At 35.6% G+C, this 72,089-nt stretch overlaps 2 protein-coding genes and 1 long non-coding RNA gene across 3 annotated transcripts in view; all 3 read left to right on the plus strand.

The window, feature by feature from the left end:
• The first annotated feature begins 15,213 nt into the window (after positions 1 to 15,213).
• Positions 15,214 to 22,960, plus strand: LOC133879197 (polygalacturonase-like). Its single transcript, XM_062317733.1, has 11 exons — positions 15,214 to 15,358; positions 18,323 to 18,358; positions 20,729 to 20,799; positions 20,885 to 21,013; positions 21,187 to 21,354; positions 21,469 to 21,489; positions 21,627 to 21,834; positions 21,966 to 22,047; positions 22,200 to 22,308; positions 22,417 to 22,536; positions 22,739 to 22,960. Exons 1-11 carry the CDS (start codon positions 15,214 to 15,216, stop codon positions 22,958 to 22,960), a joined length of 1,311 nt encoding a protein of 436 aa, XP_062173717.1.
• Positions 22,961 to 27,935: 4,975 nt separating this feature from the next.
• LOC133879873 (protein VASCULAR ASSOCIATED DEATH 1, chloroplastic) lies at positions 27,936 to 51,024 on the plus strand. Its single transcript, XM_062318673.1, has 18 exons — positions 27,936 to 28,297; positions 30,171 to 30,230; positions 36,123 to 36,173; positions 36,695 to 36,760; positions 38,946 to 39,041; positions 39,186 to 39,287; positions 40,135 to 40,235; positions 40,329 to 40,531; positions 41,383 to 41,423; positions 41,594 to 41,681; positions 41,806 to 41,892; positions 42,019 to 42,073; positions 43,228 to 43,294; positions 44,073 to 44,172; positions 45,619 to 45,680; positions 45,779 to 45,818; positions 45,940 to 46,238; positions 50,643 to 51,024. The coding sequence occupies exons 1-18, from the start codon at positions 28,103 to 28,105 to the stop codon at positions 50,874 to 50,876; spliced, it is 1,947 nt and encodes a 648-aa protein (XP_062174657.1). The 5' UTR covers positions 27,936 to 28,102; the 3' UTR covers positions 50,877 to 51,024.
• Positions 51,025 to 59,071: 8,047 nt separating this feature from the next.
• LOC133878856 (uncharacterized) overlaps positions 59,072 to 72,089 on the plus strand; it is a 16,657-nt gene continuing 3,639 nt past the window's right edge. The window contains exons 1-2 of the long non-coding RNA XR_009902007.1: positions 59,072 to 59,134; positions 59,908 to 60,010. This is a non-coding gene — a long non-coding RNA (uncharacterized LOC133878856). The remainder of the gene's footprint in view (positions 59,135 to 59,907; positions 60,011 to 72,089) is intronic.

Raw genomic sequence — 72,089 nt, forward strand, 5'->3', positions numbered from 1 at the left:
GTTTCTAAGAATTTCTCTAATATATGAATCTTTTTGGGTTTCTAATGTGTCAAATCATGCTTATTTGTTAGAGTGGAGGTTGAAGTATCGATTCTCACTTTGCAGTTAGCTATGTGGCTAGGCTGGAAGATGGCACTGTGTTTGAGAAAAAATGAATTGATGGAGATCAGCAGCCTTTGGAGTTTATAACTGATGAAGGTCAGTTTTATTCCTAAACTTTATTGATATCCTCTTTATCTTATACATTTTGTTTGTTAGATTGTTAAAAAGCAGCTTTGACTAGTTTTTTCCTTGCAATCTTTAGAACAAGTAATTGCTACTCTAGACCGAGCAGTGGCAACAGTGATGAAGGGAGAGCGGGCGATATTGACAATAAATCCTGATTTTGGATTTTGATCAGTGAAGTAAGGCTAGATCTTGCTGTAATTGCACCATTTTCAAATGTGTAGTTTATGAAGTTGAAGTGTTAGATTTTTTGAAGGCAACAATCATTTTGATCAAATTGTACAGATTTAACAATGAGAGATTCCCATCTTTCTGAATTTTACATAAAATTATCATTACATGCATGGTAGGACAATCTGATAGAGAGAACTAAGCATATATATTCGTGGAAGAATTAACAATTAAAGGAGATGTATAAAAGAGATTATGGATGACATGAAAATTGATAAGCAAAATAAAGCAACATGGACTGGTCTTGGCTAGTGTTGTTTGTACAAAATGTGGCCATTAAGACCCGATCCAATGAATGAGATCCCTGACAATAGTCTTCTTCAAATAAGTCATTGGTGATCAAAAGTTTTCTAATCATAGTGCAATGTTTGGCTTGCATAATGATTCATTGGAGTACTAAAAGAAGGCTAGCTAAGAAAGTTAAAGTGAGATAAAAGATCGATGTGTTTGCTGATGGAACTTGAATGTTTGTCCCAGCTGCTGAATTGCTATGCATGATTCTTAGTGGCTAATAAAGTTTTAACTTCTTTATTTAACTTGTCACTAATACATTATCCCCACAACTACAATCACATTACCACGTTCACTGTTTAGGCAACATTTAAAGCAGCTCCACATTGCAACTAATTCTTAGTGGCTAATGGTTTTGAATTTTTCATTTTGATGAATGAATTTCTTTATTTGTCATTTTTCTTGGGCTATGCTAGCTATAATCCCTTAAGTTAGTCTTGTGGCTAGCTGTGATCCGTTAAGTAGTCTTGTGGATTATTTACAACATTCACTATAATTGTCTTTTGTTTATGCTAGCAGAAATTGAAGGTTGAAAAAGTTGAGGATGATGAAAATGTGGCAATGGAAATGGAAAGAGTTGGTGATAGTTAAGCCACTCCTGATGGTGCATGGAACCGTTAGTTGACTCTTGTTGTACATTGCATAACAGATACAATGATCGAGTATCTTTCATATGAGTAGAAGGATTTATAATTCTTTGGTGGAAAGGTTTTTCTGTATTACTCATTGTTGTGTAGTAAGGGTTTAACCATTTGGTGAATATGGTTGGTGCAGGTATGAAGATGACCCTATAGAGGTATAATTTATAATTTGATGTTAAAATTATGCACATAGAGGTATACTTTGTTTCTGTTCTGCATTTAACTGGAAAACTAGGATCTATCTTTATAAATAAGAGAAAAAACAACCATTCATATTTTTTTTTAATTTTTTTTTAGCCGTTTTAGGGACCCTAAAACATCTCCAATATTTATTTTTATTTTTTTTTTATAATTTTTCTCAAGAGGCCATTTCAAGGTGTTTTTTGAGCCGGCTCAAACATGTTTGAGCCATTTTGGTTAAAACGACTCCAATTATTTGGAGTCATTTTGGACCAAAACGGCTCAAACCCATTTGAGCCATTTTAGTTAAAAATGACTCAAACCGGGTTCTAATACTCCATAGGTTTAGCCATTTTGAAAATGGCTAAAAAATAAAAAATAAAAAATAAAAAAATAAAAAAAAAAAAACTCAAAATGTTTTGAGCCATTTTTAGGCCTTAAAGAAGCTAAAGAAAAATGGCTCAAAAATCTGGTTTTTTTTTTGTAGTGACACCCAGGCACAAATAAAGGGACTATATATATTTAGGTTCGGACCCCCACCTTACATCTAGAGGTAAAAGTGGTTCTCCTAACAATTATTTTAATATAAAAAACTTTATATTTCATCTCCCAAGTTGAAGGGAAGCTATGCAAGAGATCTAATTACAACTTTGAGAAAACGGTTTACAATCTAGTTACAAATGAAGAAGTGATGCAGGGGGACCCGAGTCAGATGATGCTGAGTTGTCAAATTGCACATTGATGGAGCTGGATTACCTGGAGCAGGCAGATCAGCACAAAAATTGGCAAGAAATCATGATCTAACCTAATTGGAGCAATTTCCGAGTATGCTGCAGTATTTTGGCCATAACTTTGGCTACGAGTATCCGATTCGCGCATATGACCCCAATTCGGAAAGCTCTTGTCGGGGCACACATCATGGATACCATGATTCCTTGTTTCAAGCCCGAAATCCACTGTTTTCCTTTCCAAAATCCTAATTTTAAATATTTTTTTCCTTTTATGGTAACTTTTCGTTTGTCGTTTAGGAGGTGATTCTGAGCCTGATTTGGGCCAGATTTTTGGCAGTCGACTTATTTTATTCTATATTTCATTTTAATAAGGTTATTAGGGTTTTGCTATTTTTGGCAATTTTCAGCTATAATAGCCCACCTTGTGGGCCTTTTTTTCGATAGACAATTTTGATTATTGATATTTTCCTCATAGTTTTTCTAAGTGTTTTGGGATCATTATTATGTTTTCTTCCTTGCAATCTGCCCATTGAATAGCCTGCAGAATAATCACTATTTTGTCCGGCGTCAAGAAGTGGCTACACACACTCAAAATTAGATTAAAATACATAATGAAAATGGTAAACAAAATTATATTAAAATAATAGAAATCCTACAATCATAAATCAATACTACTGTGTTCGAAAGGAATGTTTGGAGCATATAATACCCTTAACAACACTCGTACCCCAAAACCCATCATTGTGGCTCACAATCACGAACTTATAACATGATGATCATAACAACCATTTTAATCTAATGGCAGGCCTCAGCTGTGAAGGTAAGCGATGTTGTTTACAAAAATATCACAGGTATCTGTACATTGGAGAAAGCCATAAATTTCAAGGACAGCAGCTAGCAAGAGTGTTCCTTGTCAAGGGATTTTGTAGGAAGATGTTAATCTAGTTAGCCAAGAAGATGGAAGGGTCGAGGTCTCTTGACAATTCAAGGGAATGTCGTCTCTCCACGGTACTCAGAATAAATAAGAGAAAAAACAACCATTCATATATTTTTGCATTGATGCTACAAATATAATTGATTTAGCATTATAATGCTAGATTTAGTCAAAGTTCATGTTGTTTAATTTAATCTCAAATTAAATTGTGTCATTGTAATAAGGGATTTGATTTTACCATATATATGTTTAACGTTCAAATTCAATAATAATGGATTTTTTTTTTTTTTTTGAAAATTCCTCGTCCTAGTAAATGGTTTCGTGATCCAACCTGCTTATTTTGGAGTGTTTATTATTGTTTTTAGGATTTTTGTATATAGACCGTCAAACAAACATTCAGTGATACTAGCATGCTTGCACAAACAAAAACGATGTCAATGCAAAATTAACGTGTAATCTCAAAGTCTTTGATCGTTGGAAGTGAGAACAACGAGGGCTTTGGTGTGGAGCTTGGTTCATTCTTACACTACAACTAATAGTTTTTAAACTTTGGGGGATAATTTCAAAAGTGATGGAAGTTTAGGGGGTTAAGTCTATACAATTTTTTTCCTAAAAGTTAACACTCCACCCATACACCCATCATTGTCACTCACAATCATAAACTAACATGGAGATTACAATCATTTTAATATAATGGCAGGCTTCAACTGTGAAAGTAAGCAATAACATCGCATATATTAGTACATCGAAAGAAGCGATAAATTGAAGATGATGACACGATTTTAAAAAAATGTCAATTTTCGATTTTTATTTTATTTTTTTATTTTTAATGTGACTGACATGGCATGATCGAGTGTCCATGTGACATCAATGGTGTGAGTAGTACTGTTGATTCACACCAGCCTGACCTAAAGTATTACTCATGGAGTTATCGCTTGTTGTGCTTCTCCCAAATCGATTTGTAATTCTCAAAAGTAGGAATATACATGTTGCCAAGTTTCTATCCTATTATTATTTCTTTATCCTCTAGATAGTATACATAGCTTTATAAGGTTTTAGAAATATTTCTCTAGACTCTTCCTCCTCTCTCGAATCTTTGGCTCAAGATTTTCATGCCTCGAATGTATTTTTCATACAAACATTTGATTTCCTCCAATAAATCAAGTTTGTAAGTAACAAGTTTGCATTTTAAAACTTTGTAAATATAATTTTGAATTCTAAAACTTTTATTATATGTATCTATAAAACTACAAGATATTTATACTATACGTGAACCAAATATTATTTGTAAGGATTGGTGTTGAAACTATTTTGTTGTGATCAAGTAGAACACATTTATTGTTTTTCTAAGTGAACACACTTATTGTTTTTGTTAGATCATGTCACACATATTTTGGATAACTACAAAAACTTGTGAACAGTACATTTTGATTTTTAATATAAAACCTCCAATTTTCTATAAAAAAGTTGCTAAATAAAATCAAATTTGGATTGCCTCCAATGAAAAAAATTATTGGAGATCTCCTGTGCAAAATAAACAATCAAGATTGCAAGATTAGGAAACTAACGAGATTTTATGATTTATTTGTTGAAGGTGATGACTGTATTTCAATAGTAGGTGGGTCAGAAAATGTTGAAGCCACTGCTATTACCTGTGTACCAGGCCAAGGAATTAGGTCTCTAACTGAACTTGATTTGCATCTAATTAGTATTGTAACTCAAGAAATTCTACCAGCATGATGTATGAATATTATGTTGCTTGTTTTTGTTTTACAATTTAATTATTACTCTTTTGGATATTATTTTATTTGCAGCATTGGAAGCTTAGGTGCTAGTAGTTCAAGTGATTATGTTTCAAATGTGATGGTCAATAGTGCAAGACTTTCAAGAACCACTAATGGATTGAGAATAAAGTTTGGCAGGTAAGAATTGGTTTTCAAGCATGCATTCTTTGGCACTCCACCTTTTACTACAACTCTTTGCTTAGAAATTCACACTTAAGATATGTGTTATTTATGTGTAGGGAGGCTCGAGATATAGAGAATGGTGTGAAATTTCTTGGACAACTGGATATGTTTTTTACTTTGAGCGCGTGCCTTGATTGATTGACATCACATTATTTTATGCCATCCAATCCAATCATGTGATCCATGATATTTAAAATCGTAGTACACCGAACTTGGAAGTTTGTGACTCGCACTGTACCTCATCCACTGTACAAGGAGCAACCCATCGAGAAAATGGAAAAACAAGTCTTGTCTTTTTATGACGCCACGTGGCTGCATGTGAATAGGAAGACTAATCTATCTCAATCTCATGATTCTCATCCATCGTCTATTCGTCTTCCTCTTTTTTGAGCAATTCTCTTCCGATCCTATGCATAAATTATAAATCAATACTACTGTGATCAAAAAGGATCGCCAAGCTTGAAACAAGTAATACCCCAAATTTAATTATTTAATGGGGGATTTGTAGTAAAAGTTAACTATAATACCCCTAACAACACTCATACCCCTACACCCATTATTGCCACTTACAATCACAAACTAACATGATGATAACAATCTTTTTAATCTAATCTAATGTTCACGGGTATGGGCATCAGAGGTAGCGATAAATTTCAAGTGTAGCAAGAGTGTTCATTGTCAATGGATTTTGTTGGAAGATGTTAATCTAGTCCTCCAAAAAGATGCAAGTGCCAAAGCTGCTTGTGAGAGTGTTAGATTGACAAACCAAGGGAATGTCTCTCCACGGTGCTCATAATAATTAAGAGGAAAAGCCAACATTCATATATTCTTACATTGGTGCCGTTAATATATCATTGATTTAGTAGTATATTACTAGATTTAGTCAAATTTCTTGTTGTTTAATTTAATCTCAAATTAAAGTGTCTCATTGTGATAAGGGATTTGCTTTTCTTAAAATTCCTCGTCCTAGTAATTGGTTATGTGATCCAGTGAACTAGCCTGCTTATTTTGAAATGTTTATCATTTTTTTTTTTTGGGGGATTTTTGTATATAGACCGTCAAACTCACATTCTTTGATCCCCCATACCCTTGTAAACTATAGGGCCAAGCCCATTATTGCCAACATATCATAATTAAAATTAAGAAAACAAATTACTTGCTTGTGCTTCAAGTAATAGGACACTTATTCAACCAAACCACATGGCCCTATATGGTCCATTGGATGGTCCACCATCAATCCCCCCTCCCGGAAGAGAACTCGACTTTGATGAGTGAAGGGTCACATATTCATCATAGAGGTCGAGATCAAGGCGTTGGACTTCTTCGGTCTTAATCCAACTATTATCTGATGTGGGCCGATTCTTCCAACAAACCAAAAATTTCTGATAACCACCCCTGTGAGTAGAAACGATCTGATAACCGAGAATTCGTCAATCTGATTACAGGGAGGATGGCAGGGGGAACTGAATCACCAGTAATAGCCAGAGGTTCCTCATGATTGCCCGAGTATGTAGTAAGGTCTTCAACGTTGAACACAGAGCTGATGGACAAGGAGTCCGGGAGGGCAAGATGTTAGGCATTGGGGCCCAACCATTTGAGAACCTGGAATGGCCCAACTCGACGATGATGGAGCTTATGGAAGGCTCCCCAAGGAAACCTCTCAGGCCGAAGTCACACCAACATGAAGTCGCCCGCCTCAAAAGTAACATGGCGGCGATGAAGATCAGCATGTTGTTTGTATTGGAACAGAATTACAAGAACTCCAACAGTCCAACAATAAATCACCACAAACCAAGGAAGTTGAAATAAAAGAGAAATAGAAGAGACATGGACAAGTAACGACACAAACCAAGGAAGTTGAAATGAAAGAGAAATAGAAGAGACATAGACAAGTAACAGTAGATGGAGTTTTGTGTGAATTAAATGTGTTGAAATTAAAGGAGTGTAACGTTTAGACTAGAAGATGTAAAATGTACAAATTTCTTTGTTTATAATTAGCATATGTGACCTCCCAGTAATGAAAAGAAGGAAAATAATCATCAGTTCAAAATCTTGTTTTTATTGTTTTGTTATGGTATCAAATCCACATGTTGTGGATCACCTATTAAAGCAACTGCAGTGTGAGTTTGCTATCAAAGTCTTAGGTCAGCTCAGTTATTTTTTGGGGTTGAAGTTCTTCATGTGTTTGATGGGTTCATGTTGTCACAATAGAGATATATCTACAATATTCTCAAGAAGACAAATATGTTACTTGCAAAACCCATCATTTCACCTATGACATCCGCACATTCCCTATCATAGTTTGAAGGTGATCCAATGACTGATCCCACACTTTACCGAAGCACCGTTGGGGCCTTGCAATATCTCTTTATCACTCGGCCTGACATTGCATTTGTTGTCAATAAGGTTTGTCAATTGATGCACCGACCAACTGAGATTCATTGGACCGTTGTCAAAAGAATTTTGCGATATCTGAAGCATACAACCTCTCATGGTCTCCTCATCCGAAAGAGCCCTTCTCTCCAACTCACAGCTTTTTTCTGATACTGATTGAGCTGGTTGTCCAGATGATCTTCACTCTACAAGTGGGTACTGCATTTTTCTGGGTCCAAATTTGATTTCTTGGAGCTCACGTAAACAATCTACAGTGTCCAGATCAAGTACAAAGGCTAAATACAGAGCAATAGCCAATACCACTATAGAACTCACGTGGCTTCAGTCCTTATTTCAAGAACTTGGCATTCTACTTAAAGCTCCACCAATTCTGTATTGTGACAATATTGGAGCTACCTACTTGACGTTGAATCCGGTATTTCATGCTCGCACCAAACACATCACTGTTGATTATCATTTTGTTCGAGAAAAAGTTGCTTCTAACTCTCTTATTGTGCGGTTTCTATCAAGTAAGGATTAAATAGCGGACATTTTTACCAAGCCACCATTGTCCATTAAATTTATTCACCCAAGTACAAACCTCAATGTTCACGATCTACCATTGGGTTTGCGGGGAATATTGGAACAGAATTACAAGAACTCCAACAGTCCAACAATAAATCACGACAAACCAAGGAAGTTGAAATGAAAGAGAAATAGAAGAGACATAGACAAGTAACGGTAGATAGAGTTTTGTGTGGATTAAATGTGTTGAAATTAAAGGAGTGTAACGTTTAGACTAGAAGACTAGAAGATGTAAAATGTACAAACTCCTTTGTTTATAAATAGCATAGGTGACCTCCCAGTAATGAAAAGAAGGAAAATAATTATCAGTTCAAAATCTTGTTTTTATTGTTTTGTTAGTTTGTAGGTCGCAGCAGTAACGACCAACTTGCGGCGTACCTCTGCGTGGAGATTCTGGATGTGAAGGGCAAAGTCCTCAACTCCCTGACTAGAGGATGAATGCAGGGGCAAAGGGGTGAGGTCCAAAGGAACTTGGGGCCGTCTGCCTGTAACGATTTCAAATGGAGATAAGCCACTACTTCGGTTGACATAACTGTTGTAGGAAAACTCGGCATGAGGCAATAACGAATCCCATGTGGCGTAATCAAACACCGCAGCAAATTACCCAAACTACGATTCACAACCTCCGTTTGACCATCTGTGATAGGAACCCACGATAATTTGAACAGAATTAAAGATATTTGATAGATAATGAACTCCTTTCGGGTAGGAGAGACCACAAATGAATCCACTTAGGGCTGGATACAAACCACAAATGACAAAATGCCAATATAATAATCAATAATCCATTCTCCACATTCTAGAACTCATCTTATACTAGAGCTACGTAACTGAGAATAAAACTACCCACTAACATGTTAAACTACCCACTAACATATTAAACTACCCATGCACATATTAAACTACCCGTGCACTAAATAACTACCCATGAATAACTGCAGCACACCACTACCCATGTCTAGATAGTCCTTCACGTGGCCATGAACTGCAGTTGTCCAACACCCACGTCTAGAGTCCTCCACGTTTCCATCAATTGCCCCGCCTGGAAGAAGAACCTTGTCCTCAAGGTTCATGTGGAGAAATTGATGAGAGGTTCAACCTCTTCGGCTCCGCGCTTACCACCCACAATTTTTGTGTCCCCATTTTCGAACTCCTCAAACCTTTCCTCCATTGCAGAAACCTCAATAGAGAGTGCTTGAGGTGTTTGGCAACGATGTCCCGGTGTGAATTTTTCATTGCAACCGAAACATAGGCCCTTCTCCCTTCTTTTCTGCATCTCTTCCCATGACAGTTTCTTGGCAGCACCCGATGAATATGGGCGTGTAGTATGTGTTGAGTACCCGGCTGAATTTGTCGACATAGTTGGCCCTTCACCGCTTGCAATCTTCCGGTCTCTAGAGAGATTATCATCTCTCATGCGTGCTAGCTCAATGGCGTCACGGAGGGTCTTCGGTTTGAACATTCGCACAGCAGATACAATATCCTGTTGCAGCCCTCCAAGGAATGTTCCCACGAGTGCCTTTTGTGGCCACCCATCCACCCGGTTTGCCAAACGCTCAAATTCTTGTTGATAATCCCGCAATGTCCCTTCTTGTTGGATTCTTGAAAGTGCCTCGTCATAATCTTCGACTTCGGTAGGACCGAATCGAATCAGCAACTCCCGTTCGAAGGCGTCCCATGTGATGGGTACTTGTTCTTCCTTTTACAACTTTTGAACCCATTGCCACCATTGATTGGCTTCACTTTCGAGATGAAAGGCTGCCAGGGATACCTTTTGCTCCTCCGGTATTTGCTTATAATTGAAGTACTGAACTACCCAGTTCAGCCACACGTTGGGGTTGTCTCCCGAGTACCGAGGAAACTCCAACTTAGTGAAATTACTCGATCCTTTAGAACTATTCGAGTGCCCGGAAGAATGATTTCCGTTTCCTTTGTCTGCAGATGATTCACCATGTTCAAAACCCTTGAAGAAGAGTTCCTTAAGCTCCGCAAAGCTGGACTGTGATTCTGCATTCATCTTCTGCATTACTTCTTTCAAATCCTGAATTTCTAATTCCAATTTCTCAATGCGATCCTTGTTGGTAGCCATGCTTTGAATTTTGAACCTGGCTCTGATACCAAGTTGATAGGAACCCACGATAATTTGAACAGAATTAAAGATATTTGATAGATAATGAACTCCTTTCGGGTAGGAGAGACCACAAATGAATCCACTTAGGGCTGGATACAAACCACAAATGACAAAATGCCAATACAATAATCAATAATCCATTCTCCACATTCTAGAACTCATCTTATACTAGAGCTACGTAACTGAGAATAAAACTACCCACTAACATGTTAAACTACCCACTAACATATTAAACTACCCATGCACATATTAAACTACCCGTGCACTAAATAACTACCCATGAATAACTGCAGCACACCACTACCCATGTCTAGATAGTCCTTCACGTGGCCATGAACTGCAGTTGTCCAACACCCACGTCTAGAGTCCTCCACGTTTCCATCAATCTGTTTGCAGGTGAAAAGCGCTAGAAAATTTGAGGTGAGTGCCCATTTTAGCCCAAAGCGTTTTCCAGAAGTAGCTCACAAAGCGAACATCACGATCAGAAACAATTGAGGCTGGCACGCCATGCAAACGAACAATTTCAGCCAAAAACAACGCAGCCACGCGAGAAGCATCAAAGGTTTTGGCACAAGGGAGGAAATGGGCCATCTTAGAGAACCTATCAACCACGACACAAATAGAATCATGGCCCCGGACTGTCTTGGGCAACCCCAATACAAAATCCAGACTGTCTTTTGTTTCTCTGTTTCTGCATATTTCTTTGATTGCTTGTTGTGAAGTTGAAGTTCTCGTAGTTCCAGCGTGTAATCTCTGAGGCCTCCTACATCAACCTGCTTGCATGAACTACGACGACGTCAATGCAAATTTAACGTGTAATCTCAAAGTCTTCTATTGTTGGAAGTGAGAACAAAGATGGCTATGGTGTGGAGTTTGGTTCGTTCTTTGGCTCAGACCCCATTCCCCCCCCCCTCCCACCCTCCCTCTCTCTCTCTCTCCAAAAAATCAAAGACTCGTTTCTCTGTGGAAACATGCATACCCAGTTGATTATTTGGTCACTTTATGAGGTAGGTGTGTGAGTTTTTATAAAGAGAGAACTGGGTCTGTGACTTTTTCGTGATGGATCCGGCTTCTGCTGTGGAAAAAAATACAGAGGCTTCCCCTTCATCCAACAAAAAACATTTGCATAAAAATTTTTGAGTTAAAAATGGTAATGTTTAGGTTACCATAAATTTGGTTAAATCTGGGCCTTGCACGCACGTGATTCATTTTCTCTCAGAGAATAATTTTTATTATAATAGGGCCTAACTGCCTAGGCCAAGCTTAATTATTTTGGCCATATATATGAATTTAGCTATTTATACATCATAATAATTAATAAAAAAAAAACAAAACAAAACAAAACAAAAGAGGGAGGACGACCATGGCTCATACTGACCCTCCTTTCCTTCTGACCCTGCTCTTCCATACCTCCTAATCATTCTATCAACTTTTGCACATCCTTCGAACACTTACTTTTTGAAAAGATGTCTTTGCACAACCTCTTTCTAATCCTCTTTCGGGAGTTGCCAAGAGGACCCACTTGATCCTCAAGCCTATTGGCCTATGAGTATATAGATCATAATACATATGAGTTTGGATACATGTGCAAGTGGAAATTTGAAATCTTGAAGACATTAATTCAAACACTAGAAGATGGCCTATTATTAAACTCATTTCCAAGCTTAATATATGACATGATGAAGGATTGATAATCCCAATTTTCTCAATTTTATTTTTTTTTACTACTTAACTCAGTGCTTCCATATTATAGCTAATTAATATGGATCCATTAAAGGTTAACAAGAGAAAAGATTTATATTTGGTGATGGGTTTGACACATGATAGATAGAGGGATGGAGCATCTCAGCTGAACGAGTAGTAGCTTGACATTTGTGTGGGTCTTCCAATGGATTTACATCTTCCATTAATGGAAAATTTTTGATGTAGTGAGTAATAGCTCTTGTTGTTTGGTGAATGAGCGGTGGAATCGAGCTGGCACTTGGGTGGAATGAGCAGCGGCTTTTTAGTGGTGGTGGAGCTAGTCATCACACAGTGGGGGAGGGGGAAAAATTTGGGGGAGTAGTTTTTGGAATGATTTGGGTTTTTTTTTTGGACAGTGATGACATGATTTTCAAAAAATGTCAATTTTCAATTTTTCTTTTAAATGTGGCTGGCGTGGTATGGTTGGGTGGCCATGCCACATCAACGGTGTGATTATTGTTGATTTACACTAGCGTGACCTAAAGCATTATTCACGGAGTTATCGCTTGCTGTCCTTCTTTCGAACGGATTTGTAATACTCAAAAATTTAAATATGTATGTAAAAATATAAACCAGACTCCAAACAACACCTAGAAGGAGGGTTGAATAGGTATATACCAATAAATAAGTTATTTAAAAATAACCAACCAATCAAACATTCACCAAAAATAAGGAAAGCAATAAAGTACTAATTAACATAAGTAAATTTGGCAACGAAATGAAAATATTTTGAACTCCAGGGCAACCAAACTGAGAAAACCAATTCACTAACGAAGAATACTCAATTTACAACATGTTCATACTCATAAAACATTTGCAGTTGTCACACTCTTGGAATAAAAAAGTGACCAACTCGCCTACTTCTCTACCAGAACCTCTAAAGAGTTTTTTTTTGTTGATTTCTTTAACCAGAACTCCGTTTAGCTTCAACGATGTTGAAGGTTGATGGTTAAACAATAACCAAAATTTTAAGAGCGATATATCGTTAACACTCTAGATTTAAAACATTCGCTTAGCACACTGAATTCTGAAGTGGTATCATATATCCTTAATAAAATCGTGCCTATAAGTTTAAATAGACTTATGTAGAAATCCTAGTTCTAAACGAAATAGGAAAAAAAGGCGGTGGCATCCGGACAGAGCTATAAGGCATCCAAAAGCAACTAGGGTTACAAGTCGAATGCCCCATATGTCTGGACATGACAAAATATGGAAACTCTCTGTAGGTCTTGTCTGAACATCATCACAAGTCGTCCGGGCATGCAGATTTTTGGGAGCTCTCTGGAGGTCCCATCCAAACATTAACACAGGTCGTGTGGACAAGAAGAAACGTTGATGCTCTCTGGAAGATCCATCCGAACACCCACATTTGTTAAGGCTTCTTTTAGAAAAATCTTCATATTGATTATAGAAGATAACACATGTTCCCAAAGGTAAAAACCAACAAGTTTTTTGACACCGAATGAGCCAACTAATGAACTAACAGATTAATGTTGCCAAGTCCATTTAGTTTAATAATTTCTTTATCCTCCATATAGTATAGATAGCTCTGCAAGGTTTTTAGAAATATTTCCCTCGACTCTCCCTCCTCTCTCGAATCTTTTGCTCATGACTTTCTTGCCGAAATTGTTAAACAAACATTTGATTTCCCTCAATAAATGAAGTTTGTACGTAAAAATTTTGCGTTGTCAAACTCTGTAAATAAAATTTTGCTTTGTAAAACTTTCACCATACATATATCTATAAGACTACAAGATATTTACACATATGTGAACAAAATATTATTTGCAAGGATTTGTGTTGCAATCGTTTTGTTGTGAGCAAGTGGGGAACACATTTATTGTTTTTCTAAGTGAACACATTTATTGTTTTAGTTATATCATGTCATAGACATTTTGGACGACTGCAATAACTTGTGAACTATACATAAATTACAAGATGCTCAAAACCACAAGAATTAGGGAAGAAAAAAAAATCACAAATTATATTCTTTGTTTTTATTTATATCTTTGTAATTGATTATGCCTAATTTTGCACGATCAAACGAGACTGTGGATACTTACATATATAACACAGAATTAAGGTGGCACCGGTTTGAGAGCTTGCTAGGGAGCAAGCAATGGTTGAGGTTTCACAAATTTGTACCAATAGTCCCTAGGGTGTTCAAATTTATAGTGTTTGATTTTAAGCAAACAATCGGATTATACAATTGTGTAGCTAGGGATGGAACACTGTCCATATTGTGTACTAAAAGATTTTAAAGGCAAAAATGTATTAAAAAAACATCTATTTTTGTAAGTACGTAGGAAATATATCATTAAGAAAAAAATCTAAGCTTTATTTGTTTCAAAATGGTATTTCAAAAAAATTTCTTTAATAGTATTTATTAATATACAAATTGGGTTAGATAATCTTTTATTTTTGGCTAATTACTTATGAAGAACATTTTTGTAAAATATTTATAAACGATATTAAATTTAATTTCTTTAATATTATTTATGAATACACAAACTGTGTTACATATAATCTTTTATTTTTTGGCAAAGTATTTTATAAAGAACAAATGTTCAATAAGACAACAATATGGTTGTACACTCTCATCCCACTCCTATCCCACCTTTGCCTACTTGGACCAATAATATTGTTAAAAAAAATGGGTCCCACTATCTCTTACATTATTGGTCCAAGTAGACAAGAGTAGGATAGAAGTGGAATGAGAGTGTACAACCAAGCATTTCTCTCTCTTATTGAGAATAGTCTAACGTTTTCTTTTGCAAACTTAACGCACGTTATAGTCTTTAACGTTTTCTGTCGGTCAGTCGATCACCATCTCCCAAAACCATTTCGTTGTCACCTCGGCTTTCGTGTGGAGGAGGGAGACAGACTCTCACTCCATCTCCTCTTCTTCTTTTTCGTCCTCTCTCTCCTTTCCTTGTTCGTTTTCAGGTAACTTCACAACCACTGTGATGACTCCAAATTTCAGATAGACCATTTTCTTCTTCGCTTCTTCTTGTACAGAAAAATAACAAATAGAACTTCAAAATTGTACAGAAAAATCTTCTTTTCCCTTTTGCCTTTTGTAAGTAAATTCTACTGTAAAATCCTTAAAAACAGTCATAAAGAGGAAATATTTCCTCAATATTCCATTATTTATCAATTCATTGTACATCACATCTCTGAGATGGATAGCGAGAGCACCGAACACCTTGTGGAAGAGCTCCATCATCGGCCTCACAAATCAATCTCAGAGAAAGAGAGGGAGAGTGACTGTCCCGAAGATCTTGTGGAAGAGCTCCATTATCGGGAAGGAAGAGGAATTTCAAAGGGTGAGAAATTGCAGTCCTTAAAAAGAACAAACAGCCGGTAAAAAAAAAAAACCCACTGCCGTCAATTTCTTCCATCCCTTCCTATCCATTTCTTCCATTTTTCCCTCTCCCACGGAAACCTCCTCCCCCCAAGTTCAGCCTCCGCCACCGACAGCCAACCTGATCCGCCGACAGCACCACCGGAAAACAAGAGCGCCGCTACCGTCTACAACTGGCCCACATATCTGGATTTCCATTTTATTTAATCTGATAGTGTGGGCATCCCTTTTCATCCACGTCTAGAATAACCAGAAATCAAAGTAAAAGGGAAAAGGGATTAATAATCAAACCCAGATATTACAGTAGAATTTTTCAGTAGAATTTACTTATAAAAGTAAATTCTACTGTAAAATCCTTAAAATCCACGGAAAATGCTAGAGGTACTTACAAACTTTTACAAAGACAACTTTACAAACTGACTTGGCATGTGAGGTGGCTTTTTATTAATTAAAAAACTCATTTACACATTTTTTTTTTTGTTTAAAAACCACTTCAATTTCTCCCCCTTTCCCCCTCTCCGGCACTCTCTCTCTCTCCCCCCTCTCTCCGGCACTCTCTCTCACCGGTCGGCCGAATCTTTGACCGTATCCGGCTGGAAACCCACGCTCGGCCGACGTGGGTCTCGGCCAATCTGAGATCCGACCGGATCTCCTGCCGGATACCCATGCTCAGTGGGCGTGGGTTTGAGAGATCCGGCCGAATCTCACCCACGGTAGGCCGAATTTGGCGAGGTCGTCGGGGGTGGCCAGATCTCTGTGCCCGGCCGGAAACCCACGCTCAGACGGCATGGGTTTGAGAGATCCGGCCGGATCTCACCCACGCTAGGCGGATCTCAGATATGGCCGGATTTGGCGAGGTTGTCGGGGGTGGCTGGATCTCTGTTTTCGGGAGGATCTCTCCCGAGCTCCAGTCGCCGGCCGTCCATGGCCTTCAGGAATGGACCGTCGGCCGGATCTCTCTTTCCCTCGCCGGTGGTCGGGTCTGGTTGGAGTCTTTCCCAGTGAACCTGCCGGTTTTCTCTTTCTCTCGCCAGAAAACTCTGACGTCAAGTTTATAAAAGATGTTTTTTAAGTTTTTCAATTAAAAATACGCCATGTCACATTCCACGTCAGTTTGTAAAATTTTTTGTAAGCTTCTCTTTGTACATGTAGCAGCTCTCAAAATCCACAACTCGTGGGCATCTCTAACACGATGAATAATCAAACCCAGATACTGATGCAACGCCGTGAACCTGTAACCTGTGGGCATCACTAACACGATGCGCATCTCCAAATCGACTGAGTTTTCTCCCTTTCTCGTCTTCCGGTGGTGGTGTCAGCGGGTCAGGATGGCTGTCGGTGGCGGAGGCTGAACTGGGGGGAGGAGGTTTCCGTGGGAGAGGGAAAAACGGAAGAAATGGATGGGAAGGGACGGAAAAAATGGATGGAAGAAATTGACAGCAATGGTTTTTTTTTTTTTTTTTTAAAACGGTTGTTTGTTCTTTTTTAAGCACTGCAATTTCTGACCCTCATATCTTTTTAAAAGGATCTGAGCCATCAACTGCCTCCTCTCCATTTCACATTAAATGGAGAGGATCCGGATCCTACAAAGGAATTCATTGAGTAGGGGTAGCAATTCGTATTCGTATATTAGGTTAAAATCATGTTAAGTCATGGGTATAAGATAATATAGGTTGACCATCATCCGACCTATTTAATTAAATGTGTTAACCCCTAAATCTTAACCTTTTAATTTTGTATTGGGTTTGTGTCGAGTTTGTGGGTCACATAAAAAATTACCAGCCGTTATGTCACGTATTGGGTCCAGGTCGTGTCGATGCATAAGTATAAAACTGTATAGGTCAACTTTAACCCAATTGACCCATTTAATTAAACGGGTCAGGCATCTCAACCCTAACTTTTTGATTTCGTGTTAAGTTTGTTTAGGTTTTCGGGTCGTATCAAAAATTGCAAGTCCTATGAAAAAGTGAGGGTTAATTTTAGGACATGTGAAAGCCAATAAATTTGTCAAATGATAACAATAAATTTATTTGCTTCTGTATTCAATTCAATTCTTATATATTCTTAGTTGTTAGATCAATTCAGGAAGAAAAAAAAAATATTGGTGAATGTAGAGTTGATTGTTTTATACAATTTTGATCAAAGCGTGGGTAATATATATTACAGGAAAGGTAGAGCGTAGAAGAAGATCCTCTCCACTTCATTTATCCCGTTAGTGTATTTAGAAGCGGTAAAATAGTCCAAAAAATACATGTAATTTAACATAAAATTAAATAATATGAAAGAGAAGAAAGAGAGCATAAGTAGAGAAAGACATATGGACTACATCTTGTATATTGATCAACACATTAATTAAACTATATTACAAACAATAAAAGCATTAGCAACAATTTCTCTAAATTTCATTTCCTTCCCTACATGTAGGGAAAAATAAAAAATTCTTAAAAAAGTTTGAATCAAATTCTCTTGTTGTTCTCTAAATTAAGAAAACACTAAGGAACTAAAAGTTGTACCCTACATATAGGAAAACAAAAGTGGTTCCCTTAACATTATTTTAAGGGTTAAACATTTTATTGGTACCTGTGGTTAGGGAACTTTATTTTTTGTTGTATTACAGATGGTACACTGTGGTTTGGGAAAAGACGGAATTAGTACATCTGTTAATTTTTTCATCCAAAAATTAACGGTTGGACACATGTCAACTCTTGAGAATAGACATCTGTCATTATGTTAAAAAATGAAAAAACAAAAAATAAAAAAACTTTAAAAGTTAATAAAAATTTGAAAAATTGAAAACAATAAAACTTTTTTAAAAAATAATAAAAGTATTAAAAACTTTTAAAAAAAATTGGAAAAAAAAAAATAAAAGAGAAATGGGGTGGCTCCCCAAGGCCGGTTTGGGGGTGGTCGAACCACCCCCGTGGCCCATGGCGGTGGTTCGGCCACCGCCAAGGTCAGAACCACCTTATTTTATTTTATTTTTTTATTTGGCCTTTAGGGGTGGTCGAGCCACCTCCAAGGGCCAAACACCCCATTTTTTTTTTTTTTTTTTTTATTTTTTTTTCTCTTAGGCCCTGAACCACCCCAAACGGGCCATGGAGGTGGCTCTAACTAGCTTGGCCAAAATAGGGGGGGCCGACAACCCCCATGGTGGTGAAAGGAGTGGCTCAGCCACCCTTCTTCTTTTCTTTTCATTTTTATTATTTTCAATTTTTTAAAAAAGTTTTTAATACTTTTAATTTTTTTTTAAAAAGTTTTATTGTTTTCAATTTTTTATTAACTTTTAAAGTTTTTTTTTCTGTTTTTTTTTTTTAACATAATGACACGTGTCTACTTTCAGGAGTTGACACGTGTCCAACCGTTAGTTTTTGGATAAAAAAACTAACAGAGGTACCAATTTCATTTTTTCTCAAACTACATGTACTATTTGTGATACAAATGAAAGCACATAGGACAAAATAAAGTTTTCAAACCACATGTACCAACAAGATATTTAACTCTTATTGTAACCATTTATAATTGTAGTAGAAGTTGAATGGTTGTGTAGTTGTTACAAATATCAATACAACTATCCCATAATATTCATGCTTGGAGAGAAATATGTAGTTTTAAAATCTAACAAGCTGCTAGTGATTTAACAACTTCACACAACAGTTTACAATCTATGCTCCATTTGTTTCGACGTAAAATGGTTTCCGTCGTAAAATGATTTCAGGGAAGTCATTTTTCTGGAAAATATTTTTCGGCGAAAGTATTTTCCGGTGTTTGGCGCGTACGGAAAATCATAAATATTTTTAATATTTTTATTCAATCATATTAACCTATAAAAATTAATTTTTATTCAAAACATATAAATATTAATGTAAAATAATATAAAAAATTACCGAATACGTGATTCCGTCATTGTCAGACAGGATTCCGATCACTTTTACCGGATTCCGCCATTCCGACTGGAATCTGCCAGAACCGCCGGAATCGGGCCGTTCTGGCCAGATCCCGGCCAGTCGGCAGGGATTCGACCGTTCTGGCCAAATTCCGGCCAAATGGTCGGAATACGGTCGCCGGAATCTGGGCTGACCGGATTCCGTCGCTCGATTCCAGGGATAGTGATCGGATGCTATCGGATTTCAGTATTTGGCGATTTCGGTGATTGTCGACTGCTTGAAGTGAAGGTTGACTATGTCGTTTAATAGGGGTCGAATGCGTCTAGCGTCTTTGAAAAATGATTTACGCTTTTAAAAAGCGTAAATTATTTTCCGAAATTTACTAAGCATTTTTGGTCAAACAGAAATCATTTTCCGGTTGACTATTATTTTCGCCCCTACCAAACACCGGAAAATGCTGAAATCATTTTTCAGAAATCATTTTACGTCAAAACAAACGGAGCACTAGTTACAAATGATCACATCCAGCAATAAGATTGAGGGGGGTCTTTCTACATTACAGCTATCTAAACTTTTATCTGAAAAATAAATCGTTAGATTTCAGGATCTCTCTCCGTAGTCCATAATCGCGCGTTAGAACAGAATCAGCTAGTAAAGTGATGGTAATTAATGGCAGCAAAAGTGAACTTGAAGTAGACGAGCGTGGCCACGGCTGGATCGATAAAAAGGCCGCTCAATGAACTCGTCGGAGCCGTTATCAGTGTTCTTGTGGATCGGATGCGATTTCTTGTGCTGCATGCATGCATGCTACGGGTTGACGCAAATTTGCTTGTGTCGGTGGGTGTGTTGATCAGAAGGAAGCAATTGTGATCTAAACAGACTAGAAGTTGTAAAAGCTCCTCAGTGGGTTGACCAACAAAAGAACACTTGAAAAGAAATTAATATTAATTATTTAATAAATAGTTAAATTAGTTACCATTCAAAACAGAGTAGAAGTACGAGTTGTAAACAGACTATGAGACTAGACTAAAAGATAAACATATATAATCTGAATACACAAAAAGAATTCCCATTTTCCAACCGACTTGAGCCAGCCTTAACGTAGTTGAATTCGGAGACGCAAATTCTAGTTCTATTCGAACATGCATGAATTACCATGCTTATAATAGAACCCCCCCGCCGCATCAAACAATCACAACCAAAAAAGCTCCTTTCTGATAAATTTTTGCACATCGATCCTTGATCAGACGACACTTTGTTTTTATTCATCGATATGTCTCAGCTCGGCCATGTTCTCGCACTTTTCATCATCTTAGCGTCTTTCTCTTCCTCTTCCGGGAGTTACCAACATCAGGACCCTCTTTATCCTCCAGCATCAAAACGCGCCGTTCACAACAAGCTGAAGTTTGAGACCCAAAGTTTTGGTCTCACAACAAGGCCTATTCCATTTACTTCACCAAAGCTAGTTAATGTAGATGACTTTCGCGCTAAAGGTGATCATGAAGCAGATGATACAGAGGTACCTACCCAATTTTTATTTTTTTTTTCTTTTTTCTGCAGAATTTGGTTTTGAATTTTTTTTTTTTCGCACTTTTTGTCTACAGTCATTTAGCAAAGCTTGGAGGGAGGCTTGTGATTCTAAAAATAGTGTTCTTGTGGTACCTAGAAATAGGACCTATCTTCTTAAGCCAATTACATTCTCAGGCCCTTGCAAATCTAATTTCACATTGAAGGTGAGTTTACGTTCGATCTATTCATGCATTTATATATAGAACAGGGAGTTAGGGACATGAATATATATATATATATATATATATATATATATATATATATATATATATATATATATATATATATATTTGTGTGTGTTTTGAACAAGTTTTTGTGTTTCTTTTATATATATTAGGTCTATGGAACAATCCAAGCTTCTCGTCGTAGATCAGATTATCAAAAACATAGACAACATTGGCTTCTCTTCGAAAATATTCAAAATTTTACAGTTGAAGGTGGGGGCATCATCAATGGCAATGGGAGGAAATGGTGGGAAAACTCATGCAAAGTCAACAAAACACTTGTATGTAATTCGACTCAATTCCTTCATTTCATTTTCATCAACTTTCTTTCTTTTAACACAACTTGAACTAATTAATCACTACTATGTATATATTGTTATTTTTCTCTTTTGCAGCCTTGCATGCACGCACCAACTGTAAGGCATTCTTAACCCCTCTCTCTCTCTAGGCGTTTTAATTCATTTTCATTATTTCTTGAATGATGACTAAATTCATCTGATCATTTCTTTTTATCAATCTGTGATTCACCCCACTTTTTAAAAATTGTTTATAGGCCATGACTTTCTTCAATTGCAACAATTTGAGAGTAGCAAACCTGTGGATAAAAAACGCACAGCAAATGCATCTCACGTTTCAGAAATGTGTAAACGTAAAAGCTTCAAATCTCGTGGTAACTGCACCATGGCATAGCCCCAATACTGATGGAATTCATGTCACAGAAACACAGAACATTCAAATACATAACTGTGTTATAAGGACAGGTATAAGATGCAAAAAAGGAAAAAAAAAAAAAATCAAGTAACTTATTGGAGATCTCATGTGCAAAAATAAAATATCAAGATTGCAAGATCGATTAGGAAACTAATGAGATTTTTTGTTTTGTTTATTTTAGGTGATGATTGTATATCAATAGTAAGTGGGTCAGAAAACGTTGAAGCCACAGATATTACTTGTGGACCAGGCCATGGAATCAGGTTTGAAACTCAACTTGCTTTGCATCTAGTTAATTAATGTTTCAACTCAAGCAATTCTACTGGCCAGCATGATGCATAGATATTATGTTGCTGGCTTTTGTTGTACAAATTAATTTTAATTACTTATTTGGATTTTTTTTTTTTTTTTTCAGCATTGGAAGCTTAGGTGCTGGCAATTCAAATGATTATGTTTCCAATGTGATAGTCAATAGAGCGTTACTTTCAGGAACAACAAATGGATTGAGAATAAAAACTTGGCAGGTAAGAATTGGTTTTCAAGAAATATTATATTTCTTTGGCATTCTACCTTTTACTACAACTTCTTGCGTACAAATTCACACCTAAGATATATGTGTTATTCATATGTAGGGAGGCTCGGGGCATGCAAGAAATATAACATTTCAAAATGTTGAAATGCACAACGTCAAAAATCCTATAATTATAAATCAATACTACTGTGATAAAAAAGGATCGCCATGCTCGGAACAGGTAATATCCCAAATTTAATTGTTTAATGGTTAAGATGACAGTCCATGTTGATGACTATTACTCATCCATGTGAGCTATCGCATCGATTTGTATTAAAAGTTAACTATAATACCCCTAACAACACTTGTACCCCTACACCTACAATTGCCACTTACAATCACAAATTAACACGATGATAACAATCATTTTAATCTAATGGCAGGCATCAGCTGTGAAGGTAAGCAATGTTGTTTACAAAAACATCACAGGTATCAGTGCATCCGAAGAAGCGATAAATTTCAAGTGCAGCAGAAGTGTTCCTTGTCAAGAGATTTGGTTGGAAGATGTTAATCTAGTCCGCCAAGAAGATGCTAGTGTCAAAGCCTCTTGTGAGAATGTTAGATTAACAAACCAAGGGAAGGTTTCTCCACAATGCTTAGAATAACTGAGAAGAAAAAGGCAAAATGCATTCTTTGATGCTAGCTGTAAATATCATTGATTTAGCATTATAGTCGTAGATTTAGTCTAATTTCATGTTTTGTAATTTAATCTCAAATTCAAGTGTCTCATTGTAATAAGGGATTTGCTTGTACTATATGTTTATCAATGTTCAATTGTTCATCATTCAATAATAAGACATTTGCTTTTAACCATATGTTTATTAGCATTCAGAGTGTGCTTTTGTGCGAACCATTTTCCCTGTTTTTCTTATACCCATCCTGGCCCCTAGTGCTGCATCACCAGACCGAAAGGGAGAGGAAATCAGCAAAACAAATATTGAAATAACATACTTCTTCAAAACGGATATTAGAACATGCCAATTAAGACCTTTGAAACGATAGCTTTTGCTGGCTCTTCTTGACATGAAATGCTTCAAGAACTTACTCTTTTTTCTTTTTCTTTCTTCTTTCTTTATTTTCTTCTTCTTCTTCTTCTTCTTCTTCTTTTAATGAATCAGAACCATTTGAAACCAACAAATTTGGCCAAATTTACAGTACTTCTGCATAAACATCAGAAACCCAGGCTACGAAACAAACTTCAAAAGACATCTTATCCCAAAGACTCCTAGCTAGAATCATGTTCTTGAGTCTTGACATACATATATATACCAGAAACTGTGGCAGTTCATCGATTAAAAAGATGGGATTAATGGTTTCATCTACTTCAATTTTTCAATGTGAAAGAACAAAAGCACTCCAACTTCTTTTTTTTTTTCGAATGAATGAATGAAGTTTTTTATAACACCAAAGCAAAGACAAAGTAGGGTAGTCGGCTGATATAACTTTTTGATTACGAAAACAAAAAGACTCCCTTTTTGATTGAGATAGAATTTCATTCAAGAAAAAAGAAAAGGTTTTGGTTGCCAACATTTTGGACCTGAAATTTGTTTGTTTGAGGAGGTGAGTGTTTCCTAAGTATAGGATTTCCAATGAACAAAATGTTCATTGTTCTTACCAAACTGATCGAGAAGTACTCTTAGTATTGCTGCTCATTATCACTCCCAAAGAATGCAAACAGTTTTATGTAGAAAATTCATTAGTTTTAATATGCAAATTCAAACTTAGCACTTAGCACTTAATATATATGCATATTCAAATTTTGTTCAAACCAAAAGTCACTTCACTTGCATACAAATATAAGTGTTTAATCATTGACTAACATTTTGAATTAAACTTCAAAATAAGAAAGCTTTTAAAGTGTGAAAAAAATGACGGCTAGGAAATGCATTTAAAAACTTTCATTGGTGACGATGGAATTGCATGTCCTTATTCTTCTTGATGCATGTGCAAGCTAATGACCTTGTCCCAATTACATTTTGCCCATCTTCAGTTAGCCTATTTAAAGGGGGATTGAATATGCATTAGAGCCCACACTCTTGGTCTCTTAATTACAGGCCAGCTCGATAAATTTTTAAGCTTAAGACGACAAGTTTAAGTGAGTCTATTTTCTTATATTTAAATATTAATTAAATTAAATTTATTTTAATATTTATATATATTTTTTTAATATGTCAATTATAGCACTTTCTTCTATTTGTAAAATGTATTTATAAACTTTTTTATTTTATTTTATTTTATAACATATTAGATATAGAATATATGACTCGTCACTTGATTTAAAGAAAAATAGAAATAAGTTATATAACGATTAATTTGTAATAGAACATAATGTTGAAAAAATTGTTGGACGACATTGAATACTCATCGTGGGTGTAATTTTATCTATTATACACAACGCAAACAATGAGAATTTATGCACTTTGAAGACTTTCATATTTTTCTAAACATTTTTTTTTTTTGAACAAGGAAATAATCTTCATTATAATCTGAGACCCAAAAGGCCAAAAACTGTAATTAGGGGTACAAAGACTCATAAAAACAAAGTACATGACTAGTTCCTGACTTAGAGAACAGTTGCCTTAGTAGGACACAGAAAAACACATCTATTTTACAATAAGTTCCATTATGAGAAGATAAGAGAGCATGATTTGATCTAAAAACTAGATCTAAAGTCTACCATGGCAAGCTGGAGATATTAAACAACAAAACACAATCTAAAGAAGCCAAAAACGTAAACTCAATAACATTGGCCGACATAAAGCGTAGGGAGTCGCCGGTAGATCTGTATAAGGCTTCTTCTAAATGAAAAAAACCTGCTTTGGAATAAGCTTATCCACGTACTGGATTAAAACCCCACCAAAACCTGCTCAAGAATAAGCCTATCCAATATTGATGGAATAGAAGTAACCCAATTGTGCACCCAAATATCAGTCTTCTTCTTCATCAAAACATTGTTGACGCCATGGAAAAAAATACTGTAGGTTTTGCAACCCATCATCATTCATTCATCCTCAAACGTTGCCGACGACCCCTGAAATAGTACAGAAAGTGCAGATTTGAGAGAGAAAACCCATCTACATCATCCACGCTCCCCTCACCAGTCTGACCCTCGCCAGAAACAAAAAACCGATCTTTGTTCCTAACTTTGAACATTTGAACTAAAGAGCGAAACCCACCAACTCCAAATCCTCAAAAGGATTAGAGGAAAACACCTTTACCTCTTGGGTTTGCAAAGAGCCATATAGAGGGAAGAAATCCAACAGCCCACAGCTCAGTACCGGGCCGAAAACAAAATCATAAACAAAAAGCAAGTAAACAAGACGGAAAAAACAAAGAGTAGGAGGTCGGAGGCAATGCCTCCCTCCCCCTCAACCAAGATCTGGAGAGAAACCCAACGGCTAGGGTTTTCTCTTCATGACCATTTATTTCATTTTTTTTTTTCAATTCAAATAAACGTTAGAAAAAAAATTGCACGTTGGACTAATTTCATGAATGTAAAAATGGAACTTTTAAATAAAGTAAATAAGTAGGATTTTTCAAGAATTTATTGAATTTTTTGAAACTTTCAATTTGTAATTACTTTTACCATGATTGAGTGCTTTAATTAGAGTCTTAAAATTTGTTTTGGAAATAACATTTATTTTACAATTATTAAGTGGGGGCCTAAATTAAAAAGTATTTTATTAACTTTTTACCATATTAGAGCCTTAAAATATTTTTTGAGCCTTAATTTTTTTAAAAAATATATATATTTATTGTATAATTATTAATTGGGGCTTTAAGCGACCACCTAAATCGTCTAAGGCTCGAGCCACCCATGCTTAATTAGAAACTTAGGAGAAGGTTTAAAGGTCACAAAAACCCTAGCCTACACGTTTTTAAGAGAACAGAGCAAGAGAATCAAATCAACCTCCTCTCTAGTGGCCGTAGCCGACTTTAGCATTAATGTGAGTATGCTTCTCTTGCATTTTTTTTTTTGGCATAATCTAGTGCCATGTTTTCTTGGTGCTATTCTTGAGATTTTTCAACTGTATCTTTGATGTATAATCCCCACATATATATGGGCATAAGGATAATTAGGTATAGGTTAGCAAATACATCCCTTGTAAAATTTTCTTTCAGGTTTATGTTGTTGGTGAATTTTTTTTTTTTTTTTTGAACAAATATAGCTAAATTAAAGGGTATGTCAAATGCTTCCATTGTGTTTGCACTAATTAACAGGAAGGTCCCACTAATTAAAAGGGAATAATTAAGGTAAATTGCTCAACTTAAAAGGAAAGTAGTCGTAATTTAAGCTCTATCTGGTTTCGACGAAATTAAACATATATTTTCTACAAAAAAAAAAAAAAAAACTACAGATTTTCTAATGTTTGACTATCACTTTGAAAAATGTTTTCAGTAAAACATTTGTCACTGTTTGGTTTACATTGAAAATATAAAATCATTTTCAAGTAAAGCATGGCTGAAATAATCTCAAAGTCTCCTTCTCAAAATCATAAATTTTGTTTCAGGTCAATAAATATATATACCAAAACCTCACCCATGGAATCAAGATTCTGCTTGTCAAATCTTTTTAATACATAACAGTTTATCACATAAGTGGAATAGACCATCGATCATTAGCTTTGTGCCCTTCATAAATAGTTTCCACCATAAAAAAAAAAAAAAATGGGGTGTGTTTTAAATTTCACAACAAAATTAATTAGGTCGTCTACAATTATTTGTACAAATCGTAAACAATTCGGATAAATGATTGTGAAAGATCACTTGTGAAATCTATCTGACTAAATAAAAATTGAGCTGTCCAATCGTTTATTCGATCAGGTGAATTTTATAAGTGATCTTTTATAATCAGTGGCAGAGGGAGAGGGGGCTGGCAGAGACCATGGACCCCCAATTTCTTAAAAAAAAAAATAAAATTTATAAGGTTAAAAAAAGAAAATTTCTAAAAAAAATTAAAAATATATAGTAAAAAATAAAAATTTAGCTTACTAGCTTCTATCAAAAATTTGTTTTGACTATTAGCCCCTACCCATAAAAGCTCCTGATTCCGTCTCAACTCACAATCACCTGCCTAAATAATCTAAATAGTTAAACTTCAATAGAAAATGATGGAAGATCTTACTAAAAAGAAAGTAATTTGCCAAGAAAAGTGATTTCTTTAAATTTACGTTAGTATATCTAAAGAAATATTCTCCAATACTAATCAAGTAATTGATTGCCACCTGACACTTTAAGGACCATGCTAGAGTTTTTGACAGATCCGATCATTCGGATAAGATTAATTATCTCTTTCCCTATTATTAAGGATATCAGGGATTTTTTTTTTTTTTTTTTTTTTTTTTTAGTGGACTCATCTAGTTGTTTAAAGTAGGAGTCTTGTCATCTAATAAACATCTTATCAATATCACATGTTCCAGTAATTTCTACTACTTATTGCTTTTTTTCTTTCGTTTTCAACGCTATTTTGCCCGTCTACTGCACGACATTTTAAGAGAGAAAATTAAATCTAGCCACGTGTAAGAAGGTCAACGTCTATGACTAAATATCCCTTTCCCCAGTGACGTGGACTTGTAACTCGAAGAAACCGTGACGTGGACTTGCAAAGAAACGCTTCCTCTGTCCGTTTTCGCGAACCGTAGAATAACCCAACCACCATTTCGTCTTCCCTAAATTCCACCACTCTTGGACTCCATTCAGCCCCCGATCTCTCTCTCTCTCTCTCTCTCTCTCTGTGTTTGTGCGCTATGGAAGCGGCCTCGGAGAGCGCGGCGAGGATCGACGACGTGTCGCAGCCAACGGACCCGTCGCCTTCCGGACTGGCCTCTGACGCGGCGTCTCAATCCTCGTCGACCGCTCGACCTTCCTTCTCCGCCGAAACGCCTGATCGCAACGACTCCTCCAATTCCTCGCCTAATGCTTACAAAGATGCCGAAGCTCAGGTACAACCTAATTCAATTCCACAAATATCTGTATGTATGGAATTTAGTTGAGTTAGTTCTTTGTTTGGTTTCCGAGAAACGTGTGGAAAAGGAAGGAAAGTGAAATTCAACTTTAAATGTAATGAATTTTATATGAAAATTTGGTAGCAAGAGTTGAAGAATTTAGCTCAAGTAAGGAAAACAGCTCTATAGTAGTAGTTGAACTGGGATTTCGCTTTAAGGTTATTTGGTGATACCGATTTTATTGAAATTCCCCTAATTTTTCTTGAAATCAAAATTGTTACGGGCAATATCAAGTCGCTTTGTGCAGCTAGTATTGTTCTTGCTGGAAACTTTGTCTCCTTTACTGGGGCATTGTCTCTGGTTGAAGTTGGTTGGTTTGAGTTTGTAGTTGTTTGTTTCCTGTAGGAACTTTGATTCCAGTGTTTACTGGAGAGTTGTTTGGTTGAGTTTGGTTAACATAGATTTAATTCATCCAAAAAAAAAAAAAAGTGCGTAAAATAAAAGGCTCCTTTAAAATCATGAATTGGAGAATATAGCCAATTATAAGAGTAAGGAGAAGATGAAAAAGGTATAAAAAAAGAAGAAAAATATTTTAATCATTTAATCAATATTTTAACGCCTCGAATTATGCATATCATGCACATTTAGTTTCTGGTTATGCTTGATTAGTGCCAGCGCCATCCAGTTTATAATTTTACCAAAAGATAGTCAAAAGATGAATGGAACCATCTTCTTTCAGGTTTGTTGAGTAGAATTACTGTGAATGAGTTTATATATTTTCTTATCAACAAAAAGTTTATATATTTGATCGATCAGTCCTATTCAATTTATGACAAATTATCTCAATGTTGAAAAGCTTTTGGGGGAGTTGCATAGCCTATTATAAAAAAAGCATCAACTTTAATGGGTGGAAATTTTTTTAAAGTGAAATCAATATCTTGAGGGTTCAATCTTGGGTGAGTTCTCCTAGTACTCAGTCTGGATAAGGCACAAACTTTGAGGCATATATATATATATATATATATATATATATATATATATATATATATATATATATATATATTTTAAATTTTAGTACCAAAAACAAACTATATTGTATCATATGGTCAGATACATTTAGGAGAGTCATGTGTGAGTGAACTTTGAATGAGAGCTTCTCTCTCCTCACCGTGAGTACTGTCGGCACGTGTGGGTGTGTGTTGAATCCTCCTGCCTAATGTGGTGTCTTTGGAGAGAAAAAAATGACTAAAGTTTTGAAAATCGCAAGAGGACAATGGTGGAACTAAAGACTTTTTTCTTCAATACTCTTTAGCACTGGACAACTCCCTTTGACTTCTTTATTATTTCTAGCTTTCGTGTTTTTCTTTTTCGGGTTAGGTGTTTTTCTTGTATATTTACTATGTACCTGGGTTGCGCATTTTTACCTTTTTAATGAATTTTCATTTACTTATAAAAAAAAATAGCGCTAAATTATGTGGGTGGGGCTTCTCTCTATGTGCCTATTGGGTGCCATGGCATATTTGCTTATGTGTGACAAATAAGGATGTGTACTCATATATATGGGAATATGAGCGCCGTTATGATTGCTCTTCCTAATAATCGCATGAGGATCGCGCTTCATCCAGGCAGATCCTCTTTATTATACATAGAACTTAGATCCTACAAAGTTAGCTTATGCGTCGTTATTCTAGTTCTTAAAAAGTATCTATAGCTTCCAAGTTAGGAATGTATATGCCATACTAGTCAAAGTTCCCCTTTTGTTTTTATATTGGATTCTGATTCTTAGTTAACATTACAGTTTTGTGGATAATGAAATACTTCAAGAATGTTGTTTACTCACACCATTTAGTTTTATGCTTTTTTATTACAGTCTCCAGCGTCATTGAAGAGTGAAGAGTATCGACAATTGTTTCGTCTTCCACCAGATGAAGTGAGTGGCTTAAGGGTTTTGTGATTTCTTACTTATCAAAAAAAATTTTTACTTATCAAAAAAGGGTTTTGTGATATCTTTTTGGAGTGAGTGACTCTTTTCAATGGTTTGTAGTTGATCGTCTCTTTGACTAGTGAGGTGTCTGTTGTTTCTCACATTTGATTTGAAAATATTGATGTGGGGGTTATATCTACGGATACTATTATTATATTATTATGATATCATATACTATGTACAAACATATACCATATTATTAAATACCATATGATATATACATAAATTATGCATAATACATACTTAAGTATATATATTAGTGGTAGATAACATATGACATACTATATATGTATACATAAGCAAATGATATTTTAATATATACACATATGCTATACTATACATGCATATAGTACATGTTATACATAGATTAATATTATTTTTTTTGATAAGTAAAATATATTTCAAAAAGCGCAGATGGGCGCAACCCATAGTAAACATGATGTATACATGAAACCCTTAATTCACAGATATATATATATATATATAGATCATGGGTTCTCTTGTATACTTCCTGTGTGCTAGAGTTGCACCTCCTCTGTGTTTATTCAAACATATACCGTATCACATATATATCTGTGTGTGTGTCCTCTCTGCACATAGAAGAAAATTTGCAGGGTTCATAGAAGAAAATTACCTTGGTAAACTAAAAAGTGTTTCTAAAAAGTAAACAATTGAGAAGTGTTTTTAAAACATAAAAGAAACTTAACAAAAAAACCAGAAAAAATAGCTAGAGGCTGACCTCTATGGGTGGCAATCGCCAACCTTTCATCGGAAGAGGGAGGTGGGTTTCCCCTTCCTCCTTTAGAGAGGGGCCCATTGGGGGTGGATGACCCAAAGATGCGGAGTAGGTGGGTCCACTCCCTGCCCTCTGAGGGGTGGAAGACCCACCCCCATGCATCCACGAGAGGAGCGAAGGGAGTAGGTTTTCTGTAGGGATGGACGACCCATCCACGCTCTCCAGAGGGGGTGGGTCTCTATCCCCCCTCCCTATGTGGGTGGACATTAGAGTTGGGAGTGGAGACCTACCTCCTTTGAAAGAGTGATTTGATTCAAGTTGATGGAGTAGGTAGAGGTAATGCCTAAAATAAGATGGATAAAAATATCAAAATATGATTTGTTAAATAGGGTGGTGAGAGAAACTATGAGTTTAGATAAATATAAAATGATGAAAAAAATACATGTGGCTAATTCTGATTTCTTAATAAGGATCCTTAACGCTGCTATGATGGAGTTCTCAGACTTTATTTTCGAGCAGGGCCTTATGAATCTCCCTCTTGCAGGAGGGACTTTTACGTGGTCCAATAATCAAGAGAATCCTTCTTGGTCTCGTCTTGATAGATTTCTCGTTTCTCCAGATTGAGAAGTCAAGTTTCTAGGTTCTCTACAGAAAAGGCTTCTAAGACTGTGTTCTGACCATTTTCCAATTCTTCTTGATTGTGGTGGCATTCATTAGGGTTCTAGACTGTTCAAGTTTGAGAATATGTGGTTAAAGGCTGAAGGGTTTGTGGATAGGGTGCGTCTTTGGTGGGCGTCTTACAAATTTCAAGGCTCACCTAGCTTCAACTTCTCTCAAAAGCTCAAGGCTTTAAAGAATGATCTCAAGAGATGGAATGGACAAGAGTTTGGTAATGTGGAGTTCCGCAAAAAAAATGCACATGGAAGAATTGAGTGCTCTTGATAGGTTGGAGGAACAACGTGGTTTAACTCCCGAAGAAAAGGTGAGGAAATATGTGGTCATCAGAGATCTGGAGAATTCTATTCTACATGAGGAGATTAGCTGGAGACAAAAGTTTAGGGTTCTTGGGCTTAAAGAGGGTGATAAATGCACTAAATTTTTTCATCGAATAGCCAACTCGAATAGGAGGTCTAACTCCATAGAGTCGCTCTCTGTCAATGGCTCTATTTCTTCCGATCAACAGGTTATTAGGGATCATGTTGCTCAATTCTATGAGTCTTTTTTTGCATAACCTCACCGTTGGAGGCCTAGGATGGATAACCTTGCTTTCGACACTTTGGATGCGGTTGAGGCCTCTTCCTTAGAACTTTCTTTTGAGGGAAGGGAGGTCTTAGAGGTGGTTAAATACATGAATCGTGATAAGGCACCAGGTCCTGATGGGTTCTCTCTTGCGTTCTTCCAAGACTGCTGAGATGTGATTAAGACAGATCTCATGGTTGTATTCTAGGACTTTGACACCCTTAGCAAGTTTGTCAAAAGCATTAATGCCACTTTTATTGCCTTAATTCCGAAAAAGTCTGGGGCTGTGGATATTAAAGATTTTTGACCTATCATTCTTGTAAGTGGCGTTTACAAGATCATTGCAAAAGTTCTTGCAAATAGACTTAGAAGGGTTGTGGAAAAGATTATCTCAAATCCTCAAAATGCTTTTGTGAAAGGTAGGCAAATTATTGATTCAATTCTTATAACTAATGAGTGTTTGGATAGTCGCATTAAATCAGGTGAACCAGGGTTACTTTGCAAGCTAGATATTGAGAAGGCCTATACTCATGTCAACTGGGATTTCTTATTGTATATGTTGAGAAGATGTGGCTTTGGGGAGAGATGGTGTTCTTGGATAGCGCATTGTATTTCTTCAGTGCGTTTCTCTATTTTGGTGAATGGCACCCGAACTAGTTTTTTCAGCAGCTCTCATGGCCTTAGACAAGGTGATCCTCTGTCGCCTCTCTTGTTTGTCATTGTGATGGAGGCCCTTAGTAAGTTGTTCTCTGTTACTGTTCAAAGGGGCTTCTTTTCAGGATTCTCTGTGGGTTTTGGCAGCAGTGGGGTGATTAACATTTCTCATCTGTTGTTCGCAAACGATACTTTAGTCTTTTGCGGGGCAAATCCTGATCATCTTCATTATCTATGTTTGTTATTTTTGTCCTTTGAAGCTGTTTCAGATTTAAAGATTAACTTGGCTAAATCAGTTTTGGTTCTTGTGGGTTATGTGGATGAATTGGCTGGCATCTTGGGCTGTGAAGTTTCCTCTCCTTTAAAGTATCTCGATCTTCTGTTGGGGGCCCCTTTTAAGGCTAAGTCCTGTTGGGATGAGGTAGTTGGTAAGATTGAGAGGCGGTTGGCTAGCTGGAAGCAGTTGTATCTGTCGAAGGGTGGTAGAGTTACCCTTATAAAGAGCACTCTCTTCAATCTTCCTACGTATTTTCTCTTTTTTTTCCCTATTCCCTCCAGTGTTGCTAGTCGTATAGAGAAGTTGCATCGAGATTTCTTGTGGAGAGGCACAGGTGAAGAATTTAAATATCACCTGGTTAGTTGGTCCAAGGTTTTTTCCCCTATTTCTGAAGGTGATTTGGGCATTCGGAATTTGAGGATCTTCAATAAGGCGCTCTTAGGGAAGTGGTTGTGGCGTTATGCCCATGAGAGAGAGGCTTAGTGGAAATCTGTTGTGGATGCAAAGTACGGTTCTACTTGGGCTGGTTGGTGTTCCTTAGACTCCCCCGGGTCTCACGGAGTGGGGCTTTGGAAGAACATTAGGAAGGGGTAGAGCTTGTTTTGTAGCCATACCAGACTTATTTTGAGAAATGGGTCCAGGATCTGTTTTTGGGATGATGTGTGGTGTGGTGAGATGCCCCTCAAGGAAGTTTTTCCAGTTTTGTATGACATAAGACAAGGATGCAGACTTTGCAGACCACTTGGTTGTGGTGAGCGGGTCGTATCAGTGGGATGTTAGCTTCTTTCGAGCGGCCCACGACTAGGAAGTGGACGTCTTGGCTTCCTTCTTTTCTTTATTATACTCCTCCTGAGTGGATTGTGATGGGGTAGACCAGCTTTGGTGGTCTCCTTCTAACAATGGGACTTTTGATGTTAGATCTTTCTATAAGGTTCTTGCTCGCAAAGAGGCTGTTCAATTTCCCTGGAAAAGTATTTGGCGGACCGAGGTTCCTTTGAAATTGGCTTTCTTCGCTTGGACTGCAGCGCTAGGGAAGATCTTTACCTTAGATAATCTTAGAAAGAAGCGTGTCATTGTGATTGATAGATGTTGCATGTCAAAAATGAATGGGGAGTCTGCAGATCACCTCCTTCTCCATTGCGAGGTTGCACGCGCTCTTTGGAATGCCATCTTTAGTCGCTTCAGTCTGTCTTGGGTTATGCCTCTACGAGTGGTAGATTTATTCGCTTGCTGGTGGACGGGTGATCGCTCTCGGAGTGCGGTCGTGTGGAAGATGGTTCCTTGTTGCCTTATGCGGTGCTTGTGGAGGGAACGCAACAATAGGTAGTTCGAGGATAAAGAAAGAACCATAGAGGAGCTCATTTCATTTTTCTTTCATTCTTTGTACTCTTGAACGACTGCGTTCCTCACACCTTTATGGTGCGTTTGGGTATTGAATTTTTAGAATTAGAATTGAATTCTTATTCTAATTGCGAAATTCGAGGCAAAAAGTTGTGTTTAGGTGTTGAATTTTTAGATTAAAAAATATTATTTTTAATAGTAAGAAATGATTGGAAGTTTGAAAAGTTGTGTATAATGATTGGTATTTGTGAAAAGTTATGTGAAATAATGATTTAAATAATAATGATTTAATTAAAAAATAAATATTTTTTCTTTTTAAAAGAAAAAACAAAATTAAAATTAAAATTAAAAAAAAAAAAATAAGAAGCAAGGGGTGGCTGCCGGTTGGCGGCCACCCCCAGTGGTCAGGGGAGGCCGCGCGGCCACCCCCAGTGGTCGGGGGAGGCCGCGCGGCCTTCCCCAGTGGTCAGGGGAGGCCGCGCGGCCTTCCCCAAGTGGTTGGGGAAGGCGCACTGCCACCCCCGGCAACCTCAGGGGGTGGCGCTAGGCCAACCCCTAGATTTAAAGGTGGCCGCGCGGCCACCCCCCAGTGGTCGGGGATGGCCGCGCGACCACCCCCAGTTGTCGGGGGAGGCCGCGCGGCCACCCCCAGTGGTCGGGGATGGCCGCGCGGCCACCCCCAAGTGGTTGGGGGTGGCGCGCTGCCACCCCCGGCAACCTCAGGGGGTGGCGCGAGGCCAACCCCTAGATTTAATGGTGGCCGCGCGGCCACCCCCGAGGTCGGGGGAGGCCGCGCGGCCTTCCCCAAGTGTCGGGGGTGGCGCCCCTGGCCACCTATGGTGGTGGCAGTGCGCCACCCCCTTTGAGGGGTGGCTACCAACCGGCAGCCACCCTGCCTTTTTTTTTTTTTTTTAAAAAAAAAAAGTTATTATTTTTTTAAAAAAATTATTATTTTTTTAAAAAAATTATTATTTTTTTAAAAAAATAAAAAAAAATTATTATTATTTTTTTTTAAAAAAATAATTTATTATTATTTTATTAAGTAAATGCGGGACCCACGCACTGTGCATGGGTCCCAGTGATCATTGAAGGTAGAATTGGATTCAGAATAGAATTTAAATTCTATTCTGAATCCAAACAGATCATTAGTGATTAGTTTTAATGATTTTCTTGTTTTGTTTTCTTCTTCTTCTTAACTGCCCTTCTTGTATACCCCTGTGTACTTGATTGCACTTAGCGTTTTTAATGATATTACTCTTACTTATCAAAAAAAATTTTAAAACTGTTGATTGTTCGGAAAATATTGCTCTCTCTCTCTCTCTCTCTCTGCACATATTCTCTCTACCTATCTATATGTACATATATGCACATATGTGTAAATATTAATGTATTCAAAATTTTGAATGCTCTCCTTTGTTTTATTATTATCTCTCTCTCTCTCTCTCTCTCTCTCTCTATTTGCACATATTCTCTCGACCAATCTATATATACATATATGCACATGTGTAAAGATTAATGTATTCAAAATTTTGAATGCTCTCCTTTGTTTTATTATTCAAAGACATGTTTAATTTTGCCACTTCTCAAATAGGTCCTTGTCGAAGATTTTAATTGTGCTTTCCAGGAGAATATACTTATTCAGGTAATCTTAAATCATTTTTTAAGCCCTTAATCTTTATTGAAGATTTTGAGTTTGGAAAGTGCATGGTTTTTATTTTTTTCAATTATTTTTTATTTATTTATTTTCTTCTAATTGCTTTTGTGTCCTTATATTAGTGTCTTGGTAGGCCTGCTAAGTTACCATCATTTATTTTTGGTTGGCAGTGTTATATTGGTTGTCTAGTGCCATTTTGGCTTTTGTATATCCATATTAAGTCCTTGATGGTAGGCTTTATTGTTTAATATTCTGTACTTTTTCCTATGTACTTAATATTTTCCTAATGTACTTAATGTACTTAATGTCTTCTTAACACGCTATATCTATGGATAGCTCCCCATCTTTGCCACCTAGGTGTTTCTACTTTTGTAGACTTTCTTAATTTATTAGTTGTTCCTCCTGTTTAGGGGCTCTCTTGTATACTTCCCGTGTATTAGGGTTGCGCCCCTCTGTGCTTTTTTATTGAATTTTAAATTACTTATCAAAAAAATTTTTTTCTCTTGCAGGGTCATATGTACCTGTTTGTTCATTATATTTGCTTTTACTCTAACATATTCGGATTTGAGACAAAGGTAAGTTGATGAACCTATTCTTTAAACATTTGCTTGTAAACCAATTACTACAATCACCTGCGGGGTGTATATTTATTACATGTACACAAAAGTTGTTGATAATCCTATCTCCTTTTTGTCTCCTTACTAAAATATTTTCGGCTCTCCCACCTGCTCCGCCCCTCTTTCTTTCTAGATAGAAAATCTATAAACTTGGAATAGTTACATGTTCAGTGAAACAGATGTAAGAGAAAGCCCTTTATGGCAGAAGCATGCATTAAGATTCTGTCCTGTGGATGTTCTTTTTCCTGTAGAAGGTTCAGCTCATTCTCAACTTTACTAGCTTATAACCTAATCGGTGTTTAAATTTCTCAGGAAGTTCATTTTCATTTATGTGAATAGGCTCTGTATCTTTGTATCTAATAAACAAGAAGGGGATTGGAAATCACATTATACTGAAAATCACCTGATACTGAAAATCTCTTTTCCTTCGTTTTTTGGGAAGGGGGGGGGGGGGGGGTAACTTTCATATTCGTAGTGACCAGTCTCTTACAATTTATTAGACTAGTTTTGATCATGATATTGCTAAATAAATGTAATATTAGAAGCACCCGAGCTACTCTGTATTTTGTTAGGTTAAATTTTGAAAGATGAAAGCGGAAGGGAAGTTGATAAAATGAGTTTTTTTTTTTTAAATAAATGTTGTTTAAAGTGTTTGAAGGTCTTCGATCATACATGGGGACATTAGACGCCCCCCAACATGTCTTAAATAAAACATCTTGAAATGGTCATATAAATGTTCTATCTTCCCAGGGGCCTTTCTCATTCAGTGGTAAACCTTACCAAGACTAGTTGCCTCAATGAATTGATATGCTTTTGCTTTTTTGAAAGCACTATTTAGTGACTTTCATGTGCTCGGCTAATTTAGGAAGATTCAGATAGTCTTTTATGCTCTCTTTTAGGTGTCTAGATGCTTTTCCCCTCCCAACAGCTCTTACCGACAGAGTTGTTTGGAACCTTGATGTTGACTGATATCATCCTAGTGTTGAAGAAGGTCCTAAGGGTTCGGTTGTTCGCTGATTCAAGTGGTACGTGAGTTGGTTTTAGAACGTCATGAGATAGTTCGGTTCTTATCTACCATTAAGTTCGTGGAACAAGTAAAATAAATCTTTTTATCAATGATTATACGAAATATCTCGTATCTATGTTGAATTGATAAGTCCATGTATCAATCAAATTAATTTTGTTAGGATGGGGGTCAATTCAATTAGGGTCGGTTTTGAAACAATTCATTGCATTTATATTTATAAAATCCAATCTTAATAAACCATTTTTTGGTGTTAAAGGGAGAACCGCGAGGAGCCAACCCTAGTTTGAGAGGACTGTGTTGGGCCAACTCACTTTAGAGCTGCCCTTAGTTTCTTTGGTGCATAAGGATTGCCTGGCATGCACGTGAGTAAGGGCCTTGGTCATTGTTTCCTAAGCTTCAATACCCTTAGATTCAACCCAGCACAAAATCTTAGAATATGGCCCTCATGTTTAGAGATATGGTGGATCATTACTTGATTTGAAACAGTATATTGATCATTCTATTTCGCATGTTTGTCCTTCTTTCACTAAAAAATGGGTATAAGATGACATTGTATTGAGGTGACACTTGCCACGCTGAGGGCATAGTTGAAACTTCACTGTTTCAAAGGTTCTTGGTGGCTTTTCAAAGTCACAAATTACAGTTAAACATAGATATCAAGAATTCTGCAACCTTCAGTCTGTTTTCCGTTGTCAGTGGGCTCCTTGAGTTGTCTAAGATCTAATTAGATATGCACGGTCCTTTCTTATTTAATAATTTTTTTGAGCATTTGTAGCCAGGTTTCTTGTTTTACTCTTTGACATGGGCTACATTAAATTGTACATATCTAATATATATGTTTGTGTGTGTGTGTGTGTGTGTCTATATATATGTATATATATTTGGAATTTATATATTGAGATTTATAGTGATGAGAGGTGTGATAAAAATTATGGGATTTATGTTGGTTAAGTTAGTTTTTCGAAGTTGGACTGTTATGCTAGATTCTATTGACATGAATCGGTTCTTCATAAAGCAATCCATATTATGATTTTTCATTTGGCCATTAAGTTTTATTGAGTGCCTTTTTTTTTTAAATCTCGATTACACCAAAATTTTGATGGGTAAATGTTTCAGAAAATAATCCCTTTCCATGAAGTCACTAGCGTACGAAGGGCAAAGACAGCAGGGATCTTCCCTAATGCCATAGAAATTTTTGCTGGAGCCAAAAAGGTAATGATAGATGTGGAAAATCATTTCTTTTGACTTTGGCTTTGTAGCGATGATGTCTTTAAAAATGTGGCCTGAAATTTGTCTTATTATCTCTGTCATTTCAGTATCAGCTGCAATATCTTAATCCACTTATTGATTTGGCAGTACTTCTTCGCATCCTTTCTGTCCCGTGATGAAGCTTTCAAGATCATAGAAGATGGATGGTTGCAACATGGTAATGATCCCAAAACAGCCACAGAACATCAGGTATTTTAATTATAACAGGTTTATTTGGTTCTAATATATGCCATTTTGTCAAGAACATAGAATAAACTACAACATGCTTGACTTATAATATTATTTGAAAAATAAAAATTCTCTTTATATTGTTCTTGTTATTGAAGTTTTTTTTTTTTTTTTTAACCACTCAGTGCGCGTTTTAGATTAGAATGTGTTTTTGTCACCCTTCTTCTCTGTTTAGAGAATATTGGAAGTGGTCTTCCTGTTGGTGTGGCTTATGTGTAGTCCAACCTCCTGGATGAGCCACTCATGAGGGAATTGATTGGTTTAAACTTTTCAGTTGGACTGGAGGAATTTTTTTATTTAGGAGCCTCGCTATTTGTTTGAGAGCATTGACATAATTTGTATATGTGCTGCTGTGGTTATTACTTTCTTGGTATTAAAGATGTGCGCTAGATTAAAAAAAGTGATTGTTGCAGTAGATTTGTGTCGTATTATGAACAAGTTGTATCATACTAGGACATTAGAAATAGATTGGCTATGAACTTGTTATTTAAGCATTCACTTCTTTCGTCTTTGCATAACCTACATGTGACTTAATTTGGATCCATGTATTTTTCTTTGCCTACAATATGAGCACTATATGCATATATGAGATTTTACAACTTTCTTGAAATTTTGGCTAGTATTTCTTCTTTATAAATCCACATTTATGCTGATATGTGAGAAGATATCTAACTTTAACCAAAGCATACATGTATAGACACCTAAGTTTGTTGCATTATCAAATAATGAGATTTAAACACCCCACTTAGTTTAACATCATTGCATTGGCTTCTAATTCTTTTCTCTAACGTCCTGATTTTTACCTTAGGAACCAATATCTGAATCAAGCAGCCAAGAGAATGGAGGGGTTCTAATTGAAAGGGTTAATTTCTCTAAAAGTCCAGCCAATGAATTGGACTCTATTGACAGGTATTTCCATGAGCTATAATTATGACACTTATGCATGGATTTTTGTTTTCTTTTGGTGGCTCACTTTGGTTTAACTGCATGTATGTGAATCAGGAATAAGGATGTTCCTGTATTAAATGATTCAGTGCCTATCAATGTTGAAGTTGAGACAGTGGCAGCAACAGCTTCAGAGCAGCCAGATAACGTAAAGGTAGATGCCGAACCAGTTGTAAATGCTGAACCAGGTGTAAATTCTGAACCTTCATCTTCAGAAAACACTTGGATATGGAAGCAGGAGAACTTTGATGCCCCCAAGAGTAAGTTTACTCTTCACTGCTAGGATTGCTGCTTTGTTGCGCCACTTGCCTGATTGGAGCTCATTGTTTAAGTTATATTATTGTTTAATCATTCTAGTATTGCGATATGTTTGCTATGACTTTTCAGTTTAGGCTACAGTTTCTCAATCTCATGTACCTTTCCAAAAGTTTGTCCTTGTGTTGCTCCATCCCTCTGTAAAACACATTGGCAAATGTTGCTTTTTTAGGAGCGTTGACTGGCTGACAACTACTAGTGGTTTATCTTCATCAATTCTGAAGTTTCTAGACCTTTTTTCTTTTTTTAACATTTCTCTTGTACCCTCCCTACATGCTATGATGTGCCCTTTTTTGTTCCAATACAATTTATTGCTTAGTATATATAAAATAACCCATTGACCACTAAAAGGTGAAGCAACTCATTACTACCTACTAACTTAGTTCTTAACTTGGATCAAAGGGAGTTGGCTTGCTCTACTATCTAATTGGCAATGGAGTTAATTATTAGAATGTAACTAGGCCCAAAGCCTTTGATGTGACAATACATAATCAGCATAACTATTTGGGGTCTCTCTGTCTTTGAATGACACAGTTTATCATGTATTTCACCAGCACATTTATATTTGGGAAAATTATGTATGTTGTGGAAGAAGTAACTCACACACGTGTTTTTGTTTGCATGCACAACCACCTGCAATGCTGCTTGTGTACTGCTTATGAGCTAATTTTAAGAAATTTAACTGAAGAGTTTTTCCTTTAGTACTTTTTTTCTCTTTAGGGAGGTACTTTTGTTGTTATTATACTCAGAGTTGTAATCTATGTCATGATTTTGAGCTGCTTTATCTTACATGCAGTCCCAGAATTTTATACAAAGGTTGCAGAATCAAAGTTTCAGGTAGTGTTACATTTTTTGTTTTTTGTTTTTTCCTTTTGAAATTATCACATATGTTTTAATCCTTAAATTTCATTACCTCTAAGTTTCACTGTACCAATTTATTGAGTTCGATTACCAGTGGCATTTATTGCAAAGCTAATTTGAAGTTGACTTCAATTTATTAACTGCAGATAAAGGTGGAGGACTTCTTTAGTTTCTTTTTCTCAGATGATGCTGTTAATTTCATTGAATTGTTTCATAAAAGATGCGGAGATAAAGGTAGCCTGCTCAGAACTCCTTGGGATTTATATTTGAATGTGCATCTTTTTAGTTTTCTTATTGAAGAATCCTGAACATATGTTTTTTCATTTGTTTACGTTGTGAACTTTATTATGCTTTTCAGACTTTCATTGCAGTTCTTGGTATCCTCATGAAAAATTTGGGCATGCTCGTGACGTGTCATTTCAACATCCAATAAAAATCTACTTTGGTATGGCTGTGTATTTCAAATTTTTTTTCTTTCAAATTTCTTTTTGCCTCATCAATTACGTTTCATTAACACATTCTGCAAGGTATTTTGGTGTGTTTAATATTAACATCTCATGTTGTCATTAAGGTGCAAAGTTCGGTAGCTGCCAAGAGATCCAGAAACTTCGAATTTATAGAAACAGGTACTTAATGTGTTTCATTATGTCAGAAAAAAATTACCTTGAATTTGTTGTGCAATTATCCTGTTTTTCCTAGTTAAGAATTTTACATACTCCTACTTTTACTGTGTTGCATATCATTCATGAAGCCTTATTAATTTATATTTTTGCATATCATAGTTTATGGGAAAAGTCCATATACCCCTCGCAAACTACCGCCCATTTGACAATGTCCCCGCCAAACTTTCAATTGGGACAATGTCCCCTCCAAACTACTAAAATATTGTCAATATGGTGGTAGTTTGAGGGGGATATGTGGACTTTACCCTAAAGATATTTTATTAGCTAATTAATTGCTCTGATTTGGAATATCCAGCTCTATAGTTATTTTAATAGCTTACTATGATCAGTACTATCATCTATATCATTGTCACCTTCGTCATTGTAATGATCCTTGGATGGAGTTGTTGGTGCTTGTGGGTTGTTTTTGTGTTACTTAGAATGAGAATGAGTCACTTGTAACAAAAATAGCCCTGAATAAATAACAGATTCTGTTAAGAGAGATGAGCTGGTCATATTTGTTTCTCTTTACTGCTGCTAGAATAAATGGCTTAGAATAAGAACTCGCATAGTCAATCAAGAGTGTTCTACGAAGAGATTTGTCTAGGCAATTTGATCAAAGCCCTGAGCATTTAGTGGAGTAAAAATATAAGGGTAGTCTACATCCCCAAAATACTTAATGTAAAGAATGATTAATATGGAACTGCTAGTGCGCTAATTCTTTTTGCTTAGTGACAATATTTATAAGTAGAAGTGGCTAGAGAGTGATTATTGATGTAAAGAATGTGAAAACGTAATAATATTAGTACTATGTTAATATGAGGGCAAGCAAATTCAGCATATAGATGCAGTCTTGTCTTGGCACAGGTAGATATACTGTCATTATCATAGTATTGGGTAGGGGTGTGCATTTGTTATGCTGAAATGATATGGAACTGCTAGTGCACTAATTCTCTTTGGTTCTTTTTCTACTTATGCATAATTGTCAATTCTTTAATTTCCTTAATCCGTTTAAATCTTGAGTGTTGTTTATCTGAGGTAACTTTATTTCAGTCCAAAATGGTGTATCTTACCAATTTGTATATTATTTTGTGATATTCCTACTTTTACTTCTCCAGTCATTTGGTTATCGAGACATCACAAGAAATCAGCGACGTGCCTTACGCAGATTATTTCCGTGTTGAGGTATAAGCTATATCTGTGTTCTTTGGACATGTCTAACTTACATTTATGAATGATTTGGCTTTTATGTAGTTTATTAGCTGCATATCTTTTCGAAATATCCAATATTTTGATAAATAGTTAAGATATTAGAATAGTCTGTTTAAAGATGTAGAAAGGAGGTATTCCTTAGCCTTTGTAAACAAGCCCTAAGCAGGTCATGATATAACACATTCATTTCTGCTTTACCTTATAGCACATTCATTTCTTCTTTTCTTTGTTACTACTACTACTACTATTATTAAAACAGAGGTTGTCGAGTTGTATTATGGTTATGTCATTGCCTGGTCTGTGAAGTACTGCATGTCATTTATTTCTTGGGTTTTAGCAATTTACAATTTGAGTTTATTTCTTTGTTTATTTAGTTTCTTTAAATCAGTTGGTTCTGATCCATGCTTCTAGGAAATATGCATCACATGTTAATTGATTTTATGGGAGCAGAACATTGTGCTCCTTGGCCTATATCAAGAATAAAAAAATTGTTTCCCTCTGGTAGTTGTGTGGAAAAAAGTTACTAAAAGCTTTAATACAGAGGCACCTTGCTCATTTAGCTTGGTTATCAATGTCTATCTGGCATTCTTCCTTAGTATTGCATTCCGTTTGCCAACTAATCAAGTCGTTCTTGTGCATCTATATAGTCTGCTTGTGGTCATTCTTATATTTTTACTCTACTAAATGCTTACATAATCTATTGACACTGTAACTCAGTTTGTTTAACTTATTTTCCTGGATCCAACATCAGGGGCTTTGGGACGTTGAGAGAGATGCTGATGAATCGAAAGAATGCTGCATTTTGCATATATATGTGAATGTGGCATTTTCCAAGAAAACTGTATTTAAAGGTCAGTCTTGCCAGTACTTTGTCTTGTTTTAGTTTAATCATGCTTTTTTTGAGCATTGACAGAAAGGATTGCCCCTGCAAGCCTTATTGTAAATTGTCTCCTGTTGCACATTTATTCTTCAAGGATTTTTACAGTGGGGAATTGGGACTCCTTTTAGTTGTTACTTACATGATTCAGCTTCTACCATGATATTGATTCGAAAATGATTAGTTTCATCCCTTATTATTTCCACTGAGTAGGCAAGAAAGATGTCAAGTAGTTTTCAGGGTGAAAATAATTCAAATGGGGTAGCCAAGTAATTAGCTGATGTGTCTGCTTGCCCTGTAAATCTAATGTTGCAACGGGGATATATATATATATATATATATACACATTTATACATTCCAAAATTCAAATATCACAAATGTTGATGATTTTGATAAGGAGCTACTTATTGATTGGTTTTAATTGTCATATTGCATGTGTTCTCATGGCATTAAAAATTTGTACAGAATAGATAAATGACTTTATATAATTTATTACTAATTTAAATGATGAATAGATTGAGGTGTTGTGATTTTATATAAATTGCATTGTAAAATAGGGGTGTTTCTTAACTTATCAAAAATAATAATAATAGGGGTGTTTCTTAAGTTTTTTTTTTTTTTTTTTCTTCTTTTCTTTTTCTTTTTCTTTTTCATTTTCTGTAGTGTTCTAAAGTTTGGACCAATGTCCTAATATTAAAAAACCAGAAATGAAATTTCAGACTATGTAAATACATCTTTCATAGAATTTAAGTTTTATGGCACGCTTCCTATCTAATGCAAAATTGTTTTGTAGTTTAGCAGGAAACCCTAGATTTGACATATATAACATGCCAGGCTGAAGGCAGAAGTTAATTTTTGGATATAGCGCATGAAAGTTCAGAATGAACAATTACAGGATTTTAAGACAAACTACTTTGTTGGTTAGTGACTTGAAATTATTTGGAAAATAGGACTTTCTCTAATGTCAAGTGAAGCCTCAAGAACACACACACACTTCAGTGAAGGCAAATATATGCATATATGATCCTATATGCCTATGCCTAGTGCTTGTGTTGGATGAGCCTGAGAGGATTTGAGTTTACTTGGTTTTTCAAGGCATATGAGTCTTTGTCTTGTGTTTTCCTCAACTTTATACTGCATTTGGTTCAAATAGAATATGTTTTTGTTGAATTTTCAGATTTTGAACAGTGTCGCTCCTTTAAATAACTCTCTCTCTATATATATATATATATATATTATTTGGTTTATGCTGAGGCTTGCTATTATCTTGATTGAAGTGTTACTTTGAAATATGGGCTTGATTTGATACTAGATGGGTGTATATTATTTGGTTTATGCTGAGGCTTGCTATTATCTTGATTGAAGTGTTACTTTGAAATATGGGCTTGATTTGATACTAGATGGGTGTATGTGGTCACAGGAAAAATAGTGCATTCTACCATTGAAGAATGTCGAGAAGCTTATTTGAACTGGATAAGCATGGTAATGTCTTTCTGTTCAATTTAAATGCAGTTTTGATTTTGAAGTACATAAGTGCTAGATTGTCCATTTAAGAATTTGTATATTTGTCGCTCTTTCAGGCACATGAATTGTTGAAGAAGAACCTTGGAAAAAAAGAAGGTTGGGCTGTTGTAGATAGTTATATTTACAGTAGTTTCTCCAATGCATGAAATTTTATGCTTTGGCTGTTGTAGATGATCAATTATTTTAACCAATCATGTGCTTCTTCTCATTGGAGCAGAGGAAGTTGCTGCTGATAGCATGATTCAGAATGGTGAAGCTCACTTCGAGAGTGAAGTAATCACTGGGGAATCTTTGGAAAGGTCATTTGAGTCAAGTGACCATATAAGAACGCAACAGATATCTGATCCCATAGATGCTAACCAACAAGTTGGCAATCGTTTGCATGGAAATTTCATTGATGCTACATCCCTAGCATCTTGGTTAAAGGAATCTATAGTGAAGTTAGGATCCTTGAGAAGTCAAGTCCATATTTCAGTACTCGCAGTTATGGTTTTTGCTGTGATTTTCTTGATGCAGGTACGCACTTTTCTACCAGCTTGTTACATTTTTGCTCTTTCAATTGAGCATTTTTTTTTTTCCAAGGGATGAATACTAGTATGATATGTTATGATGGCTTTGGGATGTGGCATATGCAGTCTACTTGCCTTATGAATGGCTAAAAGATAGCCTCTAAGGGTGTAGTCAATTTTGGACTTATTTTTCTATGCAATTTAAGAAATTGTCGTCATTGGTAAGGTCCTGCATGTAGTGTGTTTGATGATGCCGTATGATATGGTAATTGCCAATTACCATAAGAACTGGCATATAACTCAAACTGGCATGCTAAGTCTATATGGAACAATATTATTGAAAAAATGGAACGTTGTTTGGCTGGTTTGAAGAGACTTTATTTGTCTAAGGGAGAGAGATTGACTTTGATTGAAAGTACTCTTTCCAATTTGCCCAGTTAGGATTTGTCCCTTTTCTCCATTCCTGTAGGTGTGGCAAAAAGGATTGGAAAACTTCAAAGGGGCTTTTTGTGGGGTGAAATTGGTGAGTAGTTTAAGTTCCATTTAGTCAATTGGTCGAAGATTTGTTCTCCGTTGTGTTTAGGTGGTTTGGGGATAAGAAATTTCATTCAGTTTAACCGAGCTTTCCTAGGGAAATGGTTATCGTGCAATGCTACGAAGAGGGAGGCTTTGTGGAGATTGGTGGTGGAAACCAAATTTGATATCATGAGGGGTGGTTTGCGTTCCAATGAGTTAGTGGGGCCTTTCAAAGTGGGAGTGTGAAAACATTTTTTTTTTTTTTGATGAGTAAATTCAAAAGGCAAGCCAGAGTGGGAGTGTGAAAATATATTAGTAAGGGGTGGGGAGTTTTCTCAAGTTTTATGAGATATGAGGTTGGAGATGGGTCTAGGATTAGGTTTTGGCATGATTTGTTGTGGGAACCAGCTCATGAAGGAAAATTTTCCGAGATTGTGTAGTATCTCACAATGCAAGGTGGCGTAGGTGGCGGATCATATATTGTTCTTTAATGGAAATCTTTAGTGAAATATATCATTTTCCAAACCAGTGTATTATTGGGAGGTGGATTTGGTTACTTCTTTCTTTTATCTTTTTTACTCCATATTGATACAAGGCAGTGATGATAAAATTTGTTGGACCCCTTTCAAAAGGTGGAAGTTTGAAGTAAGATCCTTTTATCGTGCATTTTCTTTTCCTACTAGTTCCATATTCCTCGGAAGAGCATTTGGAGAGTTGAGGCTCAAATTGGCGTTCTTTGTGTGGACGACAACACTAGGGAAGGTCTTGACATTGGGTAATTTGAGGAAGAAGCAAGTCATTATGGTGGATTGTTGTATGTGCAAGAGGATTTTGGAGTCCATAAATCATCTTCTCCTTTACTATGAAGTGACAAGAGATTTATAGGTTTTGATTTTTCGTCTTTTTGGTAGAGAATGGGTCATGCCTAGAATGGTTACAGAGTTGTCGGCTAGTTGGAGTGTCAAGTGGGATGCCGTAACATTTTAGAAGTTTGGAAGATGGTACCTCTGTATTTAATGTGGAGCATTTGGAGAGAGTGGGACGCAAGGAGTTTGAAGATTATGAGACTTTGGTGGTAGAGCTTAATACTGCTTTGTTCAAATCCCTTTATGCTTGGATAGCGGCGTATAATAGTCCATACTTTTCTAGTTTTTATGAATTTTTAGATTTTTGTTCTTTTTCTTCCTAATCGAGGGTCTTTCTTCTATACTTCCTTTGTATTTGAGTTGTGCCCTTCTACGCTTTTTAATGAGATTAAAGTACTTATAAAAAAATAAAAAAATTTCCTTTGGCTAGCTAATTAACATGTTTTGATCAAGAATTCTTTAAATGTCATTGAGATCATTCAGTAGGGGGTCTCAAGGGGACTGTTGGTGACATTTTGTACTTTTTCCATTATAGAATGGGATGAGTTTTCTAGATATATTAGATTTGAGGTGGGTGACGGCTCAAAGATTAGTTTTTGGCATAACATGTAGTGTGGGGAGCAACCCCTTATGGTAGTGTTTCTGGAGTTGTTTAGCATTGCTTGCTTTTGGGATGCATTTGCGGTAGTTCATTTTCAATCCTCTAATGACTCTTCGCAACGGAATGTTAATTTTGTAAGAGCGGTGCCTGAGTAGGAGTTGGAATTATTAATTTTGTTTTTCAATCAATTGTGTTCCATCAGATTGAAACAGAATAGTGTAGACAAGCTTTGTTGGAATCCCTCCAAGAGAGGGTGGTTTGATGTAAGAACATTCTACAATGTCTTAATTCCCCTTGGCAGTTGAGAGTTGGTTTGTTTTTTGCTCGGTCTGCTGCTTTAGGTAAGATCCTCACTTTAGATTACTTAACAAAGCAACATATCCTTGTGGTAGATTGGTATAGCTTGTGTAAGAAGAGTGGGGGAACCGTTGACCATCTTTTACTCTATTAAGAGACAACTATTGCCTTATGGAACCCTATATACGGTTTGTTCGGTTTAGCGTGGGCCATGCCTCGTTGAGTGAGAGATCTCTTCGCTTGTTGGAGAGGGTAGTTTGATAGTCCTCAAAGTGAAGCTGTTTGGAAGATGATTCCACTCTGCATGATGTGGTATATTTGTAGAGAAATAAATGACGAAAACTTTCAAGACAGTGAGAAGACGGTGGGGGAGGTAAATGCCTTCTTCTTCAACACCCTTTTTCATTGGATGGCTGCCTACAATTGTTTTCATATTTCTAGTTTTCATGACTTTTTTTTTTTAATCTTTTTTGTTTTTTCTAGTTAGGTATTTCTCTTGTATACTTCATGTGTACTTGGGTGCGTCCTTTGGTTTTTAATGAAATTCATTTACTTATAAAAAAATAATTAATAAAAAAAGAAGCACAATCCTATATTCATATCATTCTATTTTGGAAACAAAGCATCTAACTACAATTCATGAAACAATAACTTATATAGAGGAGAGTTGTGGAAAAAATTGAAGTCCGTGGATATAATTATACGGTGGTGTGTAAATTTAGAAGTGTTAGCGACCAATTTGAATGGACGTTTGTTAGTTTCTATGGCCCTAATTCTGATGCTGAGCATTGATTGCTATAGGAGGAGCTGGCGGATTTGATTAGTGGTGCATTGGGGGTGATTTTAATATGACCCGCTTCCCTAATGAGTGATCAGGAGAGGCCAGCTTCTCTTTAGCAATGGATGAGTTTTCGAATTTTTATCTTTGAGGAGGGTCTTATGGATATACCCTTCAAGGATGGGAATTTCACATGGTCTAAGAATCGAGATTCACCTTCGTGATCTAGATCGACATGTTTCTCATCTCCTAAATGGGAGGATAATTTCTCGAATGTTATCCAGAGTAAATTACCTAGAGCTCTCTCATATCACTTCTCCATTCTTCTTGATTGTGGCGACTTTCAAAGGGGTGTAAGTTATTTTAAATTTGAAAACATGTGGCTGAAATCATATTGTTTCGTGGAGGTGGTGTTGCACTAGTTGGCTTTCTGTTGTTTTCATGGTTGTCCTAGCTTCGTTTTGGCCCAAAAAATAAAATAATAATTAAAAAAAAAAGCTCTAAAAGTTGGCTTAAAAACGTGGAATGATACGGAGCTTGGTAATGTGGAGAAGAATAAAAGGGCTTTTCTTGAGGATTTGAAAGGGCCAGATGAAATTGAAGAACAGAAATCGCTTTCTAATGAGGAAAAATTGAGGAAGGATGAGGATACAGTTAAGCTGGAGAAGACTATTGTTTTGGAGGAGGTGAGATGGAGGCAAAAGTTGAGGGCATTTTGGTTAAGAGAGGGATAAAAATACCAAGTTCTTCCATTGGATGGCGAACTCTAATAGAAAATGCAACACGATAGAGAATTTGGTTATAAATGGTGGTATCTCTTCTAATCCGGATGAGATTTAGGAGCATATAGTCCAATTGTTTCCCGCAGCTTTTTACCAAGAACAAAAATCTGACTTAGGGTGCTACTAGGAACAAAATGGTAATTTGGGAGAGCTAGTTGCAGTAAGTCATAGTTTGTGCCTTTGTGGGTGGGTGCAAATGGAGTGTTTAGTTTGGGAGGGCAAATTTTAATATACCTTAATTTTAAATATATCTCAATTTCAATTTTTAACATAATAATAGGGAAGACAGTGAAGTCATGAATTCAAGGCCCTTTGATGTGTGTGTAACTTATCAAAAATAAGAAAAGAATCATGTAGGTCTAATGATTTGTTGATAAACCTAGAGTTTTTTCAGAGTACATAAATATATTCATTAATTATTTGAATCATGTTTGTAGTAGCCTGGAGTTTTTCCAGAGTTCTATAGTATTTAGGAAGTAACCATACACTCATCTCCAAAATTATGAGTTTTAAGGTTGAAAATGATGAAGGTCGGTACTTATAAGAGTTTGCTTTGTTTTCTTTGGCGCAGTTGAGCATAGTTGTGCTATTAGCCAGGCCCCAACACATCCATGTGAACCCTCAGACTGGCTACATGAGTGGCATGGGCAGATCATCTGAAGCAATGGCTTGGATGGAGAAGCGAATTCACCACCTTAAAGACGAAATGTACACGGTTGAGGCCCGGCTCGAGAGGATGCGACATGAGCATACACTGTTGAAAGCACAACTGAAAGACCTAGAGCATCTCGGTAAGCAACAATAGTCATATGTATATCCTTATACTTCTTGTCATATGGTAAATCTTCTTTTCCTTATGTAATCAAAAAATGTATCATAATCATGCAAAGGAACTTTGTCAAATTTGTATCTGACTCAAAAACCAGTGGTACCAATACATCCTGTTGCGCAAATCATCTACTCTTGAGGGGAGCTTCTTCAAAGGTTCTAGTTGGTTAACTAAACTCTACCTAAACGTTAAACTAATTTCAAAATTTAGAACCAATATGGTACGTGTCTAGCTTCCCCATCACATATTGAGATTCGGTGCAATACATTTTATCTAGGAAATGGACGGCCAGATCGTGACACCATTAATCTTTTTTTTTTCTTTAAAAAAAGAAGGGTGATACGGCCACTCTAATAACCACTCAAGCCACCATTTCTTTAGTATTATTATTATTATTATTATTATTATTATTATTATTATTATTATTATTAATTTGCTGTCACGATTTGGGACATCCATTTCTAAATACAATGTATTGCACTGGATTTCTATCTGCCCCACCTTTTCTCCTCCATTAGTCATGAATAATTGGAAACTAGCTCATAACCCGGGCTATGCTCGAAGTTCTTTATTATAATTTAATTTTAGAATTTAAACACATCTTCGACATACTTTTTATTATTAATTCATAAAAAGTGAAACTTTTTAAAATATTTGTTCACATAGGTCTAAGTTGGAACTTGGCTTTTATATATATATATATATATGATAGTTAAAGGAGGAGATAGAGGTAGAAATTAGTGACAATTTAATGACAATAAAATTTGACGTTTCTATTATTTTTCTATTTTATATAAGATAGTTAATTATGCATATTAAATATACCAATTAAATGTTTAAAAAAATAGAGGTTTCCGTCACGTGTCATAATTCTAAGCTAACTTTAAGTTGGAACTCGTCTTTTGTATATATATATATATGATGTGTACGGTTATCATGAGCTCTCAGGAAGGTCTTCTGGCGGGGTAGTGATTGGGGGAGGGACCATTGACCGGCTCGCTCCCCCATTTATATTAAAAAACCATCTTTTAATCCAAAAGAATGAATAAAATAACATAAAAAACAAAAAGTAGATTAAAAGTGAATTTTTTAATATAAAGTGGGGGAGGGAGCCGGTCAATGGTCTCCCCCCAATCACTACCCCTCCTGGCGAGTGCTAATTAGCTTGCAAATGATATGATATATATGTGCTTGGTAAACTAGTCTAACTATCAACAGTGAGCTTGTGTGGTGTTTTAATATGCTTGAAACTTTGGAGTTGTTTCCTCCCACAATTGGGTAGCTGCGTTTAGATTCGAGTACAACGTTGCAACGCAAGTTTAGGAAAAATTGGATTGTGACTTTTTAGATTTACGAAGGAAAAATATATTTTAGCCGCTTAAACTACTACTTTTGTTTCAATTGCATCACCGAATTTTAGAAAGTGTCATTTGGGTACCTCAAATTATCACTATGTTATAGAAAGGCCACCTAGTTTAGAAGAATCATTAAAATGAATGGAAAGTGGTCATGTGTGTGTCACATAACTACAATAGTGTCTTCCTTCCTAAAAAATCTCTAAAAATCATTAAAAAAATAATAATTTTTTTATTCAATTTTTTATTTATTTTTTAATAATTATAAGAGTAATTTGTTTTCAGGGGCAATTACGGTATTTTATAGTAAAGTCTGAGGTATTTGGGAAGAAAGAACTGAAGTGACACACACGTGACCACTTTTCCATTCATTTTAATAGTTCTTGCTAACGGAGTGGTCTTTTGATTAGGGTTGGCAATTCGGGTTCACGGGTCGGATTCGGGTCAACCCGACTGACCCGATTATATAAACGTGTCAACCCGAACCCGACCCGATTATTAATCGGGTTGTGACACGTGACCCGAACACTACCCGATTAATAATCGGGTAACCCGAACACGACCCGACAAACCTGACTAAAAAACGTGTCACCCGTTTATCCAACACGACACGACCCGACCCGACACGGCATCAATTTCACTGTTTTCACATGTTTCAACCTTCAATTTTTTTTTTAATCGGGTTATAATCGTGTTGGCGGGTCAACCCGCGTAATTGGGTTATAATCGTGTTGGCGGGTAATCGTGTTATCGGGTCAACCCGTGCAATCGGGTCATGATCGTGTTGGCGGGTCAACCCGCGGGTTGACCCGCCAAACATGATTATAATTGGGTCAACCCGATTATAACAAACCCAAACCCGGTTTTTTCGTGTCGGGTTCGCGGGTCGTGTAAAAAATTGCCAACCCTACTTTTGATGACAAAGCGGTAATTTGAGGTATCTTAATGCCACTTTTTAAAGTTTGATGGTCCAAGTTAAAAAGTAGTGGTAGGTCAGAGGCCAAAATGTATTTTCACCAATTTCTAAAGATAATTTTAGATGGAATTTTTAAAATCTTGTTCATTAATTTTAATTAAATAATTCAAATTTTATCATCTAAGTATTTTTTATTTTAGAATATTTTTCTATTGTTAGATCTTAGTAGGGTCGTTGAGTAAAGTTCAAATGTTCAAGCTCTTCCAGCTAGAAGGGTATTATCACTATCTAACCTGTTCACGTCTGGGGGAAACTTGAGAGCTATTTAATTTAGGGAAAAATTATATTTAACCATTAAGTTTTTATCTTATTTAAATTTAGTTCTTAGGTTTTTAATTTTAGGAATAGTCATTAAGTTTTACTCAAGTTTTAAATTGGTCCCTTTATCACCTTACCGTCAAAGTTAACGATTTTCTATTGTCACGTGTTCCATTTGACACGCTAGGGATTATTTTAGAGTCAAAGTTAGTGATTTTTCCTCTACACTATAAATCTAGAAGATGAAGATGATAAAGAAGATGGTTTTTGTGTTTGGAGTTAGGGTATTTCGTTTTATTTTTATTATTATTATTTTTTTATGGATGATTTGTCGCTTAATGATATGATATTGATATTAAGTATTGATATAAACGCTATAATGTAAATTGAGACACGCATAACATATGACAAACCATTCATTTTGACATAAAAGTTATAGAAGAACCTATTTAAAATTAAGGCAAAACCTAAGGACCATATTCTTGAAATTAGAAAACCAAAGACTAAATTCAAATCAGATAAAAACTTAGGGGCTGAATATGATTTTTCCTTTCAATTTAAAGATAATATTTAGATTTTCAAGAATTTGACCATGAAGTCGCTTTACTAAATTTAGATGATTCGCCATAGATGATTAGGGTTTGACATAAATGGATTGACTTGCATGTTGATCCGTTTATGAATATATGAATATATATATATATATATATAATAAATACAGATTGAAATGGGTCAAACAAGTCGTGTTGGGTAGATCAAACAAGTTAAACATGTCCCTTTTGGATTTAAACGGGTTAAGCAGGTTGTGTAGAGTCACTAAATGTGCTGTGTTTGAGTTGACTCTTTACAAGTTAGTGGGTCAAGCGGGTCGACCTGAACCCGACTCGACAACCTAGATTGATAGCCTTAATCCACTCCACTCAATTCTACTATGTTAACTTGCTTTATGACTTTTGGGTTTTGATGCATAACCTATCTTTCTCTGTAGTTAAAAGAATCTTGTTTTATGAACCTTGAAACCCTTGCCCCAAATCTAGGCAAGATTCAAATCCAAAACTGTTTAAGCCCTATTCCATCAAGGGTTGGTATTTTATGTTCACGTGTTGAGTTCAAGTCGAGGCATGGGTAGGTCAACCTTAACCTGACTTATTTAATTAAACAAGTCAGACCCATCAATTCTAACCCATTAATTTCGTGTCAGATTCGCAGGTCGTATATAAAATTGTCAGCCCTAAATGTTTCGTGTTGGATTCGGGTTGTGTTGAGGCATGATTATAAGACTATATAAGTCAACCATAACCCGACTCATTTAATTAAACGGGTGTCAAACTCCTCTCCCTAACCCACTAATTCCGTGTTGGATTCATGTCTGATTTGCGAACCATGTTAAAAATAATCAGTCCTAACTCCACCCCTCATAGACTAAACTGGAACTAATCACCTAACAGTGTCTACGATAAATTAAGCACATTCAAGAATTCAGACATCCTCCACACAATCCGTGCTTCCTTCCCGTGGAAAGCCAAAAAAAATTTACAAAAACGCAAACTTCTTTGTCTACTCTTCGACAAAATGAGCCTCATTTAAGCTTTTCTTGTTTTTGAAAGCATTCCCACCCCTTCCAGCGGCGCATCCCGCTTCCATCAATATCAAATTACAGTAAAAAGGGGAAAAAGTGCACATGGCAGAGGAGTCAGCCATAGAAGGGGGTGGCCTGCATGACATATCCGAATTAAGGCCCATTATTTTGGAGACGACCACCGACCTTATTCACACGGCTTTTACTTGGTATCGATCCTTTTTGCATGCAAATATTAAAGCAGTACTTCAACAAGATTCTGATAAAGTGATAATGATGGGTGCTTTGAATATTAGCCTCCGACCCAGACTTTCTTTGTGGAGCGAAAATCGTACGGCTTACTCTCAAAAGCATTCGCTATTGATCTCGCATGTTCCACATTGTTTTTCTTTTTTTTTTTTTATTTCCTTTTTATAACTTCTCATAAGGTACCAAACTTTCACGTGTAATTCTAAATGTTATACCCATGTTTCTTTTGTGTTTCTTTAAAAATGATGTGGCTTTATAATTACCATGTGATCAAAATTTCATCACAAGTCTAATAGTGATTTTAAAAATCATCTCATTTTTAGAAGGACACAAGAGTGACGTGGATATAACATATATTATTACTCAACTTTCACCTTTTTGATCACGTCGTCTTAATTTATGGTATATTTTTCAAAAAGTCCAAATATGGGTCATCTGTTAGGATTTTCAATTAAATTCTATCAAAATTTTTAAAATACTCTTACATTTATTTTTTTTATAAAAAATTTTAAAGATTTAGGCATGGTTATTTTTGTAAGTTCCATTAAATTCTAACAAACACTTAAATCCTATCAATTTTTTTTTTTCTTAAAAAAAGTATGGGGTATTTTAAGAATTTTGATAAGATTTAACAAAAACTCCTATCGACAGATTTTCAAGAAGAAAAATATTTTAAAAATTTTAAAAAGATTTAACGAAAAATTCTAGCGGAAGATTTTTGAGAGGGTGGTTTGCTAAAGGAATGAATTGTTGGCGGAAAACTTTCTGTTGTCATTGGTTCAACATCGGAAAAAATACGACAATATCAAGTTTGGGCCTACGATTAAAGTTGCGGCGCAGCCAAAACGTATGTCGTGCTTAATTTCTCCAACCGTCCACTTTCTGAAGTGGTCGCAGATTTTTCCTTCATTGGCCTCATGACTCTCGTACCGTCTTGTCATGACTTTCCTTTTTGGAGCTATGTGGTCTGTGGAGTTTGCTTGGCGTAATCAACTATAGCATTTCCCATGAAGATATCATAGTAGAGAGAGAGAGAGAGAGAGAGAGAGAGAGCTTCGAGTTCAGGTGCTGCTTACAATTTTGCATGCAAGAAAAATGTAAAACACGCGAAGACAATTGCTTCCCGGTTCTAATTAGTAATATTATAATTAAATTTTGTTAAATAAATAAAAATTATTAAGGCTCCAATTATAGTAAAGATTAGCCAATATCGCTCTATAATTAAGACCGAATTATGAAAAAATTGAATCCCAAGATATTGAAACTTTAGAGAGAAAGAAATTAAGAAAAAAAAAAGAACGGAAAAGAAGGAGTTTTAGAGTGATAATGCAGTTGATTGCACAGTACTGAGCCAACAGATAGTTACAAAATGAGTAGAAACAGTCAAAAACTTGTTGAAGCTTCTGGCAAGAGGACTTAGAATGGTTATATCACCTCCCTCTATGTGTAACGTTCATTGCGGGTTATGGCATTCGGCAAATTTCATGCTAAGTTTTGCACTCATCGACAAAGTTATGTCTTTAGTCAGATTTCATTCTTGAAATCATGGGTGGATCGAGTAGTTATCTTTGAAGCTACGATCCCGATATCTTTTAAGTAACCGTTATGCTGATGTGGCTGGTCGGACTGTCGAAATTTTACCTTTGGTGAAGTCTTAATTATCACCCGCTTTCCCTACCTTGTCCACTTCTTCCAACCATATACACATTTTAATAACTCATACACGCAATCATAGCAACACTCACAACACAAAAAAGGCTCAACCATCTTATTCTCCAACTCCATACAATCCATTTTACATCCGATCTATTCTAAGACACTAGCTTTACCAAGAAAAGCTTTGAGCTTTTTATAGAAAAGCTCACTCTTTCCCTATTTCAACCAAAACACTCAACATTTCATACTCATACACACCCGCATCATATAAATTCTGAAATATTAAATCCATGCATGTACCATATATCATTTGAATCTTCAAGAAATTTAAAGAGAAAAGTGTCAAGATCTTACCCTTAAAGCATACTCTATTTCTTTTTGCCCCAAGAACACTATGTTCTCTTCTTCCCCTATCAAATTTCTTAACTTTCCTTTTAGTTGGTGGCTAATTCATTGGTATGAAGTTTGGGGCGCACAAATGGAATCCTAACCCAAAATCTCACTTTTTATATAGCTCAAAAAATGGCCTTTTTTCGCGTCCTAGACTGCAAAAACCGTCCGAACGGCATCTCGATCTAGATAGAATTGTGCACTAGTGCTTAGTAAAATGGGCATAAATTTTGCCACGATTCTCAGAATAGTGCATGTGACCCCAATCCGAAAAGCTTTTTTCAAAACGCATGTTGTGGTCACTATGCCAAGCTTGGGGAGTTTCATTTTAAGGCTAAAAATCTAATATTTTTTTTTTCTTCTAATATAGTATTTCCAGTGTTTCCACATCCTTTAGGAAACCTATATGAACTTTTGCACCTTAATTGATCCAATAGTAATTGCCCTTTTAATTACAACATATTTTCATTGGATTGATCATCATTGCACCTGGATTCACATTTTTGTCTATTTTGTGTATAGATTGAGTTTTTGTTCCCAACCGTGCAACATCTATGTATTTGGTTCCCTTTTTCCAGCATTCCTTAATTCACAGTCACAGCAGACCTAACGTGTTGCAGTGCTAGTAGTACTTCTCCAAGCCATTCACGGCCTCTCAATCATTGTCTACTTTTTTTCTTCAACCTTTTCCCTCCTTTTTCCTTTTCTTTTTCTATTTCTTTTTCTTTTCTCTTTTTCTTTCTCCGTCCTTACCTTTTTTATTTCTTGTTATTCGAAACCTAATTTACTTAAAAAAAAAAAAATAGAATAAAGTATAATTTATTTTTCTCTCAAATGTTATTTAATTTTGACTTTGTGTCGAAATAAATAAATAAATAAATATATTTATTTATTTTTCGTTAGAATTTTTCGTTCAAACCTGTTAAAATTCTCAAAATACTCATCTCTTTTTTCCCTGAGATTGAAAACTAAGTGTTTGTTAGAATTTAATGAAATTTACAAAAATATTCATACTTGAATCTTTGAAGAAGAAAAAATTATAATTTTTTTTAAAAAAATAAACACAAGTGTATTTTGAAAATTTTGATAGGATTTAATAGAAAATTCTAATGGATGACTAAGATTGAAACTTTCTGAAAAATGGATGTTCTGAATTGAGACATTTTAAAGTTTAGGTACATTCTTTCTAAAATGGTGAAAGTTCAGGGATTATAAATGAAGTTTGACCTTTCTTTAATTATTCTAATGAAGTTTAAACAAAATATTTCAAGAAGTTTGATCATAAAATAGGTGATTAATGGTCCGTTTGAGTTTGCGATTTTAAAAAGTGCGATTTTAAAAAACGATTTTTTAAACGTTTGGCAAAATCGCAGTTTGACCTTTAAAATTCTGCATTTTCAAAAAAACACCATATTACTTGCAATTTAAAAAGGCAGTTTTCTGCCTACGTTTTCAAATCACAATTTTTTAAAAACACAATTTTCAAACAAATCACATTTGTTATGCTGAAATGATATGGAACTGCTAGTGCACTAATTCTCTTTGGTTCTTTTATTACTTATGCATAATTGTCATTTCTTTAATTTCCTTAATCCGTTTAAATCTTGAGTGTTGTTTCTCTGAGATAACTTTATTTCAGTCCAAAATGGTGTATCTTACCAATTTGTATATTATTTTGTGATATTCCTACTTTTACTTCTCCAATCATTTGGTTATCAAGACATCACAAGAAATCAGCGACGTGCCTTACGAAGATTATTTCCGTGTTGAGGTATAAGCTATATCTGTGTTCTTTGGACATGTCTAACTTACATTTATGAATGATTTGGCTTTTATGTAGTTTATTAGCTGCATATCTTTTCGAAATATCCAATATTTTGATAAATAGTTAAGATATTAGAATAGTCTGTTTAAAGATGTAGAAAGGAGGTATTCCTTAGCCTTGGTAAACAAGCCCTAAGCAGGTCATGATATAACACATTCATTTCTGCTTTACCTTATAGCACAATAGCACATTCATTTCTTCTTTTCTTGTTACTACTACTACTATTATTAAAACAGAGGTTGTCGAGATGTATTATGGTTATGTCATTGCCTGGTCTGTGAAGTACTGCATGTCATTTATTTCTTGGGTTTTAGCAATCTACAAGTTGAGTTTATTTCTTTATATGTTTATTTAGTTTCTTTAAACCAGTTGGTTCTGATCCATGCTTCTAGGAAATATGCATCACATGTTAATTGATTTTAAGGGAGCAGAACGTTGTGCTCCTTGGCCTATATCAAGAACAAAAAAATTGTTACCCTCTGGTAGTTGTGTGGGAAAAAGTTACTAAAAGCTTTAATACAGAGGCACCTTGGTTATCAATGTCTATCTGGCATTCTTCCTTAGTATTGCATTCCTTTTGCCAACTAATCAAGTCAATCTTGTGCATCTACATAGTCTGCTTGTGGTCATTCTTATCTTTTTACTCTACCAAATGCTTACATAATCTATTGACACTGTAACTCAGTTTGTATAACTTATTTTCCTGGATCCAACATCAGGGGCTTTGGGACGTTGAGAGAGATGCTGGATGAATCGAAAGAATGCTGCATTTTGCATATATATATGTGAATGTGGCATTTTCCAAGAAAACTGTATTTAAAGGTCAGTCTTGCCAGTACTTTGTCTTGTTTTAGTTTAATCATGCTTTTTTTGAGCATTGACAGAAAGGATTGTTCCTGCAAGCCTTATTGTAAATTGTCTCCTGTTGCACATTTATTCTTTAAGGATTTTTACAGTGGGGAATGGGGACTCCTTTTAGTCGTTACTTACATGATTCAGCTTCCACCATGATATTGATTCGAAAATGATTATTTTCATCCCTTATTATTTCCACTGAGTAGGCAAGAAAGATGTCAAGTAGTTTTCAGGGTGAAAATAATTCAAATGGGGTAGCCAAGTAATTAGCTGATGTGGCTGCTTGCCCTGTAAATCTAATGTTGCAACGTGGATATATATATAAGTCATAGTTATACATTCCAAAATTCAAATGTCACAAATGTTGATGATTTTGATAAGGAGCTACTTATTGATTGGTTTTAATTGTCATATTGCATGTGTTCTCATGGCATTAAAAATTTCTACAGAATAGATAAATGACTTTATATAATTTATTACTGATTTGATTTATGTTTCTATTTCAATTTATTACTAATTTAATTGATGAATAGATTGAGGTGTGATTTTATATAAATTGCATTGTAAAATAGGGGTGTTTCTTAACTTATCAAAAAAATAATAATAATAATAGGGGTGTTTCTTAAGTTTTTTTTTTTTTTCCTTTTCTTTTTCTTTTTCTGTAGTGTTCTAAAGTTTGGACCAATATCCTAATATTAAAAAACCAGAAATGAAATTCCAGACTATGTAAATACGTACATCTTTCATAGAATTTAAGTTTTATGGCACTCTTCCTATCTAATGCAAAATTGTTATGTAGTTTTAGCAGGAAACCCTAGATTTGACATATATAACATTCCAGGCTGAAGGCAGAAGTTAATTTTTGGATATAGCGCATGAAAGTTCAGAATAAACAATTTGTAAGGGATATAATAGTATAAGGGATATAATTGTAATAGTTAGACTTTAGACTTTTGTTACTTAGATAGTTGGGCTTTTGTTAGTTAGCAGGTGTGGGTTGAGAGTTTAAAAGCCCAATGTATGAGAAAGAAAGGTTATCGAATTTGTAGAAGTGTTTTGGAACTGTTTATTGGAGCTAAAGGATGAGCTCGAATTACCCAGTAATGGAGTCCTGCTGAACTCGAATCAGCCTATCTTTCAATAATTCAATATAATTTCATTTCTTTATTTACCCATTTCTAATCTTCCATCACAAATATATCTACAAAAATTACAAAAAAGAAACAAAATTATTACAAGTGGTATCAGAGCCAGGATTTTAGGACAAGCTACTTTGTTGGTTAGTGACTTGAAATTATTTGGAAAATAGTACTTTCTCTAATGTCAAGTGAAGCCTCAAGAACACAAACACACACTTCAGTGAAGGCAAATATTTGCATATATGATCCTATATGCCTATGCCTAGTGCTTGTGTTGGATGAGCATGAGCCTGAGGGGATTTGAGTTTACTTGGTTTTTCAAGGCATATGAGCCTTTGTCTTGTGTTTTTCTCAACTTACTGCATTTGGTACAAATAGAATGCTTATTATGTTTTTATTGAATTTTCAGATTTTGAACAGTGTCGCTCCTTTAAATAACTCTCTCTCTCTCTCTCTCTCTCTCTCTCTCTCTCTCTCTCTCTCTCTCTCTCTATATATATATATATATATATATATATATATATATATATATATATATATATATATATTATTTGGTTTTTGCTGAGGCTTGCTAATATCTTGATTGAAGTGTTTCTTTGAAATATGGGCTTGATTTGATACTAGATGGGTGTATGTGGTCACTGGAAAAATAGTGCATTCTACCATTGAAGAATGTCGAGAAGCTTATTTGATCTTAATTCCCCTTGGCAAAGTGTGGCCACTTTGAGAGTTGGTTTGTCTTGCTCGGTTAGCCGCTTTAGGTAAGATCCTCACTTTAGATTACTTAACAAAGCAACATATCCCGGTGGTAGATTGATATAGCTTGTGTAAGAAGAGTGGGGGAATTGTTGACCATCTTTTACTTTATTAAGAGACAATAGCCTTATGGAACCCTATATACGGTTTGTTCGGTTTAGCGTGGGTCATGCCTCGTTGAGTGAGAGATCTCTTCGCTTGTTGGAGAGGGTAGTTTGATAGTCTTCAAAGTGAAGTTGTTTGGAAGATGATTCCGCTCTGCTTGATGTGGTATATTTGGAGAGAAATAAATGACGAAAACTTTGAAGACAATGAGAAGACAGTGGGGGAGGTAAATGCCGTCTTCTTCAATACCTTTTTTCATTGGATGGCTGCCTACAATTGTTTTCATATTTCTAGTTTTCATGACTTCTTTTTATTTTTTTAATCTTTTTTGTTTTTTCTCGTTAGGTGTTTCTCTTGTATACTTCATGTGTACATGGGTGCGTCCTTTGATTTTCAATGAAATTCAATTACTTATAAAAAATAATTAATAAAAAAAGAAGCACAATGCTATATTTATATCATTCTGTTTTGGAAACAAAGCATCCAACTGCAATTCATGAAACAATAACTTATATAGAGGGGAGTTGTGGAAAGAATTGAAGACCGTGGATATAATTATATGGTGGCGTGTAAATTTAGAAGTGTTAGCGACCAATTTGAATGGACGTTTGTTAGTGTCTATGGCCTTAATTATGATGATGAGCGTTGTTTGCTATAGGAGGAGCTGGCGGATTTGATTAGTTGGTGAAATTTGCCATGGTGCATTGGGGGTGATTTTAATATGACTCGCTTCCCTAATAAGTGATCAGGAGAGGCCAGCTTCTCTTTAGCTATGGATGAGATTTTCAATTTTTATCTTTGAGGAGGGTCTTATGGATATACCCCTCAAGGATGGGAATTTCACATGGTCTAACAATCGGGATTCACCTTCATGGTCTAGAATCGACATGTTTCTCATCTCTCCTAAATGGGAGGATAATTTCTTGAATGTTATCCAAAGTAAATTACCTAGAGTTCTCTCATATCACTTCCCTATTCTTCTTGATTGTGGCGACTTTCAAAGGGACGTAAGTTATTTTAAATTTGAAGACATGTGGCTGAAATCATATCGTTTCATGGAGAAGGCGATGCACTAGTAGGCTTTATGTTGTTTTCATGGCTGTCCTAGCTTCGTTTTGGCCTAAAAAAAAAAAAAAGAAAAGAAAAGAAAAAAAGGCTCTCAAAGCCGACTTAAAAACTTGGAATGGTACGGAGCTTGGTAATGTGAAGAAGAATAAAAGGGCTTTTCTTGATGATTTAAAAGGGCCTGATGAAGTTGAAGAACGTAAATCGCTTTCTAACGAGGAAAAATTGAGGAAGGATGAGGATACAGTTAAGCGGGAGAAGACTATTGTTTAGGAGGAGAGGCAAAAGTTGAGGGCATTGTGGTTAAGAGAGGGGGATAAAAATACAGGTATAGTTGAGCCACTATATATATATATATACTCTCATTTGTTGCTAAGAAAAATTGTTGAAAAAGAAAGCACAAAAATAAAATGCATATCCGACTAGGGGTGGAAAGGCGGGCAGTTAATAACTGTTAACCACTTAACAGCCTACGTTAACCACTTAACAGCCTAACTACTTTGTAGATGGTTGAAAAAAACCGCTAACGACCTAGGACGAGATGATTAGTGGTTCTAGAGATAGGCGAAAGTGATTACTAACCGCTAACCGCCTAGCCATATATATAAATACCAAAACGACGTTTCATATAGGGTTTTAAATTAAACCACACATTTGGCCAAAAAGAATAAAAGCCCAAAAAAATGTAAGCCAAAAAAAAAGGTTCAATGAAGGCTTAACACCCAAAAATATGCCCAAAATGTCCAAACATAAAAGTGGTTATGCGGTGCGATTATAGCTTTAAATAATCACTAACCGGCGCTTGTTTTGGTTCACAGTTTGCTTTGTTTTCTTTGTCGCTGTTGAGCATAGTTATGCTATTAGCCAGGCCCCAACACATCCATGTGAACCCTCAGACTGGCTACATGAGCGGCATAGGCAGATCATCCGAAGCAATGGCTTGGATGAAGAAGCGAATTCACCACCTTAAAGACGAAATGTACACGGTTGAGGCCCGGCTCGAGAGGATGCGACATGAGCATACACTGTTGAAAGCACAACTGAAAGACCTAGAGCATCTCGGTAAGCAACAATAGTCATATGTATATCCTTATACTTCTTGTCATATGGTAAATCTTCTTTTCCTTATGTAATCAAAAAATGTATCATACAAAAGAACTTTGTCAAATTTGTATCTGACTCAAAAACCAGTGGTACCAATACATCCTGTTGCGGAAATCAATCTACTCTTGAGGGGAGCTTCTTCAAAGGTTCTAGTTGGTCAACTAAACTCTACCTGAACGTTACACTAATTTCAAAATTTAGAACCAATATGGTACGCGTCTCAGCTACCCCATCACATATTGAGATTCGGTGTTATTCATTTTGTCTAGGAAATGGATGGCCAGACCATGACACCAATTTTTTTTTTTTTTTTTTTTTTTGTTACTTTAAAAAAAGAAGGGTGATTCGGCCACTCAAATAACCACTCAAGCCACCATTTCTTTAGTATTATTATTATTATTATTATTAATTTGTTGTCACGATCTGGGACACTCATTTTTAAATACAATGTATTGCACTGGATTTCTATCCGCCCCACTATTACTCCCCCATTAGTCATGAATAATTGGAAACTAGCTCATAACCCATGCTATGTGCGGGATTCTTTATTATAATTTAATTTCAGAATTTAAACACATCTTCATCATACTTTTTATTATTAATCTATAAAAAGTTAAACTTTTTATAATATTTGTTTACGTTCTAAGTTGGAACTCGGCTTATATATATATATATATATATATATAAAGGAAGAGATAGAGGTAGAAATTAGTGAGAATTTAATGACAATAAGATTTGACGTTTCTATTATTTTTCTATTTTATAGAACAGAGTTAATTATGCATATTAAATATACAGGTTAAATGTTTTAAAAAAATATAGGTTCATGCCATGTGTCATAATTCTAAGCTAACTCTAAGTTGAAACTCGTCATATATATATATGACGTGTACAGTTTTCATGAGCTCTCAGGAAAGTGTCCCATGGCGAGTACAATGTTGCAACACATGGGGTTTAGGAAAAAATGGATTGTGACTTTTTAGATTTATGAAGGGAAAATATATTTTAGCCTATTGAATTATTACTTTTGTTTCACTTGCATCACCGAACTTTAAAAAGTGTCATTTGGGTACCTTGAACTATCACTATGTTCTAGAAAGGCAACCCAATTTGAAAAAATCATGAAAGTAGATGCAAAGTGGTCACATGTGTATTACATAACTACGATGGTGTTTTCCTTCCTAAAATATCTCTAAAAATCATTTAAAAAAAAAAAAAAAAGAACAAAAAACTTAAAGGGTATGGTGGTGGTTCGGCCATCCTTAATTTTTTTTTTTCGTAATTTAATTTATTTTCAATTTTTTTAATGTTTTTATTTATTTTTAATAGTGTTATAAGAGTAATTTGGTTTCAATGGCAATTACTGTATTTTATAATAAAGTATGGGGAATTTGGGAAGAAAGACACTGTAGTGACACACTCGTGACTACTTTTTCATTCATTTTAACAGTTCTTGCTAACATGGTGGTCTTTTGACAACGGACTGGTAATTTGAGGTACCCAAACACTGCTTTTTGAAGTTTGGAGGTACAAGTGAAAAAGTAGGGGTAGTTTAGAAGGCAAAAATGTATTTTCACCGATTTGTTACGATAATTTTAGATGGAATTTTTAAAATCTTATTCATTAATTTAATTAAATAATTCAAATTTTATCATCTAAGTATTTTTTATTTTAGAAGATTCTTCTATTGTTAGATCTTTGTAGGGTCGTTGATTAAAGTTCAAATGTTCAAGCTCTTCGAGCTAGATGGTATTATCACTATCTAAACCTAGCTATTCACGTCTGGGGGAAACCATGAGCTATTTAATTTAGGGAAAAATCATATTTAACCCTTAAGTTTTCATTTTATTTAAATTTAGTTCTTAGGTTTTCAATTTTAAGAATATAGTCCTTAAGTTGAACTCAAGTTTTAAATTAGTCCATATATCACCATACCATCAAAGTTAACGATTTTTTATTTGTCATGTGTGTCTCATTTGACACATTAGGGTCTACCTCAGCATCAAAGTTAATGATTTTTCATCTAACACTACAAATCTAGGAGATTAAGATGATAAAGAAGATAGTTTTTGTTTTTGGAGTTAGGGTCTTTTGTTTTTTTGTTTTTATTTATTTATTTATTTATTTATATTTGAATGATTTGGCTCTTAATGATATGACATTGATATTAAGTGTTGATATGAATGCTAGCATGTAAATTGAGACACACGTGACATATGACAAATCATTCATTTTGACAGAAAAGTTATAGAAGAATTTATTTAAAATTTGGACAAAACCTAAGGATCCCATATTCTTGAAATTAGAAACCCAAATACTAAATTCAAATCAGATAAAAACTTAAGGGCTGAATATGATTTTTCCTTTTAATTTAAAGATAATATTTAGATTTTCAAGAACTTTACCATGAAGTCGCTTTAATAAATTTAGACGATTCACTATAAGGCTGACAATTTTTTACACAATTCGCGAACCTGACACAGCATTATAGGATTAGGGTTTGACTTAAATGGGTTGACCTACAGGTTGACCCGTTTATGAAAAAATATATATTTTTATATAATAAATACAAGTTAAAACGGGTCAAACAGGTCGTGATGAGTTAGGTCAAACAGGTTAAACATGTTCCTTTTAGGTCTAAACGGGTCAAGCAAGTCGTGTCAAGTCACTCGCGGGTCATGTCTTGTTGAAGGGTTTGACCAGTTTAACAAAATGGGTTGTGTTTGGGTTGACTCTTTACGAGTTAGTGGGTCGACCCGAACCCGACTCAACAACCCAAATTGACAACATTAATCCACTCCACTCAATTATGCTATGCTAAATCGCTTTATGACTTTTGAGTTTTCATGCATAACCCATCTTTCTATGTAGTTAAAAGAATATTGTTTTATGAACCTTGAAACCGTTGCCCCAAATTTACGCAAGATTTAAATCACTTAGTTTAAGTCCTATTCCATTGAGGGGCAGCATTTTCGTGTTTACGTGTTGGGTTCGGATCGTGTTGAGGCATGGGTAGGTCAACCCTAACCTAACTCATTTAATTAAATGAGTCAGACCCATCAACTCTAACTATCTAATTTGGTGTCGGGTTCGCAAGCCGTGTCAAAAATTGACAGCCTTAAATGTTGCATGTCGGGTTCGGGTTGTGTTTTGACATGATTATAAAACTATACAAGTCAACTCTAACACGAACCATTTAATTAAATGAGTGTCAGAGTCCTCACCCTAACCCACTAATTTCGTGTTGGATTCATGTCAATTTTGCAAACCGAGTTAAAAATAGTCAGCCTTTAACTCCACCCCTCATAGACTAAGCTGGAACTAATCACTCAACGTCTACGATAAATTAAGCACATTCGAGAATTCAAACATTCTCCACACCATCCCTGCTTCCTTCTTGTGAAAAGCCAAAAAAAAATTTAACGAAATACAAACTTCTGCATCTACTCTTCGACAAAATTAAATGGGTTCCATTTAAGCTTTCTTTGTTTTTGGAAGCATTCGCACCCCTCCCAGCTGCACGTCCCTCCTCCATCCATGTCAACAGTAGAAAGGGAAAAAAGTGCACATGGTAGAGAAGTCAGCCATAGAAGGGGGTGGCATGCATGACATATCCGAATTAAGGCCCATTATTTTGGAGACGACCACCGACCTTATTCACACGGCTTTTACTTGGTATCGATCATTTTTGCATGCAAATATCAAAGCAGTACTTCAACAAGATTCTGATAATGGTGGGGGCTTTGAATATTAGCCTCACTTTCTTTGTGGGGGTGAAAATCGTACGGCTTACTCTCAAAAGCATACGCTATGATCTCGCATGTTCCACATTGTTTTTCTTTTTCTTTCCTTTTTTTTTTTTAAAAAAAGAAAAGAAAAGAATTGGGATAACTTTATTTAAGGATACCAAACATTCACCCTCTTTAAGAGAAGATATCTGAACTTTAAAACGTCTCAATTTAATGTATCTATTTTTCGGAAAGTCTCAATTAGGGGTCATCCGTTAGGATTTTCTGTTAATCCTATTAAAATTCTCAAAATACCCATGTATTTATTTTTTTAAAACAATTTATAAAAATTGTCAAATATTCAAGCATGAGTATATTTTCAAATTCCGTTAAATCCTAGCTAATACCTAAATTCTATCAATTTTTTTTTTTCCTAAAAAAAGGGAGGAGTATTTTGAGAATTTTGATAAAATTTAACGGAAAATCATAATGGAACACTCCTAATTAAGACTTTCCAAAAAATAAATACCTTAAATTAAAACGTTTTAAAATTCAAGTACTCTTCTCTCAAAAAGTGTAAAAATTTGGTACCCTTTAGTGATTTTTTTTTTTTTTTTTTTAAAAAAAAAAAAAGGAATGAATTGTTGGCGGAAAACTTTTTGTCATCATTGGTTCAACATTGGAAATATACAACAATATCAAGTTTGGGCCTACAATTAAAGTTGTGGCGTAGCCAAAACATACGTCGTGCTTAATTCCTCCAACCGTCCACTTTCTGAAGTAGTTGCGGATTTTTCCTTCTTTTTTTTTTTTTTTTTGAATTTTCTTTTTTCAAATTCTTTCTTCTACGATCCTCTGGAATTTCTGGACTTACTTGTAGCTTTGAAAAGCCTCTGCCAAAGCAAAATTAATTACCCATTTTGAAACCTCTTAATTTGGTTCCTGACTAGCTCATGAATCTTCGACTTTGAAGCTTTATATAAATGAACGGCGGAGATTGATGGGATTGATTGGGAGAGAATTTCAGTTATTTTTTTTCGTTGGGGTGCCATCAATTAATGTTTTTCCCTCTCTACTGCAACGGCTCAACCAATCCTTAGCTAATTTGATATCGAATTGTAAGAAAAATAATACACGGTGGCCGGGATATAACTACGGTTCCTCTCATGTACCAAAACAGGATCTGACCAAGTTGTCCTACGTGCTTTAGCTCTTTAGCTTTCACCTTCATTTTCTTTCGGTGGTGGAACACACTACTAGAGCGATGCCGATGGTAAAATGCCCACAATCTAAGCGCACTCAAAATAAACATGAAGAGACCTAGAGATTGGCTTTTTCATTTTGACCGTGTGTGTGTGTGAGTTTTTTTTTTTTTTTTTTGGCTTATCCATATGATAGAATGTATGCCTCATATAGAGATTAGGATCCTTAATTTCCTTGTTTTTATCTGCCTTAACAAACTAGTTGTTGGAGAAACTATTCAGCACTAAACTAGGGAGATAATTGGGTGCTTTGGATGCTCTATTTTTTTGGTTTTTTTCTCATTTTTGTTATGAGTGATCCCTAGCTATCGATCACGTGGAGGATTACATGCATTCTAGGCTCTCCGGCCTACTCATTGGAGGGGAAAGTAGCTAGGCATCATTATTCATTATCATCTAGTAATTGAGTGGATAATCTTAAATAGGTGGGAGGTGGGAACCATGGCTAATATTGGCCTCCCTCAAATCTAGGCCTTATTCCCCCCCTTTACCCTCCAAACTCATGACTTTCCTTTTTGGAGCTATGTGGTCTGTGGAGTTTGCTTGGCGTAATCAACTATAGCATTTCCCATGAAGATATCATAGTAGACACCATGGGGAGAGAGAGAGAGAGAGAGAGAGAGAGAGAGAGAGAGAGAGAGAGAGAGAGAGCTTTTTGGCTTTATCACTTTTTCTGATATCCTTCGAGTTCAGGTGCTGCTTACAATTTTGCATGAAAGAAAATGTAAAACACGCGAAGACAATTGCTTCAATAATATCTCTGTCGGCTTTCACCCGGTTCTAATTAGTAATATTATAATTTAATTTTGTTAAATAAATAAAAAATATTAAGGGTCCAATTATAGTAAAGATTAGCCAAAATCGCTCTATAATTAAGACCGAATTATGAAAAAATTGAATCCCAAGATATTGGAACTTTAGAGAGAAAGAAAGGAAAAATAGAAATGAGAAGAAGAAAGGGTTTTAGAGTAATGATGCAGTTGATTGCACGGTACTGAGCCAACAGATACTTACAAAACCAGTAAAGACAGTCAAAAACTTGTTGAAGCTTGTTGGCAAGAGGACCCAGAATGGTTATATCACCTCGATCCCTCTATGTGGAGCGTTCATTGCGGGTTATGGCTTTCGGCAAATTCCATGCTGAGTTTTGCGCTCATTGACCAAGTTATGCCTTTAGTCAGATTTCGTTCTTAAATTCATAAGTGTTGAATTTTTTTAATAAGAATAATATTCTGAATCGATCTGTTTGCGGATTTCGAGGCAATAAAAATATGTTTGGATGTTGAATAGAATTCAGATTCTTTTTGAATTTGTGTTTGGGTGTTGAATTTTTGAGATTTGAAAAAAGCGTTTTTTAATGGTAAGAAGTTATTTAAAATGATTGGATTGTATAAAAAATTGTGTATAATAATTGGTATTATGAAAATTAATGTTGGTAATGATTGAAATAATCATGGCATTTGAATATTGACATTGAATATTTGAATATTTAAATCCTGATTTTATTCGGGTTGGATATGGGTTTTCGGGTTTTTAAATAAAACCCGATTAGAATATAGAAAAAGTTTCAAACCAAACAGCTCATACTGTAGTTATCTTTAACGCTACAATCTCGATATCTTTTAAGTAACCGTTACGCTGATGTGGCTAATCCGACTGTCGAGATTTTTTCTTTGGTCAAGTCTTAATTATCACCCGTTTCCCCTGCGTTGTCCACTTCTTCCAACCATACGCACACTTTAACGACTCATAAACGCAATCATAGCAACACTCACAACACACAAAAAAAAAAAAAAAAAAAAAAAAAAAAAAAAAAAAAAAAAAAAAAGGCTCAACCATCTTATTCTCCAACTCCATACAGTCCACTTTACATCCGATCTATTCTAATACACTAGCTTTACCAAGAAAAGCTTTGAGCTTTTTATAGGAAAGCTCACTCTTTCACTATTTCAACCAAAACACCAAACATTTCATACTCATACACACCCACATCATATAAATTCTGAAATATTAAATCCAAGCATGTACCATATATCATTTGAATCTTCAAGAAATTTAAAGAGAAAAGTATGAAGATCTTACACTTAAAGCATACTCTATGCCTTTTTGCCCAAAGAACACTCTGTTCTCTTCTTCCCCTATCAAATTTCTTAACTTTACTTTTAGTTGGTGGCTAATCCATGGGTCTGAAGTTTGGGGCGCACAAATGGAACCCTAACCCAAAATCCTACTTTTTTTTAAGCTCAAAAACTGCCTTTTTTTTTTTTTTTTTTTTTTTTTTTCGCGCGTTCTAGGCTGCAAAAATAGTCCAAACGGTATCTCTAGATAGAATTGTGCACTTGTGCTTAGTAAAATGGGCATAAATTTTGCTGCGATTCTCGAAATCGTTGATGTGACCCCAATTTAAAAAGCTCTTTTCGAAACGCATGTTGTGGTCACTATGTCAAGCTCGGGGAGTTTCATCTTAAGGCTCAAAATCTAATGTTTTTTTTTTTATAATACAGTATTTCCAGTGTTTTCACGTCCTTCAAGAAACTTATTTGAACTTTTACACCTTAATTGATCCAATAGTAATTTCCCTTGAGAGCTTCTACACATCCTCCCCTCATCCTCCCCTTATCACCCCTTTATAATAAAAATTAATTTTTTTAAGGAAAAGAGGGTGACAAGGGGAGATGAGAGTCTCCTCTTTAGTATTTCCTATTTCCCTTTTAGTTACAACATATTTTCATTAGATTTATCATCATTGCACCTGGATTCACATTTTTGTCTATTTTGTGTATAGATTGAATTTACGTAGGCATGGAGTTTTTGTTCCCAACCGTGCAACATCTATGTATTTGGTTTCCTTTTTCCAGCATTCCTTAATTCACAGTCACAGCGGAGC

The sequence above is a fragment of the Alnus glutinosa genome, chromosome 10 (genome assembly GCF_958979055.1).
Source record: "Alnus glutinosa chromosome 10, dhAlnGlut1.1, whole genome shotgun sequence".
In the NCBI taxonomy this organism is placed as follows: domain Eukaryota; kingdom Viridiplantae; phylum Streptophyta; class Magnoliopsida; order Fagales; family Betulaceae; genus Alnus; species Alnus glutinosa.

Coding starts and splice junctions, on each gene's coding strand:
- LOC133879197 (XM_062317733.1), top strand. CDS start 15,214: ATGGATAGCGAGAGCACCGAACACCTTGTGGAAGAGCTCCATCATCGG. Junction 15,359..18,322: donor AGGAAGAGGAATTTCAAAGG/GTGAGAAATTGC, acceptor ACCCCCGTGGCC/CATGGCGGTGGTTCGGCCAC. Junction 20,800..20,884: donor ATGAAGCAGATGATACAGAG/GTACCTACCCAA, acceptor TTTTGTCTACAG/TCATTTAGCAAAGCTTGGAG.
- LOC133879873 (XM_062318673.1), top strand. CDS start 28,103: ATGGAAGCGGCCTCGGAGAGCGCGGCGAGGATCGACGACGTGTCGCAG. Junction 41,682..41,805: donor TAAAAGATGCGGAGATAAAG/GTAGCCTGCTCA, acceptor TATGCTTTTCAG/ACTTTCATTGCAGTTCTTGG. Junction 46,239..50,642: donor CTGTGATTTTCTTGATGCAG/GTACGCACTTTT, acceptor TCTTTGGCGCAG/TTGAGCATAGTTGTGCTATT.